Source organism: Arvicanthis niloticus, chromosome 2, assembly GCF_011762505.2.
Source record: "Arvicanthis niloticus isolate mArvNil1 chromosome 2, mArvNil1.pat.X, whole genome shotgun sequence".
In the NCBI taxonomy this organism is placed as follows: domain Eukaryota; kingdom Metazoa; phylum Chordata; class Mammalia; order Rodentia; family Muridae; genus Arvicanthis; species Arvicanthis niloticus.
This window is the reverse complement of record NC_047659.1, coordinates 22826300-22898388: the sequence shown is the minus strand read 5'-3', so window position 1 is coordinate 22898388 and position 72089 is coordinate 22826300. Positions and strand designations below refer to the sequence as shown.

General features: G+C 38.7%; 1 long non-coding RNA gene across 2 annotated transcripts; it reads right to left on the bottom strand.

Moving 5' to 3' along the window:
- Positions 1-18824: 18824 nt before the first annotated feature.
- Positions 18825-58975, bottom strand: LOC143441303 (uncharacterized). Of its 2 annotated transcripts, XR_013108580.1 has the most exons (8): positions 58699-58975; positions 35989-36073; positions 31875-31939; positions 30636-30760; positions 24187-24250; positions 23558-23645; positions 22553-22710; positions 18825-21030 (listed from the first exon to the last, which is right to left on the bottom strand). It is a non-coding gene; the product is annotated as an uncharacterized LOC143441303 (long non-coding RNA). The 2 variants fall into 2 exon arrangements; XR_013108579.1 differs by having other exon boundaries at positions 18825-22710.
- Between the last annotated feature and the right edge of the window lie 13114 nt (positions 58976-72089).

Below are 72089 nucleotides of genomic sequence, written 5' to 3'. Positions count from 1 at the left end.
CATAGGGGAGTACGTGTTTGGTGTAAGCCTCATGTTTAGTTTCATCATAGAAGCCTTGTGGCTGTTAAGAAGAGAAAAATAGTCAGGAGAAGGTCACTTAAGGCCATTCTTATCTTAAAAAGTTCCCAGTTGGGTATTTCATATATCTCTAAATGGAAGTTGTGTAAAGGAGTGAAGAAATTCATATCTAATTCTGAAGTACTAGTTTAACTGTATCATAAACATTAGTTACAGGAAAAAATACCTGAACAAAAGTTAATTCTTATTTAACAGTGGAAAATAAAATGTAAAACATAGGTTTGGCCCTCCTTCTGAAAGGTATCAATAATATCTCAATCTCTGCAAACAATAATTGACTCAGTGAATATAGTATATATTATATATATATTATAGTATATATATAATGTATTTGTAGGCAAATACATATGGATGAAATTTTTCTACCCATTTTAAAATGATTAAGGGAAAAGGGCACTTGAGATAGAATGAATTTGGAATTTGGGGGAAAAACAGCCACTGGTAACTCACTGGACATGCCTTGATAAATTTTAACTGCAGGGATGTTGCACATCTTTCTTGTCTGTAGCATCTTTTCTGCAAAGGATCCTGAGTAACAAGAAGATAGACAATTTTTTTTCTGAGATAATTTGTTTAGAAATAGATAAGTCATATATCTAGAAATATGGACTTATACTTACAGTTCTTTTGTAGCATTTTAAATGATTTCTGTTGTGCATGTTATGCAAGATAATTCCTATTGGGAAATACTTTGGAGAATTTAAAAAAAAAAACAGTGATAGAGAAACAATAGGTTTCTCTGGAAGCCATAATCTGCAGTAAGAGGCTTATAGTGGGCACAGTGTCTGAAGTGTATAAACAATATATTACCACAAAAGAAAGAAAGAAAGAAAGAAAGAAAGAAAGAAAGAAAGAAAGAAAGAAAGAAAGAAAGAAAGAAAGAGAGAGAGAAAGAAGAGAGAAAGAAAAGTTATTTTATTTAAAAAAAAGAAAGAAATGAAATGACTTCTCATTAGCAAGGATTAGAAATCCAGTTTTTCATTTTAAAATATACATAAATACAAAATTTTCATCACACAAAAACATTCAGCAGTTCAGAATAAACATCTGCAACAGTAATTAGGACAATTAGAAAGTGTTTGTCATTTTAACCAATGTAATACCATAAAAAAATATTTTAAAACACATAAGTGCCCATCCAAAAACAAGGTCCTGTCCACTTAGTTCATATTTTTGTAATTGACAGGGAGCAAGGACAAGAAGAGCTTTGAAATATTCTTTCATAGATGGACTAGAAGAGGAAAAAGTAACAACACAGAAAGCAAGATGTAGTCCAGAAATTTAAGAAAAGAAAAAAAAATGATCAAGGAGAGTTTAGTTTGCTGGTAAGATGGAGATTAGCCTGACCAGAAAGAAATCAGGCTACAGTAATGAGTAACTCATAAATCAAGTGTGTCAAATCTTTTTTTTAATTGGTTATTTTATTTGTTTACATTTCAAATATTATCCCTCTTCCCAGTTTCCCATCTGCAAGCCCCCTATCCCATCCTCCCTCCCCCTGCCTCTATCTTTAACACTGAGCTCAGAGATGGCAGACAGGGTTACAGGGAAAGGGTATAGCTGTGGACTTGATAGATATCATGGGGGATAGTGATGTCAGAATTAGAGAGGTACCAGTATCAGAGTGGACGAGACACTCAAAGAGAAATCAACTGAGATGTTAAGGCATAACTTCCAAGATAAATTCATCAAGACTGAGGGGGTTGCAATCACCAAACCAAAGAAGCATAATAATACATCACCAAAGTCAAATAACAAGGAAAAATTCAGAGCATGGTGTTTGGGGGAATCATAGACTGAGGACTCAAACAAACCTCTATTTGGTTGTCTAACTTTGTGGCATAATCCCTTCACAGCCTTCTTCTCTTCACCTGTAAAAGATGTCTACCAAACAAAGTTGTTCTGAGTAACAAATGAATAAATGCAAACAAAACAACTGAAAAGAAATACGCAATAAATTTTTAAAATTAGATGTCAATTAACTAATGAAATATGGTGCTTTGTAATTTCCCAAGAGGGTCAAACATGTCCTTGCTTCTGATGTTCACTGACTTTATCAGGCAAACTCCAGGGAAAGAACCTGGGGGACATAGTAGAAGAACGACTTCAATAAAAATTTGCAAAAGCACCCATTATTTTCTGTTATGGTTCTTACTAGTATTCTTTTTCAAAGAAATCATGGAGAAGAAAGTCAAAATTAGTCAGGAAATCTGCAATTGATAACTGACAGGGGGTGGGGAAAAGTAGGGGGCATCTCCAGGAAGAGACAGAGACCACGGATAGGGGAGGCACTCAAGAATCAATGGGGTATCCTTCTGTGATTTACAGAATAGGGCACATGAAGCCTGGGGAGGCTACCTCCTGTGGCCAGGCAGGAACACTGGTGGAGCAATAGGAACACCAACCAACCCAAAAAAACTTTCAAGCCAAAACTTACCCCGTCTACAAGAAATGCAGGGATTGGGAATGGAGGAGAGACTGTGAGAACAGCTAACCAATAATCGGCCCAACTTGAGACCATCTGATGAGCAAGCACCAATTCCTGACACTATTAATGATAATCTGTTATACATGCAGACAGGAGTCTAGCATGGCTATCCCATGAGAAACTCCATCTACCAGCTGACTTAGACAGATGCAGACACCCACAGCTAAACAGTGGATGGAGCTTGGGGACTGTTATGGAAGAGTAGAAGGATTGTAGCCCCTAAGAGGACAGGAACTCCACAGGAAGACCAACAGAGTCAACGAACCTGGATCCTTGGGGCTCTCAGAGATGAACCACCAACCAAAGAACATACATGAGCTGGACCTAGGCCTCCTCACACATATGTAGCAGATGTGCAGCATGGTCTTCATGTGGATCCCGAACAACGGGATCATAGGCTATCCCAAAAGTTGTTGCCTGTATGTGAGATATGTTCTAGCTGGGCTGACTTGTCTGGCCTCAGTGGAAAAGGAAGTTCCTAGACTTGCAGAGACTTAAAGTGGGAGGATACCCAGGGGGTCCCACAGCAGCTCAGAGGAAAAGGTGAGGGGGAGGGGGTGATGGGGGAATGATTGTAGAAGGGGATGACCAGGAGGGAGGTCAGGAAGCAGAATGTAAAATAAGTAAAAAAATAAATTAATTAATTAATTTAAAAAATATTATACAAAGTGACCAGATTGTACTTATATGTAGAAATACATATATACATATACATATATGAAACAAAAATTAATAAAAAGAAGCCATGAACTTTTTTAGAAGTAGTATATTGAGGGATGGAGGGAGAAAAAGGAAGGGGGAATAATGTAATTATAACAATCACAAAATTAAAAAAATTTAAAATAAAGGTATCAACAACAAACTAGTGACAATGATCATAATGAAAATATTTCCCCCTTTTCATGACTTCATTATGCTTCTTTTACATATGCCTGTGGACTAGAGATGCTGGACGTCCATCCATATGTTTGTCTGGAATCTACATCTTGGCTTTGATGAGCTACCCTAATGATTTGCCTTTTTATTTATTTGGTTGATTTTAATTTTTTTTATTGAGTTATAATAGTTCTTGTACAGAGTTCTGAATACAACCCATTTACCAAATGTGTTCTGAGACATATTTTTCAGTTTTTATTTTCTTTACATTATTATCACACAGCAGAGATTTTAATTTTTAACAAGTTCTAAATTGTGATTTTTTTCTTTTGTGTTATCTGCTTTTTTGTCTTATCTAAGAAATATCTCTCTTGCCAAGATCATAAAGTGCTTTGCCATTGTTTATTCTATAATGTCCTAGTTTGGAGTTCTGCTTTTAAATTTAAAATCCATTTCTACTTCGTTTTTCTCAGATGAGGTGAGTATTGAGTCAACATCAATCCCCAGAACTTTATGGAGTTTGCTAGTACAATATATTGAAAATATCCTGCTTCTCCATCACCTGACGGTGACAGTGATATGAATCTGTCTCTGAAATTCCCATCATGCTTTCTTGGTCTGTGTCCGACCTGTTAGTAAAACTGTCGTTGCTCATTTCTGCAGAGATATGACTACATTTCAAACGGGAAGCATGGGTTACTCGCTCTGTCTTGTCGAAACTGCTAATTCTACCGCCTTCCCTGCAGCCCTTAATTTTTCCATGTTAGTTCTGGAATCACCTTGTTGAAATCTACTCAAAATCCTAATGAAGTTTATATATTTGGTTCTTGTCAGTATACAAACCTGGAGAGAAAAGGCATCTTAGAACACCCCTTTCAGTCTATGAACATGGTATGTCCCTTCATTTATTTCCAGGACCCATGAATTTTTAAAATTTAAGTAATTTTAAGCATTTAAGTAATGCAATTTTTGTTTTATCCATAAACCCTTTTGTTTGTCAACATTGTTATGAAATGAACTGGTTTTTTTATTTTGCTTTCGATTTTTCATAACAATATAAACACCATTAATTTTGGTGCATTCATACCTTGCTTCAACTCCAATACTAGCTTTTATATGGCGGTTTTGTTTTTTATCTTATTTGGGTTTTCTGATATGGACAGGCCTTCGATAGGTATAAGTTCGTTTGTTCTGTTTAATCTATATGTCTTTATTTCATTTATTTGCCTTGTCATACTGAAGAAGAAATCCAATATTATATGAAACAGGAATTATGAAAATGATCATACTTACTGCTCAGCTTGCCTTTTCATCATAAAGTATCACATTGATTATAGTTTTCCTAAGTGCTCTATAAAAATTGAATATAATTTCTTCTCTTCCTGATTTCCTGAGGGTGTTCTTATTAGGGAATATTAAATTTGGCCCAACACTGAATCAAGTCTCTGTAGATCATATTGTATTCTTCAGGCTATTGATGTGTTAAGTTTATTGATTCTTCCAATGTTGAAATCAACTAGTTTTCCATTGCTCACAATGTACTTACTTTTACTTTCACATTTTGGTAAAAATGTTTGAGTCTATGTTGATAAAGATTATAATTTTTAGTTTGTCTTTGTTCTTGTATGGCTTACATTTATTAATTTGTGGCTAATTTTAGCCTCATAAGAGTTTTGAAGCCTCTCTTATTTTTATGGTCTTATTTTTATGGTTAGCATAACTAGTTTTATTTGACCCTAAACAGTTTAGAAAACTTTACTGCTTGACAACAGCAATTAGAATTTTCCTTTTTCAATATTTTAAAATATAAATTTAATTTTTAATTATACAATTTTAAACATGTACTATGTTTCCAAAATGAATTTTAAATGTCTGTGTTACAAATTAATTCATTCTTTGATGAAAAATTCTCTGATTAAATCTGAACCCCACTTTCCCCATTATTTATACAATTTACATTCTGATCACTGCCCTCCTCCTCCTCCAAGTCCTCCCCTTCCATAGTCCCTCACACCATTCCCCTCTCCCATTCTTTTCTGAGAGTGCAGAGCCACCCCTGTGTATTTTCCCACCCAGGCACATCAAGTCCCTACAGGACTAGGCACATGATCTCCCACTGAGGCCAGACAAAGCAGACCAGTTAGGAAAACAGAATAACAGGCAGACAGACATTCCAGCCTTGCTCCAGTTGTTGAAGGACATGCATGAAGACGGAGCTATACATCTGCTACACCTGTGCAGGGAGCCGAGGTCTAGCCCATGTATATTCTTTGGTTAAGAGGTTCAGTCTCTGAAAGCCTCTAAGGGTCCAAGTTACTTGACTCTGTTGGTCCTTCTATGGGGTTCCCATACCCTCTATGTCCCCCAATCCTTCTCCCAGATCTTCCATAAGACTCCCCAAGTTCTTCCATAAGAGTCCCCAAGCTCCATCCAATGTTTGGCTGTGAATTTCCACATCTGTTTCAGTCAGTTGCTAGGTGAGCCTCTCAGTGGACAGTTATGACAGGCTCCAGTCTGCAAGTATAACAGAGTAGTATAATTAGTATAATTAGTATAATTAGTAGTGTCAGGGATTGGTGTTTGCCCATGGAATCAGCCTCGAATTGGGTTGGATATGGGTTGACCATTCCCTCAGTCTCTGCTGCATCATTGTGCCTTCATTTCTTGTAGACAGTACAAATTTTGAGTTGAAAGTTTTGTGGGTGAATTGATGTCCTTATCCCTCCACTGGGGTTCCTGCCTGGGTACAGGAAGTGGACACTTTACAAATGGGTTCCATATACCCATTGCTAGGCATCTGAGCTAAAATCATCTGGGGGCCTCCCAAACCCCAGGTCTCTGGGACTTCCTAGTGATGTCCCTCACACCCCACCCTGGCTAGCAGCTGATTTCCACTCATTCTCCTGGCCCTGTCGCCTATCTTTCCTCACCTCATCCTGAACCCCTTCATTTCCCTCCCTGTTCCATCTCCCACCCAGTTCCCTTCATTTATCTGCCTCCTGAGACGATTTTATTCCCTGTTCTGAGGGAGATCCAAGCATCCTCACTTGGGCATGCCTTCCTGTTTAGCTTCCTTAGGTCTGTGAAGTATAACATGAGTATCCTGTACTTCAGACTAATAGACACTTATAAGTGAGTATACACCATACATGTCCTTTTCAGCCTATATTTCCTCACTCAGGATGATATTTTTCTGGTTCCATCCATTTGCCTGCAAAATTCATGATGTCTTTCTGAAGTTCTTGATATGTATACGTGTGTGCATGTGTATGTGCTTGTGTATATGTATATATATACACATATATATTTGATATTAGCTTACTAACAAATGTAGAGATAGTAAAAATCTTTTCCCATTCTGTAGGCTGCCATTTTTGTCTTATTAATGGTGTCCTTCACCTTATGGAAGCTTTTCTGTTTCATGAGGTCCCATTTACTAATTGTCAATCTTGGTGCCTTCACTATCAGTGTTCTGTTTAAGAAGTTGTCTCTTGTGCCAATGTATTCAAAGCTATTTCCTACTTTCTCTTCTATCAAGTTCAGTGTATCTGGGTTTATGTTGAAATTTTTGATACACTTGGACTTGAGTTTTCTGCAGGGTGATAAATGTGAGTCTACTTTGCATTCTTCTAAATGCAGACAGCCAGTTAGACCAGCACCATTTGTTGAACATGCTTTCTTTTTTCCACTGTATGTTTGAGGCTTCTTTACCAAAAGTCAGGCATTAATGGGTGGGTAGGTTTGTGTCTGGATCTTCAGTGACTCTCTAGACTGCTTTTGGTAGGATGACATTTTTACTGAATTGATCCTACCAAGCCATGAGCACGGAAGATGTTTCCGTCTTTTGTTATCTTCTTCAATTTCATTCTTCAAAGACATGAAATTATAATCATACAGGTCTTACACTTGCTTGGTTAGAGTTACCCCAGGATATTTTATGTTGTTTGTGACTATTGTGAAGGGTGTTGTTTACCTGATTTCTTTCTCGTCCATTTGTTATTTTTATTGAGAAGGGCTACAGATATTTTTAAATTAATCTTGGCAATTTTGCTGCAGGTGTTTGTCAGCCTTATTTTTCTTTGTCCTATGTATCTACTTACTCTTCTGTAACTTCAACAACTGAGCTTTCCTCTCCCGGCTCTTGTATTCTATTGGTGAAGTTTGTGTCTACAGTTCAAGTTTGCTTACATAGATTTTCTATTTCCAGAATGCCCTTAGCTTGTGTGTGTGTGTGTGTGTGTGTGTGTGAGAGAGAGAGAGAGAGAGAGAGAGAGAGAGAGAGAGAGAGAGAGAGAGAGAGAGAGGGGTGAGGAGGGAGAGAGAGGGAGAGGGAGCTTATTTCTTTTGTTTTCATTTCAAGGTCTTGAACAGTTTTATTTGTTTCCTTAAACGTTTTTCTTGGCTTTCTTTAAGGGATTCATTCATTTCCTCTTTACAGACTTTTATCATCTTCATAAAGTTGGTTTTAAGGTCTTTTTCTTATGCTTCAGCTGTGTCAGAATATTCAAAGCTTGTTGTATTAGTGGGATAGCTGGGCTTTGGTCATGGCATATTGCCTTTGCTAATGTGTTCTTATGCTAGTGTCTAAGCATCTAGGTTTGGGGTCACTATAGATCTAAGTGCTGATATCCGAGTTTATCTCTTTTGGATGGGTGTTTTGTTCCTTGGTCTATGCTTCCTCTCTGGTCTTCTGGTTGGTGTGGCCTGTGATTAAGCAGAGGGTCTCCACACAAGTTGGGCACTGAGACAGCTACAAGGAGGGTTGGGCAGATTGGTAATAGGGTTTGGTAGCACCAGGAGAGAATGGAAGGCCTACAGGCAGGTGGCCAACCTGGAGTTTAGGCAGTCTGGTTGAGCAGGGTGTCTCTGCCCCAGTTTCTCTCTTTTGTTTCCATTCTAGCTTCTTTTGTTTTGTTTTTGCAAGGCTGGGAACTTAATCCAGAGTCTCATGCATGCTAGGTGAGCATTTTATTGCTAAAGTTTACTCAGTTCTTCTTCTTGTTTTTTATTTAAGACAGTGTCTACCATCAGTCGCCCAGCCAGGATCTGACCTCCCTCCATTGCAATTTGGGCAGCTTTTTCTTTTGCTTTCTACGTGTGTGAAGTATGTGCATACATGTCTGCATATGTGTAGGATGTGAGAAGTCTATGGTTGCCTAAGACTATGGTGGTCTGGGAATCCTTTCCTTACTGGTCTACCTTGTATTCATTGTGGCAGAGTCTCCCAATCAAAGCCAAACAGGATGACAGCCTCAGTCTTACTAACCATCTTGTTCTGGGATCCTCAGCCCCTTTCTTCCAAGGCTGGAATTAAGAAGGGGCACTGTGCCAACTCAAATTTGTTGTGAGCTCTAAGATCCAAACTCCCATCCTCAGGCTTGCACTTAATGAGTACTGCATCTCTTCACCCCAATTTGGGCATTTTTATATACAAAAAATTATTATCTTTTTCATTTTTATGAAGTTAAATCTGTTCATCATTCCCTTCAAAGTTAAGGCCTGGTTGCCCTCTACCTACCATAAAGGGCTCTTCTCTCTGCCCCATCACCTAGACAATGGATTTACCGGAGTGACCAGCACCACATCTTGAGCAACTTTGGGGAGCACAGCCCACTGAAGTACAGACACCACCAGGCACAGTTTATGAGGGCAGGTGGGCAGGAGGCTAGGTTGATTCCTGGTATTGCCACCAAGGCTTTGATTTAAGGGAACCAGGCAGGGACCCTAAAGCACTTTCATCCTAAAGCCACAATGAAAACATTTTTGTTTCTCATTCTCTACAAAATACATTAAGTGGTTTTGAGTCCCTCAAAAAAAAAAAAAAAAAAAAAAGTCATTTCTATCTACAGAGCAAACCACATATTTTATATCTTCCTTCCAGTGTTTGTATACTAATTATTTCTTACTTATCCTTTTTTCTCTCTGGGATTTATTTCCTATATGATAAAACAAAATTTGCTAAATTAATCTCTCACTAAAATTGAAATCAGTGTTAGACTGAGACTTCTCCTTTCTTACCTCCAAGAGATGCATATGGTACGATATGATGGATAAAGGTAGGTAGCTAATGTCCAAAATCATAACATATGGTATGGTTATTAATGTCCTTGTCTCAGATATAGTTGTCCACAGTGCTACTACTAAAATATGGAGTAATGACATTCTTTATTTAAGCAATGTATTTTGAACACATCTAATGTATGTTTAAATTGGTTTAATTAGCCAGAACTGCTGAATCAAGAATTTTCAATTCAAACAGTCTCTTGGTCTTTCCAAATAACTTTTCTAGTTCTCAAGGGCTTCCAAACAGTCCTAGCTGTTTGGACAAGGTTATTGCTAGGTGTTCCCATGGGTTTAGCATAGACTACGCTCATTCTATCTGTGACCTAAGTACAGATGATTCTATTATTTAACAGTACAACACTGGTGCACTGGTATATCCTTAACTTAGCAAAGGCACAAACAATTAAATGAACTCTTTTGGCTTTACTGCTCCTGTCAAAATTCCACACAAAAGAGATAAAGAAATAGAGGAGAGAGAAAATACATGAACACAAAACTTTTTTTGTTCAAAGTTTCAAACTAATAATAAATTTTAGTGCAAAGGTTGACTTATATACCGAATGTGGGAGTTTTCATAGCTCGGGGCCCTAAATCCCTAGGGCTACAGAAATCCCAAATACAACATGCTTTACTATAATTAGCATTTTCTATTTCTAATCCTGTTAAGTTTCTGCTCTAACAGAAATATAGATTCAGAAAAAGAAAAAAAAAAAAAAACAAAAACTAAAAAACTAATTCCTAAAGTCAGATGGTTTTCACGGGCCAGAATATTTCAAACTCCAAATACAGGTTAGGAATATTTAAAATATCAAATCCATAATTGAGTTATCCTAATTTTTTTTTTATCAAAATGGAACATTTGCTGAGGAAAGGAACTGACGGAGAGATAGACTGGAATTTCACCTCTGTCTCTGTCATCTAAATCAGACAAAATGGCATTCATGTGCTTTCAGAGGCACAAATACAACATTCAAAATTTTAGCCAACTTCTTAATGACTACATTTTCTTTGGTGCTATATATTGTTAGCTATTAAACCATAAATTTACCTTCCATGTCAGAGCCTTGGCATCAAGACACTTAGCAAAATTTCAGTGTTCCTGTTCAAAGATTTTTGGTAAAAAGACCCCGAAGGAATATTAAAAGACCATCAGGTGACTGAGTAAATCATCTAAGAATTCAAGTTGGTCTACATCAAAACTATCTACCTTTGTGTTTGGTTCAGAGCCCTCGAGATCAAAGAGGACATTAGAAATTAAGATGTATTTGAAGCAAAGATAGTATAACATGACTTTTTCATGTGAAATCATATTTAATAAGAGTACTTCACTTAAGACATTGAAATTAAACATTAAACTGTGTGTGAAATGCAATAGTTCAACAATCTCAGTATTCAGAGTAAAACCCACATCCTCTCCAGACTCTGGGACATCAACAGAGTGCATCAGGTATTTTACTGAGGACTTATTTCTCCATGCTTGCTCTAGAAGACAACAGCTCTTTACCAAGCCAAATGTTCCTCACATTTGGCTTTACAGTTGTGATTATAATCAGGTCATCATCGGGAACTATGACAGTGAAAGTAAATTGGGTTATGGTGCTCTTTAAGTGGTTAATTTAAGTGTTTGAACCTAAAAAAAAAAAAAATAAATAAAGTGTCATTTTTACAGTGCTTTTCTCAAAAAGTAAACAAGTATCCATAATTCTGATCACCTGCACAACATCTGAGTGTAATGACAATGTTAAATCACTTGTAAATGTTTCAGTTCAGGTTCCCCTGTCAGACTCAAGCTGAAACACTCGGCATAAATTGAGGAGACTCTAATAACCTTAAATCATTGTGTCCTGCACATGCTCAGAACCAATGACTTCCAAATTTGAACGCATATAAAAATTTGAAGAGCTTCAATTATTTTAAATAGCCATGTGCAGTGTAGAGAGAGATTTAACATTGTTGTAGTGCCTGGCATTTTTTAAGTACTTCAGCCTGGACGTGAGTCAAGCAGCATCCTGTCAGGAGACACTGGTTCAGCTTGACTTACCAGACGTAGAAATACATATCTAAAGAAAGGAGATGGGGTTTTGTTGAATTACCCCATTTGAAAAATAGGCATCTTACAAAATAAAATGAATAAACACACTGCTCCAAGCCATTTCCATGGAGGAAAGTTAAAGGCTGTGGCTAACACTGGGCCAGGCCAGAGGAGAAAGATCAAAATAGTATTTTGAAAGCAGGAGGAAAAAAAAGTTTTCCAAAGCAGTTCGAGATAGAAGCAACTCAAGTCTAAAGAAATGCAAGAAGGCTTTAAAAGCACAGCAGTCCTGAGGAAGATTGTTGACAGCCTGAGGAGGATGTTGACAGCAGGAACATAGGGACATTTCCCTTGCTGCTTTCCCTTGTTCCCCACTGGCTGAGCAAAGCTGTCTTCCTTGTTCCTTCATGGAGGAGTGTTGGTACCTCGTGCTTCACCAACACTCTGAAGCTTTGTATATTCCCTTTGTTGGAATTGTTCTCCTGTGGGAGAGGGTGAGCACTTTGACATTTTACACAGCTCAGAGTTCACGGTCAACGTACAAACTCTTAAAGAGCCCCCGAAATTACATCTGCACAATCGGGCGTTTTAAACATGTCTTTTCTTCAAGACTTCCTATCTTTTCATCCAAGAGAAAAAGTTCTGGTCTTGGTTGTTGCCTTCAGATGTCCACGTTCTTGAGGCTTGGCACTGCCCGGGGCAGCTGGACACTCTTCATACTTTTGTGTCAGGGAAAGCATAATGTCCTATAGTTGGTAAGGCAAAAAGGGTAAAGGGAGAAAAAAAAAAAAAATGCAAGCAAAAAAGCCCGAAGGCACTAGAATAATTAAGCCAATGCGGTGACAGCTGTGGCAGGTCCCGGGCAGAACCGGCTCCACTGAGCTGAATTAATGACATCAGCAGCCCAGTATCTCCATTAACACTTGATCATTAATTATTACCCTCTGACAGTAAAAGCCCAAACCTTGTTAGGAGTGGCCTGTTATTAATCTACCTTACCTGCCCTCCACACTGACAGACACCTCAGCTCGGTCAGTGGAACCCTTTCCGATTCGGTCCTTGATTTTTGTTTTTTGTTTTTCAAACTTCAATTATTGCTCAGTTTACCTGGGTAGATAGTGACAGCCATCAGATCATAAAGTCTGCTTTGAGTCACTAGGTTTCATGTTCTTTGATCTACAGCTGGTGTTGGATGGGGGTGTGAGGAGAGGTGCTACCAGCTGCACTGACTTTTCCTCATCCAATTTGGAAGGGTCAAGGGATGCAGTTTACCTGACGAAGTACAAAGTACAAAAGGCAGCAAGGATGTAAATTATTCACCACTGTCCTTTTATCTGCCATATGGGGAAAAGAATTCCTTAGTTTCCCTTAGTGTCATCTTTGGAACTCGGGGCACTGGGCATGTATATTCAACTCTAAAATTTGCTCACTTAAATTGCTTTCAGGAGCCACTGAGATCTCTCAGTTGTTAACAATGCTCCTTGTGACAACTGTAGGACCTAGATTCAATCTCACCCCTCCCTGCACCCACTGCATAGAGAATGAAGAGAACAGACTCCGAGAAGACATCCTCTGACCTCCATGCTTACTCTGGCACTCAATGAACACACACACACCACCACCACCACCACCACCACCATCATCATCATCATAACAATTAAGTTTTAAATTCTCCCAAAATATAGGGATATTCAACTTTATGTACACTGTACCAAGTATTTCCTTTGTCAAATTTTGATCACCCTGAGAAAATGATACACTCCTTTAACTTTACAAGAAATAGATTAGTTTGATTTTTGTCTTATAAAACTTAGGATTTGCCATATATTTGCACTAGAATTTTGTGGTAAAATTCCAGCATTTAAAGATTAAGTCACACTTTTAAACATTTCAGTACATACACACACACACACATACAGAGAGAGAGAGAGCAGTAGACACACCACAAATAGCTGTGGGATTCCAGGAGGATTGGGAAGTTAATAAATTAAATGGCCTGTTAGTATTGAGAAATATCAGGATCTATACTGACAACCTAGCATGAGTTTCATGAAAAAATAAAATCAGGGAATGCAAATCCAAGCCATGAGTTAAGAACTCACTTCACAACAGCGGACTGTGGAGCACTGGAGTGATAATTAACCTTTACCAAAGACTTCATAGAAGTCTACTACATTAATTTGCTGATTGTTCTTTTCCTGCTAAAGACATACTCCAGAGTTCACTTCTTCATCATAAACATAGACAGGGTATAACTTAATAGAGTGCCTGTTCCAGCTAATGGCCCTGGAATGCGCTGAGAAGACCCCAGAGCTTCTAGGAGCAGATAACACGCTTCCCAGATGGCATCAAGACTATCAAGAAACAATGGCAAGAGCGGACCATGTTCCTGTCCATTCTATCTTCCATAAGGCAGAACATATTAACAGATTCTCAGGAGCAGTTTTGCAAGGCTTTTTACTAAAATGATGGTCAGCAAAAAATAAGTCCAAATTAATATACATCCCACTCACTAGCAACAGCGTGCTTAATTATACCATGGGGGCTAAATGTTTGCTCTTCCGGGCATGATCCTAGCCCCAAACACATCCCTGCTCAATGTCTGTGTTTACAATACTGTGTGGGTCAGTCCTCTGCAGGATCCTCCTGGGTCCTTCGCTTCATGAATATGGTTAAGCAAACCCCTCATTGGAAGCCATCACTTAGGAATCACCACCACTTGGAAATGACAGTGTGTGAAATAAAGCCATTGATTCATGCCAGTGCTTCCTAACCAAAATAATAAAATTATAAAATGGGGAAGGGGTTTAATTCTATGAGCCCCAATTCTCATATTCAGGGGGGAACTAGAAAAAAATAGGAAACAGCACAACTTCTTGAAAATGTGAAGTTGAGATGTGTTGGGTGATGTAAATTTGCTAATCAAGAGAGGTGAATGGAGAGGCAAAAAAAGAGCAAGGAAGGAAGGAACCAGATTAAGCAGCAATTTGTAAACATTTAGCAAAGCACTAAAAGTCTTGAACATTCCAGGAAGTCTTGTGAAGAAGGAGGAAGAGGAGGAAGAGGAGGAGGAGGAAAAGGAAGAGGAGGAAGAAGAAGAGGAAGAGGATGAAGAGGAGGAGGAGGAAGAAAATGAAGAAGAGGAAGAGGAAGAGGAGGAAGAAAATGAAGAAGAGGAAGAGGAGAAGAAAGAGGAGGAGGAGACAAACATGATGGTAGAGGTGGTGGTAGTTCAGGTGGTGGTGGTGGTGGTGGTGGTGCTGCTGCTGCTGCTGCTGCTGCAGGTGGAGGTTATGGTAGTGGAAGAGGAGGAGGAGGTAGATGTAGAGGTGGTGGGGGTAGAGGTGGTGGTGCCTTGCTATTAATGCACCATTGTCTTTGTTCCTCAGAGTAATTACATTTGCCTGCAGTCATTCTCATCAAGGGACTGAGAGGCTCTGCTGTCTGCAGCCTTCCCCATTCTGTACATAGTGGTGGTTCCCAGGACTTGTCCCCTACTTCACTTCTTTTCAGTAATGTGCTGATGCCCCTGAGGGCCCAAATGCCTCACTTCTCCCCACACAGTTATGTTTTTGTCTCACAGACTCAGAAAAGTTCACTTGTTTTGATGATCTTTCTTATAACTTCCATTCAAGCATCCCTTGGAATATCATTTTAAATCCTGCCAATGTATAAATAGACCATTTCTCATTTTTTTTTTATTCAAACGAGTTTGTTTATGTAATAGTAACACTGTATTGATTTAAACTAGTCTATCAAATTTATATTCATTAATCATCAATACTTCCTATTAATTCCATACTATTTCTAACTCTCACATTCCCAGAGTGTCTTTGGTCTCTGAAGCACCCAAAGTCAGTCACCCAATTTCCCATCCGAATCGTTAGTCTTAAGTACCAGTTTCCAAGAGTATTCCGACTACATACAACCAACTCATGTTTGGAAATACTTAGCAAAAAGAAAATTAAAAAATACAGACAGTTACTGAGATATTTGGATGATACTCACGACAAAAGTAACCACATATTACATGGGTAATCACATTCTACATGGGCAATCGGTAAAGAAAATGTCACTATATTAAAACCATCATTTTATATTTTTATTAAATATTTTCCCAATTTTTCTTCATCTCATGACAGACACACTCACAATGATTCTTTAAAGAATTAAAATCTTGCATTTTGATTACCTCTGCTTAACATTTACCAGGGATTACAGAGAAAAGATTGTTTGACATTGAATTTCTGTTAACCATGTCCTCCACTGCAACATAGTTGTACACATTGTTTCAGAGCTAACATAATGGAGAATATTTTCAAAGAAGGCTGTGTTTCAAGCCAGATGGTTTATCTGCTGAAACAATTCTCCCAGTAGAGAAATAGTGGCTGCACAGTTGCAGTAGTGTTCATAAGCCTAGTGCAGTGGATTCATTTGGCACCCACATTTTGGAGTCAAACAAAAGTACAGTTTGTGTGAATCTCAGACTCTGATATTCATGAGTGAAAAGGAGTTCTCTGAGTTGAGCATTGTGCATTATTGTAAAGACTGTGATGTGTTTACCTCACAAGCACAATATGGAAATAGGATAAAATTTTCAAGTATATATTAATAGTTTCCCATATACAGTGCAAAAGGCCTATGTTGTTAGGACAACTGCCTTAGAGATTATCACAGTCTGGCTCAAAAGCTAAATTGCCATTATTTGCATGGAAAGAAAATGTATTACCAAGCTTCAAGCCTACTGTAGCTACTAAAAGTTGAAGTAAAAGAAATTAAATATGTATGCTTTCTTGGGCAAAGATGAACTTGGGTCTCAGAATGGTAGAGAATGATACCAAGCACTTAGCAATACTGTCAAATAATTCTCCCCCACCCCACCCCAGGATCTCGATGTTGTAATCTTTACTGTCAGAGATGCCTTAAGGGATGCTTTGGTGGCTCACTGAGCTGGCTTCTGTAGCCCACAATGGTCTTTGGATATGTTATGACGCACGTTGGGGAATCTCACCCTTTGTCACAGAAACAGTCACTGGCCACATTTTAAAAATAAAACAGAAAAGTTTGAGGAGTCCAACAGGGGTTGCCATGCCCAGGAATGTATCAAGCATGTAGAGGGATGGGAAAATCCCTGAGATTCCAGAGATTAAAAAATAACACATGGGAGGTTCTAAATAAAGAAATTCTTGGGTATGTCGTGGAAGTTGGCACCAGAGCCACAGGTCTCTGCCTCAGAGACTATTTTTGTTTGAATTAGCCAGTAGGACATGCATAAATGTGGCCTTCTGTGTCTAGAGAACCTAATGAATATTAGTGACATTTTCCTTAAAAAATAAGATACTTTTAACATTTATAATTCTCCATTAATTTATCTTTATATACATATATCTAGATTTGTATATATAATATATCATATGTCATTTGTTTATTGGTCATCTTTTTGTTTTGAAAAAACTATGCTACCTACTTCAAAACTTTAAAAGGAAAAAAATATGGGCTCTTAAATTTTTGAAACCACAAATTTAATTAATTTAAAATTACATTTTAATTAACACACACAAATAACTTGTGCTCTGTAACATCCATAACATAGGAGAGGGAAAAAAATAAAGAAAATACATAAAGCTTAACATCCTAAAAATAACAGGTTATTTAGATGACCTGAGACCCCTGTAAATACATACATATCAGCCCTTAAACTGGATCAAAGACACCCAGATCAGAAAACTGCAATCCAAATTCATGTGTATATTGAATCCAAAGAAATGATGGTGACAAATGCCAGGATGAAAGTCTGTATGTCACTTTTACCTGTGGGCAGTCAGATAGAAATACAAACACCCAATAATCGCCTACATCTCTCAGAGCACCAGAGATCCTAAACACAGAAATCGCCCTCAGTCCCTACACACCTCAACCTGATCTTCGAGAGCACAGATTTGCTGAGTTTACATTCAAAGCAGCCATTTGAGATGCTCAAACCAACAGAATTGTGGGGTTTTTAAGTGGTTTCTCTGAGGCTGGTTCTCATTTTTCTGCTTTGTATCCTTTTATGAATGTCCTCAAATAATAGTGGTTAGGTCATGGGACATTGTAGCAATAGACTTCCAATTACATTCATAAGAGAACTTTTGTGAACGTTTTGTAAACAGTCTAATACTACATTTATTGAAACAAAGAAAAATCCTTGCAGTCAGAGATCTAATGCAGATAGTTTTTCTCAATTATTAATACCAGATATCTTTAGGTACAAATGCCCTGAATGCCAGGAGAACTGCCAAGTGTCTTCAGTACACCATTAAAATGGTTCCTTCATTTGCATGTGACCATTACATCACTTCAAATGATTTTACCAAGAAGATACCAGAGTCTATAGTTTTTCTACTTTTAGGTAGATAGTATTATGAAAACTATACATATAAAACCAAGGAAAAGAGGTGAAAGGCTCTTTGAAAGCCAAATTGGGGCCATTTAAATATTTGTAGCTTCATGAGTAAATTATATATTTCTAATAAGTGAACAAATGAAGCCATTCACAAAGCTATATTTAAGTGATCCTAAGAGTTTGCACAGTAAGAAGGTGAAGAATAATTAAGGTTGGTATACATTACATGCAAATGAAGACAAGAAGACTAGTGTCTTGGTAAGTTGATGTTCATGAAATATGATTTCCCTGCAAAGGGGGGGGGGATAACTCATATGTTCAAAATGGAAAAACTAAATATGTTCCTTGGTGATACTGTTCAGCCTTACAGAATATTCAGAAAATCATGCAACTGCTGAGAGTGGAAAAGGAGTCCTAACTACTGCCACTGTGGTAGCCATAAGAGTCCAAGGTACGCTTTTCCTTCTGTGTGCATGTGGCATGTTCATACGTGTGTATGCATTCAGTCACATGTGTATGCATGTGATGAGCACTGGGATTGAAGCTAGAATTTCATGCTCGCTAGGCAATAACTCTACACTGAAAATCACCTCCAGCGCCTACCTTGAAATATCTTTTCATACAAACCCTGCGAGGCACTGATCACAATTTATGATTTAAAAGGGGGAAATCCAAGCCAAAATAAAGACAGAAAACAAGAGGAAAAGAACAAGAAAAGATATGAGGTGGATGATGGCAAAGGGAGGAGCAAACCAGCTCAATACCCAAACTTTATTGTTGAAGTGATTTCTCTCTCCCTCTCCTCCCTCTCCCTCTCCCTCTCCCTCTCCCTCTCCCTCTCCCTCTCCCTCTCCCTCTCCCTCTCCCTCTCCCTCTCCCTCTCCCTCTCCCTCTCCCTCTCCCTCTCCCTCTCTCTCTCTCTCTCTCTCTCTCTGATAGAATGCATTGATTGTGTGTTCCTAATGTACTCTGTGAGAACCTCCCAATAAAAGAGGAAACCAAATTTTATCTCGTCTATTATGCTGATGATAGCCTTCCTATATCACACGTCCAGAACCAGCGTGGTTTCCAGCAGGGCTGCCTCGGGCTACACAGGTCTGCCAGGGTCTTCCCGGTCAGGAATGCTTACGGTCTCATTTACCTCTCCCTGCTCCTGCCAAGCACGCAATAGCCACAGACCAGGGCCACACTTTTACATATGTGCTAAAGTTTCCAGGTGGCCTGTTTGTGTTATGATTGTGCCTGGCCTGAAAATAAAAACAAATTGACAATCCCTCACCTCTCCCAAGCCAGTGCCAGATTTTAAATAAAATGTCTAGGAGTGATTTATTGCCAACGCAAACTGCCAGACTGGCATCCTGTCCACTCACTAAACAGACGAATCAGTAAAAGCTATGTCGGCCTTGCCAGTTGCCCTAAGTATGCTCTAGGAGCATTCCAAATATCATGTTTATTCTGTTACCAGATTCCATATTCATGTGCAATAGGAAACAGGCACTCTAGATGACCTTAATGGCCTACTAGAGTGATCAGTCTTCCCTTGGGGACATCCAAGGATCATCTGCATTCTTTTTCCCTAGATAAGACACTGGCTTGTACACCACGCAGAGAAACAAAACCAAAAGAAGTTCTTCCCTCCAAGTAACCTCAGGTCAGGGATGAATTTCCTATCACTTCCCCAGAGAGCAAACACCTGCCTAGCGACTCACAAGAGATGCTTCTCGCCCTTACTCTTCAGCATAAAGTGCAGCACCCTTTGTCCACCATGTGCATCTTGAAATGTTGATTTAGACCATTCTTAGCTTTACCCATCTTTATTGTTCCCCAGCAATCTGGTCTCTGTCTGCTCTAGTACAGTGTGTTTGAGGCTTTGTAGTATTCTGGTTCTTTCTTCCTCTCCAAGGCTAGCAGGTCCCAGAAGATGGCTACATATAATATATCTAAACAGAAAAGACAAAACTCTGAAGTCCTCAGTTGGCATTTCTGTAAGATTACAGCCAGGCTAGGGAACTGCATGACCTTTCTTCCCATTTTACCCAAGCTCTTCGAAGTGCATACTCACCAAGTCAGTGAGAAGAACTCTCCCATAGCTCACCCCATGCTTCTATGTCACTGGTACACACACCTCAGAACTGTCTATATTTCATGAGCCATTGTCTTCATGTATTATTTAATAACCTGTTTAGCAGCATGCCTAATTACAAACATTTATTATGGAATTCAACTCCAGAAGTAGATGAGAATGTGCTAAATTGTTTGCTACCTAAAGTTTTAATGAGAGTATAATACCTTCAGCCCATATGCTTCAAGAACGTTATCCTTAATTATGTAACATGGGTATTTTACTGATATCTGTTAACTGCTCGAGCAGCTGTGGTTTTCTGCTATTTTGCACAGCTCAGGAGGAGCAGTGAGTTCAGTTTCCCCTTTTTGGGGGGTTGCAAAATCCATGCCCCAAACAGGTGTGTGCAATCAGGAACCGCAGTGATGAGCCCAAACTGCTGCCTTTCTAAAAATTCCACCAGCCGGTGACACACGCTGCTCAAGGTTGCACAAGCTTGTTTTCCACCGGTTATTTTGATGATTCATTCCCCCATGGGGAGGTGAACTTCAGCCATTATTTCTCCTCTCCTGTTTCTGATAATTAGAGGAATCACTTCCTCATTCGGTGATCTCTCTCATTCTCAGTCTGCCTCCCTCCCTCCCTCTGTCTTTCTTTAAAATGAATTCTTACCTTTTGGAAGGTGTTGGCCTCTTCTCCATGTACCTCAAAGAGTAGGAGAGGTAAAGTCTCTCTCTCTCTCTCCCTCTCTCTCCCTCTTGAACACACACACATACATCAGAACTCTTTGTCAACCTGCTATAGGAAATCTGGCTACACAACAAAGGCATTATTCATTAAAACTATCACTACTCGAACCTAGAAAGCCTGTGCCATCCACTTCCAAGCAATATGCTCAGGGAACATGGTAGCATCGCCGCTCGAGCCTCCTTCATATTCTTTCAAATGCCAAATGCAGAAATCACTCTTTAACAGGACAGTTAGAGTTTCATAAACATCAACTGTTTACTGAGAGCCAAGTCTGCTGACAAGTGGTAGGAGTCATCCTAAAAATAAAAACAAGGTTGATTATTAAATGACAAGATTTTATGTCTGTAGAAAATGACAAATACATCAATGCAAAGAAAATTTCAAAGCAGGAGATGTAAGACATTTTCAGCACCGGCAACAGGATGAGCCTAGACAAGCCAGTGCTCCTTCGCAAATCTGCTTGGAAAAACTTAGACAACATAATTTTACCCTCCCATCTTGATTTTTCGAGAAAATGAGGAACTCCAATTCATTTATTGTCTTCCTAATTGAATGACAACTTGCAGTTTAATAATGGTACATTGTAGGAACTGTTTTCTTAATGCTGCCTAAATAGACACGCATGTACATCAACCCATTTCACATTTCTCTAAATATTTTCACAGTGGAAAGTGGTGTTCACAATAACAGTGCAAACTGTGGAGTCTGATAATCCAAATACAAGGTGTTGTTTTAACCACACACTGTCACCTTGAGTGGGCGACGGAAACTCTAGGAACTCCAGCATTCTCATCTCATAAGCATTGAAAAAAATAGAAGCCTCATACAGTGTGCAGATGAAATAGGCTTTAAAATACCTCAACCAGAATACCTGATGCATAACGCAGGAGTGAAGCTTTTCTGACATGTGATCATTTTCTGACATGTCCATTTTCACCTGGAAGGGATGTCCCTACCATGCTACCAGCACCCAGCACAGTATGTAATCCACGGTAAACCCAAACAGTTGTTTATTGAACTGAGCTAAATGCATTCTTCTGAACATAATAAAACTTTTAAATTTACAATAGAAAGTTAAAGATTTTCAGAGTTTATTGTGAATTTAGTTCAGGGACAAGTGTGGATTGATCTAATTTATAATATACCCATACCTCCCTACTAAAAATATTATTAAAAAATAATAATATCATTATATATTTCAAAATAAATGACTTCTTCATTTTTTACTTTTTTTTCCTCTTCTGTATTTTAAGAGATTTTTTTTGCCACCAATGTAAAACTATTTTCATAGACATATTCTCGAACATTAGGTGATTAGTTGACCGTAGGTGGACTCGGTGGATAAGATAGCAGAAGTCATAGGTTAGGTCCAGATGGGGAGGTGGTGGGAGGAGAGCCCTAGATGGGAAGAACACTAAGCCACCACTTCTAGAATTCTTGGTAGCTGCAGGGGTGTGGGCTCCATGAGGGTGGCGGAACACTGAAGCAAAATCACACTTCCCCAAATGCAGAATCACTGGGGTAAAGTTTCTCCTCTTAACCTGCCCCAGATACAAACCTGAACACTCACACCTCACTGCCCAGCCATGTGATCTGATGCTCATCTGTACTGGGCCTTTGATATGTAACTATCAAACAAACACATTGATACACATCACTTCATCATGTTATCTTCCATATATTGCCCCATTTTTCTCTATTTTTCACTGTTTCAGAAATCAGAAGACTCTTTAAAGAAGATAATTCAAAGGTAAGACATACTTCGGCTCAGTAGACAATTGTACAAGGTGTCCTCTTTGAGTCCAAAGGTATTCTTACCTGTGCATCACTTTACAGGTAGCAAGATGAATCGACTCTTTTAAGCAATATCTTACTGCAAATCCTGAGATTACTGTAACTGCTCCCCAACAACCAACAGTCAAGTGTAGTAGACCTGGATGGATCTCCAGTCAACATCAAGACAAGAAAAGAAATGCCTATGGGAACAAGCACACATCCCAAGGGGGAACAGCGATGTTCTTAGAGCCCTTTGAAAATGGAGAGAAAATTTAAAACGAAACAAAACCTGCATAGGTATCCTCAACTCTTCCTGATGCTGCTCACTGCTTAATGGTGCTCATCCTCCCTCTTCTGGAGCAGCTGGCCATAGAGATATTAAAGGCCACCTTTAGTTTAGGTAGGTGCCCTCTGGAAAGACTGTGCTCCTGTCATGGCGCTTAGAGAAGAAGGAGAATTACAAACAAGGAACAGAAACTGCGGACTTTTTTTAAAAAATCTTAGGTTGGAATCCCATGACCCAAGATTTTGCAAGTCCTGAAGGAAATTCAACTCAGGCAATGAAGAGTCTTATGATACAATAGCCTGCAATCTGTTAATGCTTAAACTCCTGATTCATACAGGGGTAGAGGAGAGAGAAGAGGGGACCAATAAAACAGACACAGCCCCACTCACCTGACGATTCATCAGCCTGCTTCTCCCTACTCATAGCTTGAAACCACTCTCTTGAGAAATCCCTCTCATTCTGGGCTATGTCTGTTGGCCTTGCAGGCTGTGAGTTACATTAGGGCAAGGACTGAATCTTATACTTCCCCGTCACCCCTGCTTCTGGTATAGAAATGCACTAAGATGAGACATTGATATTTGTTAAATCAATCCATTAAATGACAGATATATAGTAGTCTTTTTAAAGAGTTTGTCAGTGACTAATACATTTTTTCAATTCAACAAGTAACATGTAGTAATATCATAGTATATAATATATAGTATATAATATATAGTATATAATATAGTATATTATAGCAAAGAAAGTTAAATATCTCATACAGAATCTGGGGGCCAGCTTCTTCCCTTCTCTTGCTCACTTTGACATCTCCTTCAGAACCTGGTTCCTTGAAGATTGTCTTAGTTGAATCTTAAAGGTTAGAGATGAGAAAGGAATTGTGTGATGAGCCCTGGAAGATTCATTCTCTTAGCCTTAAAATTGCTCTGTTGCTACCATTGAGATCCTATTGATCATCTCTCTAAACATAAGAAACTGCTTTACCCATTGTTTACCCCATCTCAATAAAAAGACCGTCCATCTTTTATCACTTATGCCAAACTCCATGGGGCGTTCTTAACGTCCCTTTCTCCCTCCTACTTCATATCTAAAGTCAACTGAGAAATCCTACTGCACCTACTTTCAAAATATCTCTAAATTCAACCACTCTTCATTACCTTCTCAGCCAGCAACTTAGCTCAGACCAACACTGTGTCCATGTAAGTTTTGGAACTGAGTCAAAACAGGTCCTTGCCCACCCATAGCACATCCATAGTAGGGGAGGCAGGGTGACTCACTTCAGTTATCAGTTATATCATCCCTTCAATCTAAGTTTTTGAGAAAAAGATGATATTCTTTCTGACCCATAAAGGTAACAGATTATCTGTACCTTCCAAATTTCTGTTTCCATTACCTCTCTGGGATCTCTGATTAATTCTCCATCTCTTTGCTCCAGGCACACGTACGAGGCACCATTCCTATAATTAAATAAACCATGTTTAAGGGTACTGACTGCTCTTGCAGAGAACTTGAGTCTGGTTCCGAGTACTTGTGTTGGGTGCCTCATAACCACCTGTAACTCCAGCTCCAAAGGATATGATACCAATGGCTTTACAATTAGGTATACACACACATAGACACATTATTTAAATTGGGAAAAATAAATCTCTAACAAAATATTTAAAGAGAACTTAAGAAGCTGGCTATATATAATTTAAAAATCAAGTTTTCCTTCATGGAAACAATAACCTATTTAGAGAATATAATGGTACAGGGGAAATTCTATTAATAATATCAACAAAGTATGAAATATTGTGGAAAAATTTTGAAAACATAAAAGTAAAATGTTCAAACACTATTAACAGAGGTAAAATTACTTTAAACTCACACATATATATCATTGTTAAATTATTCAAAAATGCTTTTAGTGCTCAGAAAAATTCAGGACACCAGAGGCAGCAAGGGCCCAGCCATGAACAGCATGGGACTCCTATTTTTGTGGTATCACAAAGCACCAAGAGTTCAAGTCATTTCCAAAGTAACTCAACGATATTTTCCTCCTCTGTAGTCTAGGCCTATTGACCCCAGAACTGAGAATGGCACTAGAATGTATCTATGGTAGGGTTTTTTTAATCATCATCTTCTTCTTCTTCTTCTTCTTCTTCTTCTTCTTCTTCTTCTTCTTCTTCTTCTTCTTCTTCTTCTTCTTCTTCTTCTTCTTCTTCTTCTCCTTCTCCTCCTCCTCCTCCTCCTCCTCCTCCTCCTCCTCCTCCTCCTCCTCCTCCTCCTTCTCCTTCTCCTTCTTCCTTCCATAATTTATTTTTTTATTCACAGTACATCCCAGTCACAGCTCCCCCTTCCTCTTCTCCTCCCAGTCTGGTCCTTACAAGTCCCACCCCCTCAGAGAAGGGGAGCCACTGTTCTTTTTCTTACCATATAAATCAAAGCCACCAAGAAACACTACTGACTTTCTCTCCTGAACGTCTCTGAGGTCTGCCTCTTGCACTGCTGAGATAACAGAGCCTGAGCCATCATCTCTGCAATTTCTGCCTCAGAGACAGCTGACTCTTCAAAAGCGTAGATAGACATCCTTTAGGAAAGTCTTTGTAATGATTCTTCATCATCCAGATGTTAAGAAAACTATCAGTTCTGGGGAGTATGGAAGAATTTGCATAAGGGATGACTAGGTTTTAGTATACAACTCTAACTTGCTCCTGAGTCAATCTTTGATTGTATGAAAATTCAAGTATCTTCTTTCTCTCATGACAACCAATAAACACTACTGGCACATGAATTAGTATACAGTGAGCACTCAATAGAAAAAAAATTTTAAGTTCAATACTGCCTTTAGACTAGGTTCCAGTGGGCTTTAACATTATCCAATCATCGAGATTCTCACTCCATATGAAGTGCATGAACATGCATGCACGTTGGTATAAGTATGTGCACACACACACATACATGCACACACACACTAGAACTAAAGAATATGTGTATATTTTGCTATGTAACCATATTGTACAACAAAATGCACAACCCTGTAAACCTATTCTTACAATTAATGACTTTTAGAATTCAGAATAATGTTCCTTCTCAATGCCTGCCCTAAATCTCAAAAAAGAAGCAACCTAAGCAATCTACTGATTGAGGATTATTAGAAAGGAACTGTGATTCAAATGGGAGGAAAATGCACAATTAAGTAGAAAAGGCAAATTAATTATCTTGATGAACCCTTGCTTTCAGACAGTATGATGCAAAATAAATATAATTCCCCAAATATATCTAATATCACCTTGCTTCTATTCACATATCAAGTTACAAACCTACACATAAGAATTTTCACATATCAGGACAACAAAGTTTAGACCAACACAGGGTTGAGAAGACTTAAGCAAAGAGACACTCCTCATGTAATGTGATACTAAAATGTTTTAGGTGAGTATTTAAGTGTAATTAAACATCTCAATACACACATCTCAACACAATACATCAAAATACACCCTTGCTAATAGGCTCTGGCATTTCCTGACTCTGAGAGCTCAGTCATGTTTCTTAAACACACAATACCCCAGTTTCTTTCTCTGTTAAGTGGGAGTAGTTTAGGACCTGTTTCATACATTCTCAGCTTCTGAGGATTAAAAAAAGACACCGACTATAAAATAATTAGCACAAAGCATGGTCCTCAGTCAATGCTGGACTAATATCAGGCACCAGCATCTTTTTTGTCACCAACTTTGTGATTATGATTATCAGAATAAACACACTTGATTTAAAATCCCATCTTTTAAAATGAAAGTACTGAAGCTAGAAGGAATTTTTAAAGAAAGAAAGAAAGAGAGAAAGAAAGAGAGAGAGAGAGAGAGAGAGAAAGAGAGAGAGAAAGAGAGAGAGGAAGGAAGGAAGGAAGGAAGGAAGGAAGGAAGGAAGGAAGGAAGGAAGGAAGGAAATATGTGCTGCTAATGGAGAAAGTCTCACACTACAAACCTATTCAAATGAAGAAATTTTCCGGGTAAAACTATTGCATAAACATGTTTCAATGTCATCTATAGCGTGATTACATTTGTGTACATACTGCATATTTACATGCCAGTAAAACAGAAAATCTTAAAATCTTAAAAATTTGTCACACTCATAATACCTGAGTTAGGTAAGGGATTTTATTAATCACTTGGAATTCTCTTACATTATTTGAAGTCGTAATGTAAACATTTCTCACTTTTATAATTTAAAATCTTAATTTGTTCTGTTGTTACATTTTGCATCTTTGGGCTTCCTAGCAGTCACTAATCCCAGACATGCCCTTCTCTGGCACTTCATGAGATTCACTCTCTTTTGCAGTCCTATAGGAGCTCTGTGATGACTTCCAGATACTGAGCTGTAGGAAAAGATATGTCACTTACAGAAAAGGAAAAGTCAAAGGCTGTCTGATGCCCCCATTTTCTGTGATTTTGTCCTCAGAAACTTAGAAACACATATGATGTCTCTGGTGCAGCTCTCAGGCAAGACACAACCTTTGGACAAGTTGAGAAATGTCACTCCATAAGGACACTGCTGTTGCCTTCTGTGACTTAAAGGTAAAGGGTTCAATAAATATTCATTAATGATGTTGGTCATTGATTTTCTTCTTAATTCCCAGACATAAAATATTATCATTTAACTTACAAATTCTACTTGCATCTTCCTAAAAATTTGAAGTATATTTTACCTTTTCATCTTTGAACACAAGCAAATGAAAAAAGGCGTTTTTAGAAATATGGTGTATTTGGATTGAGGTGCATTCTTTTAAATTGCAAATATTTATACGCAGATTCGTCCAATAAGAAAATTTCAAATATCTGCTTGTAGCTGAAGCATAGAAGACTGGGACAATTAGCCCTAAGAGAAGAAGACTGCCACAGTCACAACCTAAATGGAGTACCTAGGATAAGTATTTATAAGAGACACTATGAATTATGGTGGATGGCTGATGGGAGTGACTGTCTATCCTTTGCCATATATGGCAATTAATTCAAAAGAGATTTTGTGGCCGTAGAGATGACTTTGTTAGAGACATGTTTGCCACACACACATAAGGGTCTGAGTTCAGATCCCCAACCCCCATGCAGAAAACAGGCTACGGTGGCGCACATCTGTAAGGGCAAAGCTAAAGAAATAATAGCAACAGGATTCCTAGGTTCCTGAACCTTCATGCTCAGCCCATTCACCTGAATTGACAAGTGTCAGGCTCAGTGAGAGACCCTGTCTTAAAAATAAGGTGAAGAGCAGTCAAGGAAGACAGCTGATGTTGAAATATGGCCTCTCCATGGGCACCTATGAAAATGTGCACAGCTCAAATCTTTACCTGTATCATCCTGCAGTGCTGCAATTCTGTTTCATTCAGCTGTTTGTAGCTGGATATCAGCGTTTATTCTGCCGCTGGAATTATTTCATTACTTCTCATTGGGGATTGGTAAATAGTGCTTAAGTATTTTAAATATATGAAATTCAGTCCAAAATCAGATTGATGTCAGTAGAGTAATTTAATTGAAAGCCATAGCTACAGCCCACAGAGATGGGGGTGTGAGTAGGTTGCATCTGAGCAGAGAAAGGTAGCAGGATGCTTACCCAGCATCCTTGACTCATTCCACCTCAGCACGTACAGGCTAGATACAAAAACTGCAGGTTAAAATTGCACAACACAAGAAGACATAAATTACATGAAACCTGACATTTCACACACATTTCCTCAATTACTCTCGTAACAGAATTTCCCTTATCACCTGAACTCAGAGCTAACTGTCCCCGGCAGTACTATAAAACTTCAGTTTGCACTTTCTGCAAAGCACACAAAACCTCAGCAGGTGGAAACCCAAATTCCCATGTATGTAAGTTTGATGTAATGTGATCATTGCTGTGGAGTTAATCCTTGCCCACATTTCTGGATGACTCTGTCTATTGTAGGGAGGCCTGCATCCTGTAAATATAATAGTTACAGCCTTATTGCCAGAACCAGTGGCTCAGAACACCAATAGTGTCTGAGGAGGAACTATTGGTGGCTCTGATGTAGAGATCACTCTTTATTCTTTGGGGTCCCTCGGGAGTTCTAACAGAAGAGATTTTTTTCTTGTTTTTTCTTTTTCTCAGAGCCGAGGGGTGGGTGGTCCAGCATTTAATCCAGATTGTGGGTTTTATTTTGTTTTAGTCTCAAAACCAATCTCCTACTTTAATTCCCCTTCTCACAAAAATCTTTAATTCATGCTTCAGGTCTGAAAAATATCTATACTTTTAACAGAGAAAGGCAATGTTAGTTCTACTTCTGGGAAACCACTGTAAGAAAGCAAAAGTTATGTGATCCTGCCCATCCAGACATCCAAAGGGAAACACTGCAGATGACCAGTAATACCCAGCAAAAGGAAATAACGAAACAAGGTATTCACAGCCATTAAATGCCATGCTCCTGGAAGCTGGTTCACAATATTTATCAATAAATGTTTGTTAGCAAATTACACCAGACTTTAAAATTGTAGTCAGTATGCACCCAAACTTATAAATAAATGAAAATCTAAGCAATAAAAAGTTAATCTTTGCAATTTTATTTTTTCTGATTTTCAAGTTTCCTAGAATCCCCTTCCAGAATATATTATTTAGAAACATATCCATGTATAGACAGAGAGCTTCATATTTTTTTCTGGAACTTATAAGGTCTAACTGGTGTCATCATTTCTTAGGTAGAATGAAGCAACCCATTCCATAAGACTCAACCAAGATTCAATGTAGGAAGGAGAAATTATCTGAAATACTCAGACTCTACCAGGTCAGAAAAATGAGAATTACTCAAAGCCCTGATGCTGACACTGAAATGTGTCTACCCCACAGCAAGCCAGCCAAATGCTGACACTTCAGTTGCAAAGGCCCTGTCAGTTCCTGTTGGCTCACATCCTCCTTGGGCTTGCTGGTCAAGTCTAATTTAGGCCAGTTTTTAAGCAATACACAAACCTTAGCTCATTCAAAACCTCTTGATTAGGCTGGTGGTATAGAGACTCATCAACAGCCACCCTTACATGGCAAGTCTAGATGTAGAACTAATATTGATCAATTCACTAGTTCCCAGACTTTTAAATTTTGTGAATTGGCCTATTTAGATACATACATACGTACTTTCGTACATACATACATACATACATACATACAAACATAAATACATATATACATAAAGGGATCTCCTTCTGTTTCCATCTTTATTTTAATTTTTTAAAGGCCATGACCTCAAACATGCAGCTTCTTAATAAAAAGAAAATGTTATACTAGCTACAGACAAAATCATGTGCACCACAATCCAATGAAAACAGAAGTCTGAGAAGCCCTTTCTTGCAAACGAGAATGGTTTAATTGTCATCCAAAAAATTTATTAGAAAATGAGTTAAATCACAGACTTCTTTTTGTTTCCCTAGGATAACATATTCCCAGGAAGAACCAAGCAATTAGCTACGTGGTAATTTACTTTTAAACTTTTTAATTTTTCAGGACTAGAAAGACGGCTTAGCAGTTAAGAGCAACTGGCTCTTCTTCCAGGAGCCTGGTCCAATTCCCAGCACCCACATGATGATTCACAACCATCTGCAACTTCAGGCCCAAGAGAATCGAGCCACTCTTCTGGCTTCCACAAGAACCACACATAACATGCGAACAAAATACTCATATACATAAAATAAATAAAAATTTAAATGAATTTTCTTAATATTTCAGGGGCTAAACTAACAGGGCTGGGTCTGTAACTCAGTGATAAGATACTTGCATAGGATGTACAGAAACCTTTGATATCCAGCACTGGGAGAAATAAAAGGTAGAGGGGTATGTTAGAGTCCTAACTTTGTTAATACTTACTGTCTACCAGCACAGACATTGGAGTCTTCGGAAAACTTTTCTCATAGTAAGTTTAGGTAGAATGCTGGCACCAGAATGTCCTTTAGTCTTGGAACTCATTAGATCATCTCAAATGTGCAGTAAACCTATTGTATTACAGATGAATGGGAAACACACGTGAGATCAATGGATTTTTTTTTCTTTTGTTACTACACTTAGCTTTCTACACAGCAAAGGATTCCAAACGTGAAAAGACCGAAATCTCAACTCTAAATTTCACTTCCATGGCAGTCGGATCTGCTCACCAGGAACTGAATCTTCCTTCTCGATCATTCTTAATATATCCGAAGCCACAAGAATCACCCATACTGATTTTCTGGCCAAGTGCTGGCTAACTTATCATCGTGTACAGGGGATGTAGCATGGATTAATCATGGGCTTTTGCCTGTTTCAAACTCATCATGTAGTCCTTTAAAGGTAATGCAAGTTTTAACAAGAACTAAGGAGCAAAAGAAAACACAGGCAGATGAAAGCAGATTCCCTGCAGACGTTTGGTTTCAGCTAATGGGCTTTAGGTAGCTCTTGGACAAGGGTCAACATTCATAATCATGTTTTCTCCAGCTTCCTAATCCAAATCCAAAGGTAGTGGTTTCTTTTATGAATATTTTATCAGACAAGAATAAATGTAACATTTTATTTGGATTACACCACTCAGAGAAAGGGGCAAATAGAGAAAGGCCAATAAATCTTAAAGAGTTAATTATTTATACAGAGAAAATTTACTTTCTATGTTGTGACTTGTTTTATTGGTACACTGCAGCTCAATTTAGATTAAGAAGCAAAAGGATTATTGTTTCCCAACAGAGATGTATCATAAATAAACACAGCATATTTTTATATGCCCCCCAACCATCTGAAAAATCTTCAGAATAAGGAGGGAACACATCCTAAAATTCTTTGTTTTAAACTCTTTGTCTAAACTTAGTATCAAAAGTGCATTAATAATGGCTGTATAAATAAGACCAGAACAATGAGAATAACAATGGACGCATTAACTTAGAAGGAGGAAATTTTTACAGGGTCCCTTCCCTAGGCAAAGAACTATATGCAAATATTGAATTATGGGAGGAGAATTAGCAAGTGCAGAGTGGTCTGCCCTGAAACCATATACACACAAATACTCTCAGAAGGTTGCACTTAGATATCTGTACACACATACACATACATGCAAATATGTAACAATAACAAGGTTGCACTTACATGTCTGTAGATATATATACATGGCTCTCAGGACTGGGTTGGTTGGTCTGGGATGCAAAGTGGGGCTGGACATAACAATAACATGGTTAGAATTATATGTCTGTGCATAAAAATATATACATACATACATATGTACATGCATGTGTACCAACAACAAGGTTATAATTGTCTGTGTGTGCTCATACATACATATATAACAATAACAAGGTTGTACTTATATATCTGTGTATACATATACATATATGATGTACCCTCAAATAAATAATGAATCTTTCTCAAATGGTTAAAAACAAATTTAAATTACCAAGTCTTACAACTTTTGCAAGTTTTGTAGGATGGAAAAGAATATACTGAATATGAAATCAAATTGGCCCTTCAAATCAACTGCAGCTCATCTTTCCTTAATTCATTTCTTGTACTGCATCTTGTTTTACCTTTAACATTCATATTATCTGGAAGTCTAAAAATATTTCTCTGTGTGCACGTTATTCTGTGTGGTGTGTGTGTGTGTGTGTGTGTGTGTGTGTGTGTGTGTTTAAGTATACTCATGTGTGCGAGCACATACGTGTATATGTGCATGTGGAGACCAAAGCTCAATATCTGGTATATTCTTCTATCAGTGTCTACCCTCCTGGTTTTATGAAACAGCCTTTCCCTGACCCGGGAGATTCCCAACAGTAGCAGACCAGCATGCCCTAGGAAAACCTTTTATCTATGCTTCCCCTAACGAGCGTTACAGATACCATCAACCAATCTTTAGGGGATTTTGCTTCACACAGGGTGCTAGTGATCTGAACTCACATCATCTGGTTTGTGGAGCAAACATTTTACTTACTAGTCCTTCACTCCAACCTCTCAGCTTACCTGTTAATCTCTTTCCAGAATTATAAAAATAATTGATAACATTTATTAAGACCACTCTTTGTGTGATGGATCTCAAAATGTGGTTTTGTGTGATGCTCACAAAAGGCATCTGCTTACATTGATTTATTCAAAGATCAAATCATTTCTGTACTAAGGATGTTCTGAGACTTTAGAAGTAAACAGACAAAAAGCTCTATCCCCATAGAGCTCACATCGTTCTGAGTGGAGAACGGGACAACAATAAACAATGACTACATGTAATATGGGTGATAGCCTCACTTTAAGAATAAGAAATGGTTTACATAACAAAAGAGTTTCCCAGGGAATATATCGGCCACAAACAGCACATGGGAGGAGGATTTAAAAACAGGATTTTAACCTTCAAAGACTGGTTTATTTTTAACAATGATGCCTTGATTCAAAGGAGGAGTTAGACTGGCATAGGTGACTGGATCAGAACTAGTTTCTTGGTGACTGTGTCATTCTCCAGTCCTCTATACTGCTGCCAAACAAAGCCTGGCTTCCCATTGTCCTTTCTCCTGGGATCATAACCTTTGCCCAGGTTCAAGACATCATGGCTGTGCTCCTTGCTACGGTTCCAGGCCACACATGACAGGGAGGATTGCAAGCTTGTGTCTACACTCAGGAGAGCAAGCACCTACTTCTGCCCAAGGTGCTGTGATCATGAATGAACATGTTCTTTATGAAAGGATGTGTATTCTCCCTCTTTTGTGAAACATAGACACAGTTAGGAGGCTCAGTGTTCTTTAATAGGATGTGCTGAGTGCTGACAAGGTGCCACCCTCTGCTGAGCCAGAGAGGCAAAAGACACAAGGAAAAGAAGTCTTGTTCTTTGCCAAAAACGTGTAGAAAGTCTTTCCTTCAAAAATGACCTTTTCTTTGTTGGAACTTAGAGTTTTTCTATTTTTTCCCAAATTTCAGTTATGGGGTGTTGAAGACAAATCGAATATAAATATGACAGGCCTAGTTTAGGAGGTAACAACTTTACAACTGGTACAGAATCAGAATCATATTAGAAAGCAAAGAAAAATTATAGAATTTTGAGAAAAAGAAAAAATTGTGGTAAATGTAAGTTATTATGAAGTATTAGTAAGCAAGGAAAGGTAAATCAAATCTAACTAAAAAAAAGAAATATCAAGATAATTATTTGTGTTCTGAGCCCAGGACTGAGTGTAATCTAAAATACTATCTAGTTGAAGTAGTTAGGACTCAGAAAGTCCTAACTATGCAGGGTCTAGGGTTAAGAGGATTGTTTTATACCCAGGAGTCAGATAAAACCCTGAGACCCCATCTCAAAATAATTAATAATAATATTTCAATATTAATTCTGTTGTGTATGTTTCTTCATAGTTTTCTTATCAGTCGAGCCCCTTTATAAACAGAAGATACGCTCCTGGGAGACAAATTATTTATTTGCCCTACGCCCAAATTTCTAAATCATTGGAAACTCCTTAAGAAGTTGACATTCCAATCTGAGAGCACATCTTCACTGTAGAGAACCAGAAAAAGAAAAGGCCTCAGGAGTGCGAGATGCCACCTGCGTTTGTAACTTCCAAATGGAAAGTGAAAAAGGAACAAATGCGGTCTCATTGCTTTCCATCAGGGGAAACTCCTACCACAGTCACACCCTTCACAAGGTTACCGATCAGCAATGCCTATCACACATGTTACCGCAGCAACGCCCGTCACACAGGTTACAACCAACCAGCACCGCCCACCACACAGGTTACAGAGCAGCAATCTTCACTACATAGATTACTGAGCAGCAATGCCCAGCACACAGGCTACCAACCAGCAACGACAGTCACTCAGGTTACCGACTAGCAATGCCCATCACCTCACACAGGTTACTGAGAAGCAATGCCCAGCACACAGCTTACTGACCAGCAACACAAGTCACACAGGTTACCAAACACAGTATCTCTTAAGAATTTCTGAAAATGACTGAATGTGTACATACAGAAGAGAGCCAAAAAGTCCACTATACGGTTATGACTCGCTTTCCATATATGTTATAAAACGACTTGAAGAACTCCAACTATAGGAACAAAGAGACTTTGGTGCCTTGGTATCCCGAACTGAAATTGTCATTGCTAGCTTCTGTTTTCTTGTCTTCCAATTACTAATTCTCATTTTTTAAAGTGACATTGGCACCTTTGCTAAGTTTTCGCTCTTGATATACAAAGTCAGTCTGGCAGCATTACATTAATAACTTATTTCATGACCCTAATTTCCATGACTCTACATAAAAAGCAAGACGTTTACATAATAGTCATTGTTTTATAAAAAACTCAGAACCATACCCATACATAAGACTGATGAGAAGTACTTAGGACCTCTTGGATTCTCAAGACCTATTAGGACTATGTGTCTACAAGCTACAGATATCATCCAAAATCATTAAGCTAGTACCCACTTAGTACGTGAACAATACATGCTTACAATTACTATCCCCAAAGAGTTGGCATCAACAAGGAAATACAGAGTGATTGTAATCTGATGAGAGAAAGAGTCAAGGTTAATTTGTAGAATTATAAAATTGTTCTAAATATCACCAATTATTTCAATGCCGTTTAAGTTTTCAATCCAAATTTCTCAGATAAAATTCAGAAGCCCTCACAGTGGAAGATGCCTTTAATTCATAGGCAGAAGTAATGGAATTCTGTGAGTTCTCAAACTATAAACAAACAAGGGGGTGCAAGAGGGAGGAAGGGGAGAGAGGGAGGAGGAAAAGAGGGAGGGAAGAAGGGAGGGAGGGAGGAAGGGAAGGAGGGAGGGAAAGAGAGAGAGACAAAGACAGATGGAAGGAAGGAAGGAAGGAAGGAAGGAAGGAAGGAAGGAAGGAAGGGAGGGAGGGAGGAAAGGAAGGAGGGAGGGAGGAAAGGAAGGAGGGAGGGAAAGAGAGAGAGACAGAGACAGATGGAAGGAAGGAAGAAAGGAAGGAAGGAAGGAAGGAAGGAAGGAAGGAAGGAAGAGAGGGAGGGAGGGAGGGAGGGAGGGAGGGAGGGAGGGAGGGAGGGAGGGCGGAAAGGAAGGAGGGAGGGAAAGAGAGAGAGACAGAGACAGATGGAAGGAAGGAAGGAAGGAAGGAAGGAAGGAAGGAAGGAAGGAAGGGAAGGAGGGAGGGAGGAAGGAAGGAAGGAAGGAAGGAAGGAAGGAAGGAAGGAAGGGAAGAAGGAAGGAAGGACAGAAAACAATCTGTAACATACTTAGAATAGTAAAGTTTTACCTTCTGGATATGGTTTACAACAACTTCTGCCATGCTCTGCAGACAGATCATGGCTAAACACTTCTATCATACTCTGTACAGGATCCTAGGGTAAAAAAAAATCAATAAAATACACTCTCCACAAACCAGTATTATCATATAGTTTAGTTCATTTGGACAGCATGTTGGCTTAATGAAGGAGTGTACTCTCTAACTATGGAGCCCCGGTATTTACACTCATTTGAGCTGCTACAAAACATATCCCAATTGTTGAACAGCTCTGCCCTGTTTCCAAAATGGTCCCAGCAGACATCGTAATCATCTCGGTACACACACAATACGGAATTTTTAGACTATTTCACATATAGTACTTGATATATAGTCAGTCCATATGTATATTTTTATATATATTTCTTAAACTAAAGAAAGAAATGGGAGAAAGAATTTATAAAATTGGCTTACTGTACACCTAATATGTAGGGAGTTCTTTGAACATCTTACATTATTATCTCTCTAGAAACAGCGCTGCAGGTATAGTGTGCTTCTAATATAAATAAAAACTGTAAAGATCTAGTAACCTATGCAGAGTTGCCCAGCTGTTACATAATAGGTGATGCCTGGATCCAGGTGGATCTGGCCCCAAAACCTATGCTCCCCCCCTCCCAATATACCACACAGCTGAATTGCACTTATTTCTGCTTCCCAACACTTATTTTCCTTTCCAAAAACCCCCGGTTAGTGTCCAGCCTGCAGTGAGTCTCATTGCAACAGTCCCGATGCACAGGATACACACTTTCACATCAGGTTTTTTTCTCCTTAATTGGATGTACTTCTTCCTCTCTAACTATGCAAACATTATTCACCCTCCAAGGGTCATTTTTCTACACGGTCTCACTTCCTTCTCTCAGTGAGTGTTGCTCAATTTGGTTTCTGTGAGCATGGGGGGGGGGGGGTGATCTTCCTTGAGCTGTTGTATAATTAGATCTCAAATCTGATGGCATTATAAATTCCTGTGTTTTAGCTCTCCTTGAGTTCTGCAGCCCTCCCCTGGAGTGGTCACGGTCTTAGGTTTAAGTGGCACAGACATCTCATTGATGCTCCAAATGTTATCATTTGACCACGTTTAATGAATTAGAAAGCCATCTCATGTGCTGAAAATGATGTCGAACTGGCAGTCAAGGGACTTGGTTGGTATTCTATGCCAAGGAATATAACTAAAGTGGACCCACCTTCTGCAGCTTTAAGGGGGGCGGGTTCCAACTAGGTGTCATGTAAACCGAATACTTGTCCTTCCTTATTTAATTAAACTATGGCTCTGAAAAGAGAAAATATATTCTTTGAAGCTAGGTCTACTTATATGTTTCTCCCTCTCTGGCTTCCTCTTCATTGATAAAGTCCATCAGATACACTATGAAAACTATAGACACTAATGGAAAAATCTTTTTTAAATTGGAGCCCATTTTCTGAAGCAAAATCTGCACCCCTCCAGATATATTTTACATAGGTGTTTCTGTAAATGTGATGTATTAACAAGAATCAAGGTGTTCTCCACTCTGAAGCTCAGAGTAGATGGCCCCCATGTGTGATGCTCTGGGAGTGACAGAAAGTTGTTCAGCTGTCCACATGAAAAACTTGGGAGAATGTCAGACCATCTCTCCAACTGCCCATCTTTCCTTCCATTATAAACCCACTTTTATTAAGTTGTTCACATAAATGTGAGATGGGTGGGTGGGTGGAGGAGCACCCTCATAGAAGCAGGAGAGGGGGAAATGGGTTGGTGGTTTGCAGAGGGGAAGCCGGGAAGGGAGATACCTTTGAAATGTAAATAAATAAAATAACCAATAAAAATGTAAAAAAAAAAAAAGAAATTAGAGATGGGAGATAGATTTAAATCTAATACAAGTGGGAGATAAATACAAATCTGGGCTTTGCAAAGTTTGTTATTAATCTAAGAAATACATATATTAATGTTAGGCTGCATGCTTTAAGAAATCCTCAAAATAAAAAAAAAAAAAAATGACACACGCAAATACCTTGAGGATAATAACAATGGGATAAGGCATTCTTTAATTTTTCTCTTACTTCTTATCTTACATACTTCTTTCCTTTAATTCAAGGTTTCCTTTACTCGTCTACTCACATGAATATGAAGTTATAGAATCTACTTTGAATCAACAATCAAACTAGCTACTTGGTTTCAATGTTGTCATGTGTGATGAAAGTACATTTTTTTAAAGAACATACTAAAGATTTTAAAGTAAAATCCTTAAGGAAAATTTAAAGCTGTGGAAAAGCAGGAAACTTTTATATGTAACTCTTTTTAAGTCTGTAAAAGTCAGAAGTAAAAGATTAAAAACTATGGAAAGTGAAGAATATGTATCATAGATGTGGGAGAAAATGATGGTTGAGAAAATTGTTCAGCCCATGGTTCCAGGAAAGGCTGGGAAGTGCTCCACCTCAAAGCTACTCTTTGAAATACTGTTGGAAATACATAGCTATAATTATAAAGTTGGATATATCTGATTCTTTAAGAATGCAGAGTAAAAATTCCAATGGAGTAGAACTGTTTTCCCAAACATGATTTACTTTAGGTCAAATAAAACCAAGGGGTTTATGGTTTTCCTGTGTTATCTCCTATGCTCCACCTAATATGTACACGTTCTAATGCAAACACTCTTTCCAACAAACCATTCAATTTCTAAATAAATGTTCTGCTAAGACATCATTCCCTTCTTTGGAAGGCTCTTTTAGCCTGGGATTTTGTATTCAATATCAGAGTCAAACACGTTGGGGATCTTAGGTATTGCCATTATACAATGAAAGTTCATGTCTTGGGTAAACAGGTTTTGTTTGCATTTCTTGCCTTGTCTGTGGCAATTGGTCTTCTCCTACAAGCATTCTCAATGGATAAATGCCTAGAGTTGATAATGGTACACAAGGACCTCAAACATTCGAAAAAGTGAGGAGGCAAGAGAGAACTTGGAGTGTTGTATTGACATTTTTTTCTGTTTGTGTGAGGAGAACCTGTTAATTTGACTTTTTATTTTTTAACGAAGTTAATGGTAACTGACCAATGTGAATGACTCCTATATATATCAAGCATATTACATACAGGGTGCTTCACAAAATTTGACCAGTTTTCTTGTGGACAGTATTCTATCATTTTATAGAAAAGGACAGGACACAGAGGGGTTTAATAAGATAGTGAGTCACTGAGCTAGTTGTGAGAAACCAGATATGTCTTCAGTGTGTCCAACTTCCAAAATTGTATTGGCTGCCAGGGTTCGGAGGCTTTCTTTCCCCAGCCATCCACCTGGCTCACCACCTCACTTATTGTAAGATGTATAAGAAGCTAGAGTTATGTGTTCAATTCCCACTAGGCCAGTTCACTTAACAGGAAAGGAGAAAGCAGTCTCAAATTGGAGTGGTAATGTGTTCCTTTGGTAACTCACGGAAACAATGCTCTAATATAATTTGATCCCTGAAAGCTGAACACTTCACGGTGACTTCAGGACCACTGGTCACAGAAGAGGGTTAAGGATGTTGGTAGAAAGCAATGTACATTGCAATAAGAGTTGTTTTCTGGACATAGTGACTTTTTAACATTTTTCAAGTTAAAAGTACAGATAAACACGTGGTTGAGCCATCTCCCTGGAACTCTGCTTATATTAAGTAAAATTATTTTTGTGACTTCACACCAAATAGATTTTTTTTTAAAAAGCACCGTCATACCAAATTACATAAATAATTCAAAAGGTTCTTGTGGACATCCCTGCCTGTTCTCTGTCAATCACCAAACAATTTGCAAAAATAACCAAAGGAAGTGTTTTTGGTGGGCTTTTGAAGGTATTTTTAGCTAAGCGGGTAGAGGTTTAAAACATAAGTATGTGAGTGCCTGCCATTTAGAGAAATCACCTGCTCCCAGAGTTCCATGGAGAAGTGGAATGTTTTCATGTGTGTCATTCAGACAACATGTGGACTGCATTAAGTCAGGTTATTGCAGGACGTGCCACGTGACACAGCTGAGCCACATTTAATCGTCAGCAACGCAACATAAATTTAAACAGGAGTGGGATTTTTCCCCTCAAAAAGGCAACAGCTGCTGTAGATAACAAATGCCCACACCACCCCACACTGAGAGGGGTTTGTGTTTGACATGATCTGAATTATATGTAGGTAGAGGAGTACATCTAAATTTAGGGCCATCTCTAAATATGAACAATAGTACATAGAACACATTCTCTAAGTGGCACGAACCTTGTGATGCTTTCTAAGTCAGTCTTGTCATTTCTTCCTAGTAAATAAAAAGCATCTTAAAATACATCCTTAAAAATTAGACAACACTGACAAATTTGGGCTTAGGTAAGTTGGCTTCCAAGCCAGTAGGCAAATATTTAGTATTCTAATTTAAATATAAATACTCCTGCAAGGAGCCCTAAAGGGCCCAGGAAGAAGCAGCAAAGCTGAGTTATTGGAGAAGCAAGAAAAGGGAGAGAGGAAAGAAATTCACTGCTAAAACCAACAACAGTTGGTGCCCACAGCCTCACAAGCCAGCACTGCAGTCCTGAGAAGAGCATGGGCTTTTCTGGCTTCCCAGATGCTTGATACGTATCCCTTTCTCTTCAGAACATGATGCTAGTTAAGGCCTTCACCTTAACTACCTTGATTTTTGATACCACTTTTGACAGCCTCATAAGAACCTGGGAGAAGGCAGAAGAGAAAGTTCTTCCTACAATTTGTCCCCAGCTCTGGCCACTCCCACTATAATCCAATCAGCCCAAGCACAGAAAAGTCACCCAGGTGCTGGCTTGTAAATCTCTCTGAAACACAAATGTCTGATCATGAAAGGGATGGGAGGTTTTGCAATGTCTCCTTTTAATTGGTCAATAAACAGAAATCCATTTTCCTCAACACAATTTTGTTAAAGCACTGAAAAGCAAATATATTATTGAAGATGCAAAGTTTAAGCTTCAGAAACATCTCAGAGTGGGGAAAAAAATAGACTAGAGCTCAATTCCTCAGGGTTGAGTCCATGAGTGTGTCTTAGAAATTTATAGAACAGTTTGTGTGTGCTAGGCACATTGGTTGTCTGGCCTAATGTAATCTATAAAAAAAAAAAAAAAATACAAAAATAAGAGAGGGTTGTACAGGTTAAAGTATTTAGCCAAACTCGGGTAGCCAGTATGTTCTTAAGATCCTGAACCTGGATCTTACTGGAAAGAGTCATGTCTTCCAACCAAATACTTATCCTTTCAAAGGGATTAGTGTCTTCTGACTATGTTCAGGCTAACTCGGCTTCCCCTGGAACTTACATTTGTTCCTTAGAACACAGCATCTTAATCACACGCCTACTTGTACATCTTACACAGAGTAGGCACGTGTTTGCTCTCATGCACTTCCCCGTCAGTTAGCCTGTCTTCCTCCTGCCACAGTTGAGGATCCTGGAAGCAAGACCATATTTACAAAAAGATCTGGGTTCCAAGTGCATGTCCCCTGCTTTTATAATACTAGGGAAGTCGATCACTTAATCCATTTTAGTTCTGGTTCCCTCATCTGCAGATCCGAATGTATATTTTAAAATCTGTCTCATGGAAACAGAAGTGTTACATTTTCTAATACTCTTTATAGAAAGAAAGAAGCTGTGCTGCCACCCCCACCCCCACCCCAAGGATCTGCTAACTCCCCCAGATGATGGGATGATGTCATCATTCATTCACACACAGAGTGTTCCTTTGTGTGGGATATGCCAGAGGATGGGTATGCGATTGTGAGCAGTATAATCAGATTCTGCTCTCACGGTTTCAGATCTGAGGGAAGGTCTCGGAAAACCTATTGCAATACTTTCATTATTGAAATATATCTACAATTTTATTTTTTATTAAAGAAACTTTCAGGGACCAATTTAACATCCATCAGATCTGTAAGATTAATAATGGAAAGTTCTTAAAAAGTAATGAGTAAAGATTGTCCATGACACCAGAAGTGCAGTTTCCCAGGCTTGAGAAGTTTCTGGCAGTGAGGAGAGTGTTGGAAAATGGCAGGAAGTGTTCTAAAGACGTGCAAACCTGGTTAGTGTTCTATTCAAAGGCTGCTGGAAAGATGCTGCACTTTATTCTGACACTGCTTCTGTAAAGTGAAGAGTATGACCAATGTGCACAACCTGGCTTTGGACCACCCCACTGGTCAGATGAAAGCAAAGAGCATCAGTTTGACACTTACATACCGATAGTTGATGTAACATTAAATATAATGGTGAATTGAACCTCAATATTGAAAAAAAATCCATCATTATTTATAGGACTCATTATGCTAACATTGATAAATTTACATTTATAATTGACAGATGACCTTACATTGGTAAATAGATCTCTTAAACTTGGCATCATCTTAAAAGTGTGCTTCTACTAAGGAGATTTCTATTATGTAGTATTGTGATTTGTTTTTATTTCACACAGAGAATTGTGGGATGTGTGATGCTCATAGTCTCATGCCAGCCCATCAATGGGAAATGTAAGGAAAGAATTTTTTAATAAGAAAGGAAGGAATTATTTACAACAAATGACAACTAACTCCTGAGCTGGCTCAACACAGGTAGAGAAGAAAAACTCTTCCATGGCAGACTTCAAGGTCTCATCATTTATGGCCACAATCTGTGCCTCTTGTCTTCTTTTCAAATGCCAGGAATGTGTGGATGAGGTACACTCTCCCTCTGCCAGTGCCTGATCAGGCAGTTTACTAATTTGTAGCTCAGTAAACCTTCCACTGCACTGAGCACCTTGAGGTTAGCACATCCCTAATCATTACTTGATAACAGAAATCTGCCAGCATCACATCCCTAGTAACAAGAACATTGTATCTTAGCAACCAGCCTTGATAGTCAAACAATTTCATTAAAGCATCCACCTCTTAGCAGGTGGGTGAGTGCGGGTGTTGATAAACATTTATAACATGATCAACCATTGTGTTTGCCAACACTATAATCAGCATGACAAATTCACGAATTTGTTTACAAGCTCCTAGATAGCCAATCTAGGCAGGTAAGCTACATCTCAGACCTGTTAGGGGATCCAAAGATCAGATTCTTATTTGAAAAAAAAGCCTATCAATTTAAGAAATTGTCGGGCTCCTTTCAGTATGAAGCTATCATTAATATTTCCACTGTGGCTTAATCTTCAAATAGTTGAATTTAAATGTCTCAGATGAAAACTCTGAGGAGAAACAATAACAACATTGAGATTCCTGAGGACTATGCTGAAAGGGGGCTGTTTTTCCTTCTCCACATGGAGAGGAGCTAGCTAACAAAGACCCCGTGCTATTGGTCTTTGCCATTAACATTAAGGACTTAAAGGAAACAAAGGCAGTGAATACCACTTTCTTAGGAGAAAGACATGCAGCAACTCGTTCCATATTTTATAGACTTCATTATAAATGTATTTACATTCATTTAAGGTGTTACTGGTTCACCAGCAACAGGAGCTGCTCCACTTATGAACGAAATCCTACCTCTTTTTTTAAAAAAAATAATAATAATTTATTTTTATTTTCTACACATTATTATGGGTTTTTTTGCCTGCCAAATATGTCTGTGTGCAGTGGTCAGATCTTGGAGTTACAGACAGTTGTGAGCTGTCACATGGGTGCTGGGAATTGAACCAGGGACCTCTGGAAGAGCAGTCAGTGCTCCTCACTGCTGAGCCATCTCTCCAGCTCCAACCTTTATCTCTTGTTCAGTTCAACCCACACTAACATTTAGTGTTTAGATTTGTTTGAAATTGTGTTTTTAAAAGATTTGCATTCTATTTATAGTGAGCAATCAGAGATACATAACATACATATATGGGTTTAGTTTGTTTTTTGTTTTTGTTTTTTTCTTTTTACATCCCAACCAACCTTATGCTCACCAAAACTAAAAAGCCTTTCAGTCTTTAAATTTCCAAGACAGCACTTTTCTTTCTTAAGTTACATAACACAACTCCTTAAATGACTATAAGTCCCCAACCTGTGACTGCTCAAGTGTTTCCAGATCCAAAGTTCACTTCAGCGTGCCCAGGCAAATAGGTACAAGAAAAACAGGAGCTTTTTTACTTTCTGAAGTTTGAACCTTGAACTCAGAGCACATTCGGGGCCTCCGGGTTCCTCATCTTTGAACAAGCTATTAATCTACCTGAAATAGGTGAACTTCAGTGAAGCATTATCAAATAGGTAACAAGTTCCCTTTCAAATTAAAACCAGTCAGGATGAAAAACAAGTTTGTTGACCTTGCTTGTTCACCGTGAACCATGACACCGTCAGTTAATAGCAGCCACCTGCACCACTTCAGACTTCTTCAACAGCTAGCACCACAAATTTAGAAACATTCAGAGACCAAAATAATGAGCCTGGAAGACCAACAGCTTCACAGTTGTATATCATCAGAGAAGGGAGAAAGGGAGATGGAAGAAAGAGAGGAAGGGAGGGGAAGGAGAGAGGGAAGGAAAGAGGGGGGAGAGAAAGAGGGAGGAGAGACAGGTAAGGAAAAACTCTTCAGAAAAAAAGAAAACACTTGAAAACTTCACAAGTTTTAGTCATGGCATAAAATTGGAGCTGAATTAAAAGAAGCAGCAACTTTAAAATAGTGCATTTGTGCAAGTGGTATTAGCAGAGCAGGGGCCAAAGATCAGAGGTGGGATGGAGAGGTTGCGTCACTTATTAAATCCACAGCTACAGCACAATAATCATTTCTGCTGATTTCTTGAAGGTTTCGGCTAACAATTGCCTTTTAATGCTTTGTCCATGTGTATACAAAGATAAAAACTAAAGAAAACAGTATTTAAATTCTTGAGGTTACATGGGCAAAGATACAGTTGCAACTAGGTTTTATGTATCTGATGGGTCTTTAAAGCTCTATCTGGGACACGATTAAGTTTCTTTATTTACCAGCCTCTTATTTTCCTAAACCGTCTCCTTCATAATGATGCCTTTCTCATGAAAACTTTAAAGGGATTTCTAAGTGAAGTCTGAGGCAAGAACCAGTGTGTTCTTGAATGTGTAAAGGTGTATATAGGTTGAAAGAAAGACAGACAAAGAAAGACAGAAAATGTTAGTTTATTTTGTACTTAAATCATCAGTAAATTCATCTTACTTTTATAAGAGATCTATAAATTTGCTAGCTTCATATTTGATGGAATGTTTCTTATAATTGGTGGTCATTAAAAATGCTAGCTTTCTAAAATCAATATAATCCAAGCCAAAATATTTGTCATACAATTCTTGTAGAAGCAGGAGATCTTCTACAGTTTTGCCTGTGGAGTAGCATTCTACATTGTGGGTTGTCTTGCAGCGAATAGAAAGAATTCGCCTTCCTCCACAGAGCCCTAGCTGGTGAGGTTCGTCTGAGTTGTCTTTCTTTGCTTGTGCTTAACAGTTAAGGCACGATACATCGGCCACCTTAGAAACTCATCTCACAGAGAGGTACCCGCTAGCATCAGGCACTCGTGTAAACTTTTAGGTAGCCAACAGCAGGTGGTACATGCGCAAATAGAGAAATTCGACCAATGCACAGCTAATATGTTTTCAACTCGGCTGCTGAAATATTAAAACCTGGGTCCCAGAGGCCACAGGTAAGAGCTGATGTCAGGGATGACTTGTCATAGTATAAAGTAGTGCTCTGTAGGCCCTGGCAAGGAGCCACCTTCCCAACAAGCCCCAGGGCAGGCCTGTTAACAAATTGTGAAGATTAGAAATTCTGCCCGGTTTCCAGAGCTTACTTTCCGTGTGGTACTTTCCACTTGCGGGTATCAAGGGGCAGAATAAATATTAACTCCCAGATCCTGTCAGCTTTACAAACCTATGAAGAAGGGAAACTACAGTTTGAAGTTAGAATTCCTTACTAACTCCATTTTCCTGTTTCCAAGGAGAGAAGTAAGATTTGTATTTCAACAAGGCTTGAGTTTAAATTTAAAAAATTAAAAACTAAGATACCCGTGGAACTAAAATGTCAAAGTCTCTCTTTCTAGTCACAATTCTTTTCTGTATGGTTGCTTGCTTTGCTACTTGCTTTTTTTTTTTTTTTTTTTTATGGCATGCTATATATACTCACTATATACCTCTGAAATGCCTGGATCTCACTAGGCCAGCCAATCAAAAATTCAGAATTATATTCATAATCAATTCATTCAGTAAAATCAAAGAAAAGGTAAAACAACAACAGATCTTTAACATAATGTCCATGGGAATATTTTAAAACCGTACTGCAATATCTTTTAAAGGTGAGCACAGTGACCACTTATCAGGAAGTCTGCTAACTATATATATAGCCCTGATATCTTGAAACTATTTAGTACCTCTAGAGTACACAGATTAGAACACTACAGTTTTTTAATTTTTATTTGTTTATTTTTGCTGTGTTTTGCTTTTGTGTTGAGACAGGGTCACTCTTTAGCCCAGAATGGCCTGGCACGAGTGATCCCTTGCCTCTGAATCCAGCAAGCTGGTGCTCCAGGTGCATGTCACCACCCTTGGCTTAAGATTACAATTTCTTCTCTGTGTTCGCGTCTGATATTATAGACTTTTCTATTTTAAATCTTCTCCTTTCCTATAAACTGCCACTATCTAAGCAGTTTATAGTTCCTTTTAGTTTGCTGTTTCTTATATAGTGTTAGTCAAGGGAACCCAGACACTAGAACTAAAAGACTAAAGTCTTAATGAATGAGGTTCTATGGGTATTAGTTGTGCTTTGTTTTGTGGGATGATATAGTTTGAGACAGAATTTTCAACATAGCCCAGACTATGCTATAACTCACTATGTAGCACAGGCTAGACTCAAACTCACATCTATCTTTTTGCCAGAGCCTCCTGAGCCAGTGCTTTTAGCACTACATTATAAATAGCTAACATCTTTAGCCTTTGCCAGTGGATGGTGTTCAGGAATTTATTATACACATGTATATGTCATGGCTGCTTCTTTAGTCATGATAGCCTAAATATATCTAGTTTACATCCATAATACAAAACACAAAGTAAAGGGCATGGTCATAGAGTGATATATTTAAGATACATTTGTCACTCAGGCCAGAGGGGTTGCTCAGTGGTTACTTCATGGGGACTTCACCATCACAATGCCTGAGTGAAATCCTTAGTAGCTAGCACAGTGATGTGCCCTGCAAGTTTCATCATTAAAAACTTTATTACAAACATACATGGTTTTTTTTTTTAACTTCGAAAAGTAAATGTTACTGCCCTAGGAAATGTAATTCTCACAGTCCCTGCCTTACTTTTTGTTGATGCTGAGATAAAAATACCCTGATAAAAGCAACTTAAGGGAGAAGAGCTTTATTCTGGTTTACCATTCAGAGTACACACTTTCTTGAGACATCACAACCGCATCCACAGTCAAGGAGCAGAACATGACAAAGGCCTGGGCTCAGCTTTTTTATATACAAAGGAGAAGTCCTTTGTATACAATTTAGGATCTTAGCCCAGGGAATCCTACCATTCACAGTGAGTTTTTCCCACATCAATTAGCCTAATCAAGGCAATTTTCCACAGGCACACCCCACAGGCTACCCCAACCTAGAAAATCCTTCACAGATGTGCCATGAGGCTTGCCCCACTCCCAGGTGATACTATGACAACACTAGCCATAACAGTTTCCAATAGAAAGAAGTCACTGGAAGGTGACTGGTATTAAGGCTTAGATTACCCATTGCATTTCACAGTCATTTCTATGCCACATCATAGAGCCTTCGGAATGCAAAGGAGTTTATGGATAAGGAATACATAAAGTAATATCATGCAAGTGTCCTCACATAGTGGCACTCCGTGAGTGAGGGCACAGTCAAGATTAGAACATTGAGAACTTGCTTTTAACTAAATGATCAAGAGAGTCACTGTCTAAATCCTTGCTACTCACAACAGTCTTTGAATTGGCAAGATGCACCCAGGGTCACTTGATATCTACATTTTAACAAGATGTCCAGATGAGTCTTATGGTCACTAAAGTTTTGAAAAATACTAAACTAAGAAAAAGAGAAGGAAGGAAAAGAAAGGAGGAAGGGGAGGAGAAAGAGAAGAAGAGGGGTGTTCTTTACTTCCTGCAATGTTTTTAGGAGACTATATGCTTTCTCACAATTTGCCCCACAATAAGTTCACAGGGGTATATGTAAAGACAAGCATACATTGTCTAATACATGCTTATAGAGATGTTTGTGACTAGAAATAGCTGGCCTTTCTGACACTCCCCAGTAGACATGTCGTGGTTCTTCAGAAGCTGTGTTGACCTTGGCCTATGACATACTTTCTTTATAACCTTCTATTTTTTGATAAAGAAGCAACTGAAGGAAAAATCAGGCAAGATGTTCCTTCTGGAATGAGTGGGAAGAGCTGTTTTTGTGAAATTTAGCACTCTACAGAGCCCAGACAAGTTTCCCACTTTATCTTCTCTGTCCTCACCATGTTGTCTTACCTCAAATTTGCTCAGATTACAAAGAAAAGCTAATTTGTATATATTTTTTGCTTTACTCGTCATGTCATTAAAAACAGACAGGAGTATTTTTCTCTGTTGTTCTTGGTAATGGTCCAAGATTTAATCATCTCACAATAAAATAAAAATGAACTTTGGATCGAATGAGGGGGAAAGAGAGCATATTTCAAATCAGATCTGTTTTAAAACCGGACTTCTGAAATTTTAATAAGCTATTCCCTTTCAGGAATCAATGAAATAAGCTGCCTATGTGTATTGTGTCTGTGTTCATTTTGAACAAGGTGTGTTGTATCCCCTGTGATGAGAAAAAATTCTAACTAAATTAGAAAGCTAAGTCCCTTGGACACAGACCTGTCCCAAAGTGTTTCCTATTTGACTCAGTCATATGTTAAGTCATTTAAAACAATTAACAGAATCTATTCTTTGAGGATTTTAACACTTTATTAAATACTAATAATAATAATTACTAATAGAAAATTATACCTCATTACTTAGAATATAAGTACTGAAAATTTCACCATTGTAAGAGTTGATACTTATAGTTCTAATTTTTTAACCATTTGTTCTACATTGCATTTAGGACACCTGAGATGATTGTAAAATGACCTCAATAAAGTGACAAATGGTACATTCAATCATTTCTTCAGTTCTATATAAAATAATGTTCAAAAACATTTGTTTGCTGTTTTCCTTTCTTTGAGACTGGCCGCCTACGCTCTATATCACTGCTTCTGCTTCTCTTTGGAGCACTTTGATTACAGATGTACATTAAAGCATGTAGCTGGGCAGTGGTGGCACATACCTTTCATCCCAGCACTTGGGAGGCAGAGGCAGGCGGATTTCTGAGTTCGAGGCCAGCCTGGTCTACAGAGTGAATTCCAGGACAGCCAGGGCTACACACAGAAACCCTGTCTCAAAAAACCAAAAAGAAAAAAAAAAGCATATATGTTTGGCTGATTTATAAACGTTTGATCTGTTCTATAAAGTAACCATGAGCTATCTGTAACTCAAATATCAATTCTTTCCTGGTTTGCAGTTATCTCTAAGATAAGAGAATATTCTTTCTATCACAGTAATTTCTGGACAACACAGAAGTCTTCCATTGTGATTTCTATTCTTTTCACACCCCAAGTTTCACATTAAACTCTAAGCATCCACAACGATTACTGCTGACATCTTTGTGTTAATGAGCTTCTGAAATTGTATGCCAAGCTCTGAAAACTTCACCCAGGGTACCATCAAATTAGGCAAGCCTAGTTTTCCTGTGTTTACTATCTGAAGCACATACTCTCAGAACTTCAAAGTGAATGCCTGGTTGGGTAGTCATGGCCAGTTTTCACTATTTATCATTTTAATGGCTTTCTTTTAATCCCAATGAAATGTCTGTCTCTTGATTTTCTGTGAGTATCCTTTACCTGAGAGAGTGGAAGAAAAATGGTAACACTTGTTAAAAATTCATTTCTTACTTTTCCCATACTGCAGTATATCTAAAGAAGCAAAGCTTATTGAATCAAGTTCAACGACATAATAAATTTTTCCTTTCTGAAAATGCCATGGCTTAATTTACTAGTGCACTTTAAGCTTTTGCCTTTAGCATTGGATGGGTCATTAGCCTATATGTAATCCAGCAACTCGAACTCCTCAGAGTCTAAACTCAATCAGCAAAGACCAAATCTGGAGTTTCTGAAATATGACTGGTAGGTCAAGTGTCCTCAAAAAGAGTGCCTGGGGCATCCCAGATGCAGAACAGGGCATGGCAAGGAACAAACGAGGCCAGAATTTGATGCCAGCACTCATTAAAGACTTCATTCATTGTAACTCACTAAACAACTATTCTTCAAGTGATCCCAATGCTACTTGTTTGATGTCTGCTGACTGTAACTCTTGCAATGAAATCAGTAGATAGGTGCCAACTAGCTTTGCAGGCAAGGCAAGTTGAGCATTCTAATCACATATTTGCCCCCAAGATGCAAATGTAGATAGACAGACAGGCAGACAAATAAATTCAGGCTATGGAGTCACTATCAGTTGTCAGTAACTACTATTTATCGACCCTACATATGAAATAAGCTCTTTTTTCTCTACTAGTTAAAATGAATCTGCTTTTTTTGAGTGTTTCTTCTATGGCTGAAAAATAGAGATACTACTACTACTAAAGAGGTTTTCAAAATGTCGTATCGGCTTTAAGGAAAAAAAGAAATATTTCTCCACATCTTCAGTGGCTGAACTAGCCAGCCAATCCAATCTGCTTATGTCTACTTTAGTCTGCATATCTCTATTCAATTGAGGCTACACACGAGAGACAGGTAAAATTTGTCTCAAGGGCTGAACAGTGTCAAGCAAGTGAGGTAACAGTGTACCTTCACCTACGTCAACAACAGCATTACAACTACCATCGCAGGACACACCAACACTCCCGTCAACTATCGACTAAAGTATCATCATCATCACCCTTGGGTGTGTCTGTGTTTTATATAATTTTTATTAATTAACAGAATTTAAAAAAAAAAAAAAAACAGTAGTTAAAACTCCTATCTGACATTGTGCTTGGAAAAGTAGCAAGGGCAAATCCTCTACCTTCCACTCACCCTCTAAATTGAAATGCCTCAATATTCTATTAATTTTTTTCTCTCACATCATTATGGTGTCATCTTCCCAAAGGAACTTGGAAAAAAAGAAAAAAAACCAATAGTTGAATCGGATCACTTTCTTTAGAAACTTAAAAGGCAGAATCTAAAATTGCCAGTTGGCCATGGTCCCTAGGAGCAGATGGGAGAGCAGCAAGGGCCGTGGTAGTAGGAGCAGATATACACCATTTAGATTCTTTAAACACAGTGACCAGGGAAGCATGAGAAAGGAGGAGAGGGCATACCAGGGAACCTGAAAGAGAAGTAAGTAGCACTTGAGGCAGGAGGGCAGAGGAAGCAAGCAAGGATGGGCAAAAGGAGAAGAGAAATTGGAGAGTGGGTGGCAAGGAGAACAAGTGAGAAAGAAGAGCACTAAACTGCAGCACATATGCCTAACCCCATGAAATTAACATATTGAAAATATCCAGTGCTTCCTTAAAGAGAAAACAGTGGTTGGATCAAGTCTCTGGTCCTCATAGATGAAGAAGCCAAGTGACACATTGTGGTAGGCAGCCTTTAAAAAGGCTCCTACCATACTGTCCCTGTATAATCCACTCCCGTTGAACGTGGGCATGGGCCAGGCCTAGTGACTCATTTCTAACTGAGAAAATACAGAAAAAAAAAAAAAAAAAAAAAAAAAAAAAAAAAAAAAAAAAAAAAAAAACACCACCAATTTGATGGGGTGTCATTTCCAAGATTCGGTTACGAAAATGCTCTGCCTTCTATGTGGCTCATCCTTTCTTGCTTTCTGTCACTTGCTCACTCTAAGGAATGCCAGCTGCCATCTTGCGAGCTACACCATGAAAAGTGCTACATGACAAGGAACTGAGGGATGTCACGGGCCAATAGCCAGGGAGGAAATGGAACCTGCCAGATTGCCATGCAAGAACACCCAAGAAGCTGAGCCCTGAACTACCTTGGCAGAGGTAGAAGCAAGCCTTCATTCTGCTGAGTTTGCAAAAGGGACTGCAGCTGTGGATAACACACTTTTCACTGTGATTTCATACAAGTCCCTAAAATAGAAGCACCTCTGCCACCCCTCAGTCTTTAGCCACACAAACTCTGGGACAATAAAAATTTGTCAGTTCCAACTGTTAGACTCCAGAATAATTTCCTTACACAATAGGGCATGATTAATGTGTACATTTAATATAAAAACAACTTTGACCGAGATTAACCCCAGAGTAGTAGATGGATTTCCAAGGTAATTCTAGATGAGATTGAATCTAAAGACCAACCTATGGAAAAAGTACAGATGTAGCTTAAGTTAGTTGTAAAGCTTACCTTGTAGTTTGCATAGAGACCTGGGGTTGAACAACACTTTTGGGCCAGGTCTCTACTCACAGAAAGCAAGTTGTTCAATACATCTAAAACAGTCTTTGGTGGTGGAAAATAACAGTCTTTGTATGTAGAAAATGGAGCTGATAATTATCCTTGTTTGCCTGAAATGTCCTTAGATTAGCTTTGAACACGTGACAGAAACTACTTTGGACAATGTAAAAAAAATTCCCAAGATAAGTCCTACGGATACAAGCAGATCTCACTCATTGGAATTTCTCCAGGCCAGTAGCATTTTATACATTTGCAACTCCTTAAAAACTACTTCCTCTTTTTTTTTTATAAGACGCCAAGCACAGGCACATGCGCACTGACACACACACGCAAACTTTTTAATTTTTGCCACTGTTATTTTTTACGTTGTTTTTCCCCTAACTCTAATGCATTTTTTCTTCTTTTAATGCCCACCTCAAAACTGACCATTTAGTGTATATTGAAGATGTGGTCAAATAATTCTAAGATTATCTTGTTCATTATTTTAAAGGTATATGTCTTGGCGAGCTTCCCAGAAACAGACTCACAGATAAGAATTCTTGTTGGGATGATCTATTAGGAGACTGGTCTCAAGAGAAGAGGGAGGCAGGAAGAAAAGAAAACTGAGCAAGAGCAGGATAGAGCCCACCCTTAAGCCCTAGGCCACAAAAACCACACCCCATATTAGGTGTACTTCAGACAAAATTACTGGCCTTCTGTACGCTGCTGCCTACCCGTTTCCCTGTCAGGCATTGACTGAGGACAGACTTCTTAATGTGTCCTCTACCAAGCTCAAACCAGTCACCGGAGTTAAATCTAAGTTCCAGTCCCTAAGGGGCCTAGGCAATGTCTAGGGTGTATACTTTGTGCTCTTCCCCCACCTCCTTCCCTCTCTTTGGTATATTATAATTATTTTTGCAAATGGATCTTGATATGCTAAACATTCTTAGTACGCGATGGCTTATACACCAGCTGTGTTAAATGAGACAGCAGAAAGAGCGGCTGTGTGGAAAAAGTAAACTTGTCTCCAGTCAGGGTTTCAAAGTGAGCTTAAATCAGATCAAAAAGAACGGGAACACTGCAGAAGTTGCTCCTAAATACAATCATTAATAAATGTGTGAAATCGGTCTCTGAGCTAGGCTGAGACATAGAAGCCACCCAGAAACCAAGGTTCCTCAAAAAGCCCCTGAGAAGGCAGAGGGGCGTGCCAGGGAGGAGCTCGGGGAAATGGGAAGATTCTTAAGAGAAACAAAGGCCAAAGAAGCTAAATCATGGCCAAGAGCAAGGGAGGAAGGAAGGAAGAGATACTCATCGCCTGAGAGGAACAATGAAGACAGGAATATGCGTAAACAGTTTATGCCAGGCGGGGGTCCTCGAACTCTGTCCCCTGACAAAGGCTCGCGGGTTTCCCATCCAGCTTCTCTGTATCTCAGATCTGTCTGGGCCTCTGCTCTTTTCCTTATCAACTATTTACATTTGAAAAGTTCCATCATGAAACAGAAGATGGTATAATATCTACCTGTTTGCCCTGTGGCTATTACTAACACTTCAGCTCCCTGGAAGGGGAGATTGAGGTGGTCGTCAGAAGTATATTTTCACTCCCCTGGCCCCATAGAAATTCTGAAGGTTTAAAACACGCGGGAAGTTTCAGAGAAGATTTTTGATGAGAATGTCAAGCCTGGGTTTGTCCTCCCAGCACGGTCCTGTGCTCCTTGCCAGCCCTCGTTTGTGTTTCTGACATTAATTAATTTTGGCTTTTTTAGTATATCTGAGAAAAGACTGGAGATTGTCATGTAAAACTTTACAGTGGCAATACTATTTTAAGCAGGATTCAGTCCCTACCCCGTCACTCTCACGTGTAAGTTACCCACTTTCTAAAACTACTTCAACTAGCACATGTTTATGTATGACAAACGTGAAACGTAAACGTGGGTTTAAGGCGATTGCCCAGTTTGCTTTCTATAACGAAATATCTGTTGGTTTTTAAGTGGATATTGAAACAGTATGTTGAATTCAATTCTGACAGCATATAAAGATATGGGCTTTCCTACACACATAAGCAGAGTCTTTTTTTTTTTTTTATGAGCTCATAAAGGCTAGACTTAAGGAATAGTTAAGTAGTGGGTAATTCATAGAACAATATCTTCCATCACTCAATGAACACAGAGGGCAAACACAATTTATTCTTCTTAGACATCTTCCTCTCCATTTTTTATATTCTTTGGAGGTGAAAAGTATTTAGAAAAGACCTAAATCCATTTTTTTTTTTTTTGTTATTATTGAACTATCAAAGATGTACTCTCTCTGGGACGGCCTTCACCTCCTCATCCTGTATAAGTTAACCCACTTCAGAGACTGTGGTGAAATGAACCCAAAATGCCAACTTACTATTTGCATTATAAATGGAGACACAAAAGGATATTTTAAAACTTTTGGTTGATCTGGCATATCAAAGATTTCTTTCTAAGCCACTTCAGTGACTTCATTGAAGTAAACTGAAAGCAATAGCTTAAAAGTGGCTTTTTAAAAGTCGTCAGAGAAATAGCTTATTTCCATGGAAATCTTCAGTTTACTCTCTGACCTCCCCCACCACCACCACCACCACCACCCCTCTCTGAGTTTCTTTCTTAGCCTCTTCTCTATTCCTATGAGTCAAAGAGAAGGAAACCTGGAGATTTCCAGTTGAAGTGTTGAGCTAATTCTTACTGATGCAGAATCCATTTTCTTTACCTTGTCCTATCCTTAGCCCAACTTCCTGTCGGTTTTTCTTCCGGCCGAGTTGCTTAGCCATGCTATCTTTGGCTCTTGTCTCATGCTTTGCAATTACTTCTGTTCATGAAGTATTGAAAAAGTCAGGTAGACACAAAACTGAGGCTGAGCATAAACTTAAGCAAGAAGGTGCCCAGACTTCACAATCTGAACAGCTTTCGGACCATCCCCTTCCAGCTTCAGAGTGCAGTTTATATTTTGTTTTCAAAATGGAAGCCTTGGCGCAGGGGTGGGGGGTGGGGGGGCTCAACAAAACTAACATGGCCTGAAAATGAAAAGCATTTTGAAGTAATCAAATACCTACTGCCCATGATGGAACTTTCCATTGTCTTCTCCAAGACCCAGGCTGCCCTGTTACTGGTAGCATCTGTGAAAGAACACAAGTTTTTCCTCTTCAGCATGATCTTAGGGGAGTTAAGGACTCTGGAGCTAAGAGAATGATTAAGAATTGTAAACTGCGCACAGAATGAGATGGTAATGCACGAGGAGGAGGGGGAAAGTTCCTTAGTCGAACTCTAAAAATGCATACCATTGCCGGGTGTCGGGACAGTAATATATTGCTAATGTGGGTTATGCCTATATGGGGCCATTCATCTTTTCTAAGTTTTCAAAGTGTCCCTGAAACTATGTCATCTCTGGAAAGACATCCTAAGTGCCTCTCACTTTACAGTGTAACTTAAGTCATCCTAGTCCAACAGTCAAACGAAACCCATCCGTAACAGCAAGTACCTACAGAAGTAATGCAAAACTTCATTTTCCCCAATTAACCCAATTCACGGCTTTATTACCATTGTATAATGAAGTTCCAATGTAACTTACGTTCACAGAAAATAATTGATGTAGGAACAAATATCCATGAGTGTTTTCTTTTTCCGTCAAGTACCACTTTGTGAATATGAAATGTTGAGTGCACACAATTTTGACTATAATGTCACAAATTATTTCACTGTTACAACTAGTAACTTCTCAGATGTGTACACACACACACACACACACACTTCAACTACTGGGAGAAATGAGAAGGGAGTAACTACTTCCTCAGATTCCATAAAATAATATTAACAATAAATTTTGGATAAGTCTTATGAAGGGGGTTGCTAAGAGTGACATTTAACAATATGGAGCTTTTGAGACTGAAGGTGCATCTGTCTCTAATTAAGTTAGGAAATATAGTATGAAGCCATTTCAGCTTCAAGTCAAAATTTAGTTTTGGGGGTGATTTGATTTTGGATTTGGGTTTGTTAAACTATTATCTGTTCTTAAACTATAATGAAGGATTTGCTCCCTATTTCAGACTGCAATACTTGGTGATCTGTTCAAATGCTTTGGCATTGTGTTTAAACAAATAAGACCCTTGTACAGGCACCCACACGTTGGTAACTGTGGTATCACATCTAGCCAAATCAAAGCCACAGTTGGAGCTTTGTATATTCTGTGTTCATTTATGTCTTGTCTATTAGTCTGTCAACCTTTCCAAAGTGCAAGTCCATAAAACTCAGAGAAATCGCTCTTTTCTTGGGGCTATATAAAGCCTCAAAATTACACATGGCAATGGCATTCTGGATGAGAACTTTAGTGACGCTCTAAAGTTCCCACTTATCCCTACGCTTCTGTCAGAAACACCTCAGTATCTTTTCCTTTCTGCCACCACCTCGTACCTGCTTCCTCCAGTTATAAGACTCAAGGCCATGTTATGACCTTAGACTCGTTTCCAAGGCTACCACCAGACTCTTCTGAAAACACTCCTCCTTTACATGTTCCATCTGAAGTTCTCAGGGGAAGGCTGCACGTCAGGGAAAAAAAAAAAAAAGGAAGCAGCGAACAACGCTCAAAATAATGTAAGGCAGTCAAAAGCATCACATACAAGCAGCACACCGCGTTCTTAGCCCCAGCTGGCCCCACTGAAACTGTCCCCTCCTCTGACCACTCCCTGAGGCTTCTTGCTGAATTATGTTGAACTGGTCCTTAAAAAGGGATTACTGCAAAGAATAACTTTAAAAGACTTTACTAGCATTATTAAGACTCATCTGATTAAATTGTTTAATAGATTTTGAAAATGAAAGAAAATAGGAAAAGTAAAGAAGGAGACATTAAAAAGCAAGTGGTAAGAAGCAAGGGGTGACGCTTTGCAGGATTTCTGTCTGCATCCATGGAAAGGAAAGGAAAACTTAAAGTATAAACATTTCAAATTTTTATTTTAGGGAATCTCCCTGCTACAAAAAAAAGTGTTGGCAACCACAGCACATAGAAAATAATTAAGACATTTTACCTTCTGAGAAAAATTATCAGACCTCCTAATAGTGTAATTTAAAGTTTTTTGAGATTCCATATGAATCAGACATCTGAATGACACTTAAAAACTCTTGTATTTGAAAAAAAAAAAAAAAAAAAAGCATGACAGAAGCAAAAAAGAAAAAATAAATTCTCTTCTCCCCATGTCTCCACCAAGGTAAGAAACATAGGATATGGAAAGGGACATTTGATTGAATAAGTATTCACAGACATCTACTGAGCCCCACAAAAGATAACAGACAAATCAGATCCCAGAGTAAAGATGTTATTTTTCATTTCTACCACTGTCTGAAACAATATTGGGTTTTATTTTATTTAAACACCACACGTTGGTACAGGTTCCAGCAAGGAATCAAATCTAGAACATTCCTTGCTGCAAGAACACAGTGGTTCTTGCTGTAAGTGTGCCTGGAAGAAATTGCACCCTCCCCCAGCTCAGGTGCAGACACCATAGTGGGTTTTCCTGTTTTTCTGCGGCATGCCTTTCTTCCCATATTAACAAGCGAAGCTGGCTGTGCTATCTGCCTGCACAAGTTCCTTCCTGAGCCCAAGTGTGTCTTATCTGTTGAGAAACTCGAACACCAGGTAGACAGTTGTTTATGTCAGAACAATAGCTTACACAGATAACTGTTGGAAGAACCTTGACATGTGAGCAAGTTCTCTGTGCCACTGTCCAAAATATTGTTCCTTGTCAGATGGCTTTTGTCTGTGCAGTTCACTTTGTGTGTCTCTGATGGTTTCCTACAGGCAATCTAATTGCAAGGGCATGTTTTTAAAACTCTCCAGTTATCACCACACACACACACACACACACACACACACACACACACACTCCCTACATGACTCCCTTTTACTTACTTCCCATAATGTATTTAAGAGAAATAAAAACTCCCTTTTTTTTTTTTTTTTTTTTTTGCACAGGGGCTATCTAAGAACATAACAGTACAAACTTACGAAGGCCCTTCCCCTAGCTTCTCTCCGACAATTCAGCCAGGCCTGTCTGACAGGCTTATGTTTGGCCTTCCAGTTGTCCAGCCCCTCCAGGTGGCTTCAGTGCTGCTGTGCTCCTGCTTTTAGGAAGAATCAGACAGACTAACTTGAGTATGTTCACATCCACATCACCGGCCACGTCTAGGTTACTAAATGGTATGTCCAAATTGAAACGTATAAATGACCGGGTAAGATTTTAATCGCCCACTTATGGTTTCTTAATCAGTAAGTACGTACTAGATACTATGCTGGGGTTCCAGAAATGAATAAGAGAATCCTTACCATGGCGGTGATCAGAATTCAGTGAAGGGAGCCTGTAAGAGCCAGTAGAGTCAACCCTGTTAAAGTTGTAGACAGTAACAGGGGAACATAGCCGAAGTCCTAATTTCCATGGAATGGTTGGGGAAAAGGCTGAGAAAAGACACGATAGAGCCATGATTCCTGACATGGTATAAAACAAGTGGGAATGATGAGGAGGGAAGACAAGAAGGGCGAGCTCTTAGAGTCTGAGCAGAGGCACAGCAGTGGGACCCTGTGTGGTGCACAGACACTGAAGCCGGGCTCTGCGGATCGTGTTAGGACCCAGTGCCAGGGAGAGAGATATTTTTAGTTTCGTGTGTATTGCGAGGACTTTTAGTCAGCATCCCCAAACAACAGCTTCCTTTTCTGGGGCAAGAGCTACCCTAACTTCAGGATTCCCCAAGACTCTCAGATCTCTCCTATGGGTAGCCTTCCTCCTCTTGAGGGTCAGCCCATCGCTGGCTTTTAGATGGTCCTCTCACCCCACTGAAATTTTCACAGAATCCTTTGTACCTATTTTCGTCCTTCTGGATTATTTCCTTGTTTCCCCTGCAACAGACACTGTGACTGGAGACTTCCTCTTCTACCTCCCAGAACATTGTAGATCTCTATAAAAACTGCATCAGAGCTATCATCATCATAACGAGAAACAGAAAACGACCTTCTTATTTATTTATTTATTTATTTATTTATTTATTTATTTATTAGAAAATACTTTCAAGATAGAACGTATTAGCAAAGCAACGGATGTATAGGAGGCTAAGTCTGGGTAGCTTTGTGCATCATCTGTGTATCCTCAGATGCAAAGCGGAGATAGCTGAAGAGTCAGATGTCTACAAAGAATCAAGTGTTCTAGCAACTATCATCTCATTTAATCCTCATGTGATGCCATAGCCTCAGTGTGACAGATTCTGGTTTATAGATAAGAAAACGGAATACGTGGAGACTAATCTGCCCTAGTCAGAAAGAGTCAGAACACATGCCTGTAGAAGAAGCTCCCCAAGAGTCAAAAGACGCAGAGATTTAGTCTTGGGAGAGAAGGAAGACATGTTCTGTGTAACCCAACAGAGTCTAGACTCAAAGTTATACATCACTCTGACTGGAACATTCATTTACATCCCACGTCTTTTGTTATTAAAAATGGATTTTTTTCCCATGCAATATAATCTGATTATGGCTTCTTGTCCCACCTGGATTCACACCCTTTCTGTCTCTCATCAGGAAGTGAAAAGGCATCTAAGGAGTAATAATAAAATGAAATAAGATTTTAAAAACATCAGAATAGGATAAAACAAACAAGAAAAAGACCAAAAGAAAAAAGCACAAGGAATGCATATAGAGACAGAAACACACACCTTCACACACACAAGAATCCTATAAAAACACAAAACCAGAAACCATAATATATACACAAAGGACCTGTAAGGTAAAACCAACCAAACAAAAATCCCTGACTTAACATTATGAGAAAAAAAAGAATGTCCAAACACGTCATTGGGTTTGTTTTGTGTTAGCCATCTACTGCTGGGCATGGGGCCTACCTTTAAGAGCAGGTTCCCTGGTGAGACTCCCTGGGGGAGGTGGGGAAACTGATTCCATTTTCAAATAGCTTCTATTGGAGGTATTTTCTGGATTAAAAATGAGGACTTAGATCCACTTCTTCTTTCAGCTCAGGGACCCCTCTCTGGTACAGACCTGTGCAAGACCTGCACAGGATACCACAGTCTCCCTAAGTTCATATGATATTTCACTTATTTCTAAACCCAGAAATTCAAAATGGTATCATTTTTAAATGCACACACACACAATTTACTGGCTGCAAGCTAGTAAATAAGTGGTTAAATCCAGTATTTTTGCAAAGTTTCTTACACAAATACTAATGAACATAAATTCCCTCTGGGTAATCAAACACTAGAAGTTTCTCATAATAGAAATATTTCAGCTACTAGGTTAAAAAGGATTACATTAATAGAATTAATATATTACAAACTCTAATAACTTAAGAGATCTGGACAATGATTAAAAACAGCTACAAATATCACAAAAAGACAATTAGGCTTTGTTTGCTTCCTGATAAAGATACATTTTGCATTTATAAAGCATAAAAATTATATATTGTTAATATAATGCTTATTATATATAATAAAGAAAATCTTTTACTTGAATCAAACCATGCCTTTAGGTATCAATTTAGGACCAACAAGAAATGGTAGCAACAGCACAGAAATTTAATCATTAGAATCAGAAAATTTACAGGAAAAAAAATGACCCACTTTCTTCACCAAATAGCTGAAAGAAATATAGAAGGATACGTATAGATTAAAGGAGACTTGAGACACACAGTCGCCAAGTTATCTGTGGGCCTTATTAGGATCGAGATTGAAACAAATTCTGTGAGATATGTGTGTTAAGTCGAGAAAGCTAAGCCTTGACCTTCTGCTCTACAGTGTGAAGGGATCTGGGGGAAGGGTTAGGCCTGTTGCTACTTCACTTGCACTTTGAATTGTTCTTACTTTCACAGACGCACTTGGAAGCAGCCACAGAATTGTGTAAGGGTATATTTTTTTATCCCCACAGGGATCATACTCACACCAGATGGATCGAATGTAAAGATAAGGCATAAGTTGTCCACGTATTCATAGTTCACTTTTGATCCTGAGACCTTAGAAATTTATTATGTACTTCACCACATATAAGTTTCAATAATAAATTTAATAGAATCTATCACTATTATTAATGTAACCACAAAATTTAAAGTCACTGGTCTTTCTTTCTCCTCCTCCTCCTGTAGATTCTTAGCACTTTGGTCAGGGATTCCTTCTTTCTTGAACCCTGGCTAGGAAAACAATCATCCAAGGTTGTTCTCTATCAGGAAAACTGCGATAACTAGAACCACGCAAGCTGTGCGTGCTTTATGTATCAAACCGACTGTGGCTGAACGGATGCTGAAATATGCTCACGGAGGACATGTTTTCCAACTCTGAACTTCAGCAACCTAAAAAGTGCACACCCTTCAAAACAGCTTAGATTACGCCCTGACACACCCCTTCCTCATTTTTCAACTTCACTTTTTACTGTCCTGCATTTTGACATCGTGGACATTTACAGTGATGAGGAGGACATTCTTCTGCTTCGTAACCATGGGTTTATTTACTGTTTACTTCAAAAAGCCAAGCCCAGGCTATGCAAGCTTAAATGAGGCCCCAGAAACCCTTGGGTTCAGGCCCCTTATTTATCAGATAGGTTAGGCTCCTAAAATGAGGGGAACTTGCCAAAGTGACAGACCTGTGTCCTGTAAGATTTCACCCCAACTTAAATTTTCCTCTCCACGAACAGACGTGCCCTCAGAGCTATGATTTTATCGTTCATTCTCTTCCATGTGTCCTCAACTTTCTTTGGCCCTACCTAGCAGAACAGTATTTAAATGAAAAACCTCATGTCCTGGCACAAGCAATACTCAAGGGACATGAAAGATAGATATGAAAATTAATAAAATTATCATTCTTAAGTGGGACTCCTGCATCTGCCATCTTTAAGCTGGGACAATTGGCTAAGTGACTTTTGAAGATAGTGTTAAGGTTTCTGTGCTAACCTGCTATAAACGCATAAAAAAATAAAATGCTCCCATCTCGCTCTCCACGTTTTATAGCTTTCCACGAAGTAACGGGTCCAAGAATAATAAGTGAGTTGCCCACAATCTTAGAGTTGGTAAATGCATTACTGAGCGCTAGAATAGGGTTTAGCTGACCCCAAAACCCACCCCTTTCCTGAAGAACAGGAGAAAAGAACCCTCCGGTGTCTGTCAGAAACCGGAAGTTGTAGCAATCTTCCCAGGAAGAGAGAAGCTGAATATTAGGGCAGTCTGTTCATTAATTCGCCTTCAGGATCTCCCAGGGAAAAGGCCAAAATCAGTCCTGTGCTTTTGACAGTGAGAGCTGTAAGGGCTATGGAGGTAAAGCCCCAGAATGAACCTGGTCCTGGGTGTGTGCTGATGGTTCATGGCCGTGCTGATGTCTAAATGAGTCGTGCAGAACACAGTGAGGATCCAACACAAACCATGCCCTCAGGCCTCGCCCTCAACCCCTGCCACAAGCTTATTCCCATTTGACGTCTAGCTTGGATCCCAAATCCCCCAAATCATTCATGAGCCAGAGTTCATCCCCCCCCCCCCCCCCCAGCACTCAGATTTGCTCCCCAGACAACTGGCCTAATGGAACCAAAGAAAGGAGCGTGGATGTGAAGAGGCCATACCGTCACCTACACAGTAAAGGATACACAGTATGACCAGTGAGCGAAGAGAGAAATCAAAGATTCCAGATCCAGAATACTCAGTTTTAAGTTCAGTTCTGCCCCTAATGGTGATCCGGCTCATGCTACCCTTGTCTTAGCCTCTTCATCATAAAAGCATAGTCCATAAACAGCTTCCTGTTAGTAAAATAGCAGTAAGCAATATGTGTACCGAAGCCAACACCACTTTTACTTTGAATGACTTTGGGTAAAATTATCTGCATCATTGATGTACAAACAGTGAAGTTTCTTCCTTCACGATACACTGCAACAATGTGTCTGAACTGTATGAGTAGGTCTGTTGAGAATAAAGCTGTTCTATATTTGGTACCTAGAGAGAAAACAAAATAGGTTGAAACTAGTAACCGGTATCAACCACAATGTCTTGTTTACAGAGATTTCAGTTCTTAGCAAGAGATCTTTTCCTGCAGTTCTAGCAGAGAACTATGTCTAGGTATTTCTCTATAACTTCTGAGTTTCAGGAGCTTATTTATCTTCTCTGCAAAGTTCAAAATCTAATTTCTAACACAGGTTACTCACGGTAATAAACTCTGCAAGCTCTAAAATGACAAGTTGAAAGATACAATTTTTTAGAGTTATGAATTAATAGCTATATATGTCAAATACTTTGAAAGTGTCAACTTTCTCATATTTATAGATATATTATTGAAATGATAAAAAATGAACTGAGGAAAGAGGAAAGAAGGGGGAGCCACAGATAATGAATCAAGCATACTTAACAAGACATGTACAGACACTTTGGTGAGCATCTCTTTTATCGTATTACATTAATCAAATACTACTAAAGACATCCATCTGAACAAAGTGGCACAATGATATTCTATAAAAACACTCTCTCTGAAATAGGCCGCCCTGACAGCTATATCAACGATATTGTCTTAAGTGATTGCCAGGCCCACGCTTCTCAGAAATGAAGACAATTTATGTCTGCTCTCCTTCCTCCCACCCTAATCCTGCCAAGCTAGCCTTTGACAAAAATAATAATTTAATTGGAGAAAATGCACAAATCCTTACAAGGACTCATAAACCTGGATCCTTAAATGATGGTTTAAGGATTTTAAAATCATGATATAATTTCAGTTCCTTGTTACAAATTCCAATAGAAAATTCTGGTTACTTAACAGATTAATCTGACCTCACCAGGGCCTTTCTCTTAACATCACACAGACCTGGTTGCTAATCACTGCAGTGTGGTACTGCTTGGTGAGCAGCATAAGAACTGCAGGTTTTACATTCAGTTATTAATAATGTGTGTGTGTTTCTGTTAGAATTCTCTCTGAACCCTACCTTATAGAAAACTCAAATCTGCCACATAAGATTCTATTCAGTGTTAGTCTTACTTCATATAAAAGCAAACAAGTGAGAAAAATGAACCAGACTTCAGCATCTGTGGCCTCCGGACAGTAAGAAGACACAACTGTCAGTAACGGCAGGGACAGTCATGTATGTCAGAAAACTGACACAGCCGTAGAATACACACCTTGTCTTCATAAACTACAAGTCCTCCAACTACTCACCAAGAGAGTTCCCCATTTCTGTGCCTATGGTTTGATTTGGCCATGTGCCAGTTAAAACTGGATCTTCCAAGAGCTTTTAAGTACTGAGTACATCTTACCACAAGAAGAAAAATTTCAAGACTTCATATAGAACTTAATCTTAATTACCATGCATTTGACGAAAAAAAAAAAACAAAAAACAAAACACTAAGAACTAGAAGCTAGTATCTAACTAACTGGGAGACTGAATTTATTGTCTTTCTTTGAAAAAGACACCCAAAATGAATGGCAACTAGAAAAGGTACAGAGTTGCATGAAAACTGCTTGGTCACTAACCCTTAACAAAATACATTTGGGAACAATGAAAACTTTGGTCAATTACAACTTTACCTGGTTTTTGTTTGATGGTTTTGGTTTTTTGGTTTTGTTTGTTTTATGTTTTTTCTTTGTTTTTTTTTTTTGTTTTGTTTTGTTTTGCTTTGTTTTGTTTTGTTTCCTTTTTAGATAGTCCTGAAATTTACTCTGTAGACCAGTGTTGGCCTTGAACTCAGATCTTCCTGTTTCTGTGTCCTGAGTACTGAATTAAAGAACATCAGACCCAGCTGCAGCCTTCCCTTTGTACAGATCCAATTTTCCCAGCTGACAGCGCAGTTCTAACCTGAAGTTACCTGCTTGCTCTGGAGGGAAAAACAAAAATATAAGCAGATAACTCTGTGATTGATGTAATATACATAGAAATCTACTAAGATTGCAGTAGCCGCATAGAAAAAAAAAAAACAAAAAACAAAACAAAAAAAAAAAAACCCACTGATTTTAGGATTGCTGAGGCCTCCTCTGGAATCTGTTCCTCTATAGTTCGTGCTTCTCTGCAATCCGTGTCACATTCAGAACAAATATATCTTCTTGTTGCTGTCACACCCATGCAAACCAATACACTCTATGTAAGTATGACTAATAGCTACTAATCTTCACTGCCGAACAATTTCTTATACATGTATAGAAGAAAAATAACCTGGCTTGAGAAATCACATCCATAATTTTGTTCAAGGCTGAGCCCTAAAAGATAGCACATTCTACCTCGATATTTTACATTTAAAAGCTACATTAACATTTTTGTGATTGACTACGTTTGGAAGAAAACACTCATCATTTAATTGTGCTAGTATACTAAATATCAATACCTGAATGTATTTGGTGGTATTCAAAATGAAAAGACAACTTCCAATTTCTCTTTAAATACGTATGCAAGGCATCAAAGGGTTTAAACTCATGTCTACTAAATAGAAAATGTGTCTGAATATTGATTCCAGTGACAAAAAAAAAAATTCTTTCTGGTGTCATAGGAATGTTTGAAGGCTCTTATCAAGTGCTTCTATTGGATGGAGTGTCTCTGTGAAGGATGCAGCAGTACCAGACAGCTTCTAAACTGGACTTCTGGGAGCCTGTACATTGCTGCCCCGGAAAGAAGCCTGAGCTAACAGGTTCACTTCACAATGTCTTTTTACAGCTCAGGCTTAAAGACGCCTGTCGAGAAAGACCTTCGAAGAGGCTTCACTGTTGCCAAAATGAATCCTCAGCATTTAGAGAAAACTCATAACCAAGCAGACCTGATTGGGGGACACTCCCTAAGAGACCCATTTCTAAGCACTAGGACATAAGTAGTCATGAGAAACTTGTTTAAAACAAGCAACATCCACCCTATGTGTAAGTCAGCTTCTGGTTTTTCCCCTGTAATATTCTATTGGAATTAGAAAAAAAAATATAAAGGTAACAGATAAGAGGGGACAATCTACTTGAAAACAGAGTGTGACGATTAGCTTGTACACTACAATCAGGCCACTGGTTTGTTTCACTTGCACAGTCACTTACATGTCCCACAGTTTTAGAGGCCACATATTGTCCAACTTGCGCCCTTCTTCCCTCAACTCAACTAAGTTATTAACTTGATTTACAAATTCTCTCTCTCTCTCTCTCTCTCTCTCTCTCTCTCTCTCTCTCTCTCTCGTGTGTGTGTGTGTGTGTGTGTGTGTGTGTGTGTGTGTGTGTGTGTGTTCATACTGGCTTAAGATGTTTATAGAATTCTTGGACAACCGATCTAGCCTCTATTTTGTAGAAGATCCTTCCCGAGTTTTTTCTTGCTTCAACATCAACAGCTCTCCGTGAAACTGGGAAAAACTCACGAAAAGAAAAAGAAGTAGGTCGTAACAGGGAAGTGAAATCTGGCTTTAAGTAATTCGTGGTTCTTTTTCAAACAAACTGAACCGCTATAGTCTCTCGATCCCAATTTTCTAGCATCCAGGCTGAGTCTGAGAGGATTGGTTTGCTTCCAAAACAGCTTAGAATTTCTCAACAGGCACCATCTCTCCCAGTAGGAGCAGCAGGCAGGTAAAGGAACCTGCCAATTCTCTGTGCCTCTTTGGAGTGGCTCAAAGAGAGCCTGGGGGTAAAATAGGAAACAAACAGGGAGATGGTCTAAGCAGAAAGAGACCCCTGGGTGGCGTCCCTCCCCTATCCTCCTTTTACATCCGTACAGCCCCCCATGACTTTCCACTCATCCAGAGTTTTGAAAGAGAGCAAACCTCAGAAACAATTGGCAGGTGATTTCCAGTCATTACCTGCCTGCCATGCTAATTACAAGTCATTACCTGCCAACAGCATGCAGTTTTGTACAGTTTGTGAGGCATAGGAAGAGTGTACTTAACTGGAAAGATCATTTTTCTCAGACTACAGAATGCCAGCGCTTGGCAGCCCCGTGCAAACTGGTATGATGTAATGTGTAGCTGGCACACACTCTCTAAGGTTCATCCATGAAAATGTACATACATGCATCTTACATGTAAATAGCTAGAGGGAACTCTGTGGTTTTCTATCATTCATTACCATATGCTCCAAATTTCATGTTGTCTGATGGGAGGAGAGCACAAATCACATTTCACAGAATACACACAGCATCATGGTTTCAAAAGTACATTTTATAAGGATGGTTTGGATTGCTATAGACTTTTAAAGTTTTATAAGATATTATAATCTTAATTTCCACATGCAAAATGGGTATTACTAATGCATGTAAATTATGCATGTCTCTGTTATACAGACGTCTATCAAAATTGTCATTTGTGCTTCATACAATATATAAACTGTGACTCAGTGGTTAATTAAAAATTTTAATGCTTTCTAAGTTACTTTTTAAATTACTAAGCCCTCAGTTCTGTTTTCACTTGTAAGATTAATTTTGTTTTATCGTTACTCAACCTTACCACGAAAAAACAAACAACAAAAAAATAGAATTTAACATCTTGTAATTGACTTAGCTAAATTCTCATTGTTTTCCAGGCAAGGAATAAAAGTCCTAACAGGTATGATACGCAATAAATTTTGCCTGAACTTTGAGGATAATTCACAGGATTTTCCAAAATGACACTTCCTTTTTGTTTAGCAGCTTGAGCATAAAGACAGAACACTCTTCTGCCTGTGATACTGCAATTATACCAAGTTATGCTTTGACACTGTTGCCACAGGCAAGTGGCCAAAGAGCATTCACAGTCAAAATATCTAAGCGACTTAACAAGCTCCCTTTACTCTCCGAAGATCAGCAGAAGAGAGGCATCCAACCCTTGAGAAATGTTAAAGTGAAGGAAAGAAAAGAGATTGTTGCTGTTTGTTAATGAAAACCATGTCAGAGGCTTAGGCTGATCAAGGTGTGGAATCTAGGGCCTGACAGACATTCAGGCCTGTGTCTGACAGGAAGCCTTTCTCCAGTTTAGGCCGCTTGATGATACCAGCTAATGAATGACTCATCGGTGAGCCTTTTCCTTTGGAACTACACCTTGCTTTACGGCTTGGTCATCCTGGGTCACCCTCCCGGTCACCTCTCCCACCACTTGCAAGACTAAATGTAACATCTCTTGTTTCCACCCCATTTTTTCAAACATCGCCACAGTTACCTCGAAAAAGGCATCAAAACTAATTAAGTATACTCCAAAAAAAAAAAAAAAAAAAAAAAAAAAACTATTACAAATCATTTGCTTCAGCCAGAGATGTCAGATTTAATTAGGTGATCGGTGTTGATAGGGTACAAAAACAAAAGCCACTGCTCCTTGAAAAGGTTGGGGCCCCATAAAGACCCAGTCACCTCACTGTCATACAAATAATAATTGGGTATTCTTAGAAAAAAAAGAAGAAGAGGTTTCTCTGTTCGAATCAAACCTTCCAGCTAAGGTTCACTTTCTTTTTTCTGCCAGGTGATTTAAAAGCACAACCTACAGCATATACAAAGAAATAGCTATGCCCTACTGCTATTTGACCCAGCCATGGCACAGAATACAACCACTCTTACAGACATAATCTTTGCAGGTGATTAATCAAAATCGATCTGCCAATCATCTTCAACGTTATCAACAAACTTGATATCAAGTTTTGCATTTCCCTGGCATACATTAGCAAGTAGACTTTTCTTTACACACAAAAGGTTCAAGTTAAAATTTAAATGCAATGAAACTCTGATAAGAAAAAAAAATTTTTTTGAAGCTGTCAATTCTCAACACCTCCAAGGCTAGCACATCATTGTGGTCTACAGTCAGCTCTGTTCTGATCGTTCCTTGAATGTTACTTTTTGTATCCTGGCGATGCATGACAGAGAGTGGGGGAATTATTTTTACAGATCTTTACCATGGAGAAGTTGTCAGTCCCTGATGGATATGTTAAACATAAGAAAAAGTGGTACTCTTAAAGAAAAATGATTTATTTTATATAAGTGAGTACATATATGTATATATATTATATATATATGTTATATGTATATATATGTATAATATATATACATGATTAAAAATTGAAAACTCAGTGCCATTTTCTTATTTTCATAACATTGATTCCTCATGGTTAAGCTCTGGCAATAAAGTCATCATCTTAACCCCTATATTATATTTACATAAGCATATAAATTCACAGACTATTAAGGTAAACAGTATCAATTATTTGATACATGTTACACGGTGAGCTCTTTCTTATACTGCCTGGTATCATAGCTCAAAACAGCTCTGAACAATGGCTTTTTATATGCTATTGTTGAGCAATTTTCCCGGAACTTTATTCCAACAAAATGCACATAATTTTATGTGAGAAATTGCCTGAAAGCAAGTCTGAAACAGGCGCACAAGTTACCAAAAAGGCCAATGTAGTATTTTCCGAGCTTAAGTACACCTCAAAATTCCTTTCTTCTGGCTCATAAAGTGTTGAAAGGAAAATAATTTTCAACGCTGGCATTTAAATGGTATCATTCCGTGTGGAAAGAGTTACTGAGACATTTGTTGGAAGTCAACAAAAAAATAATCTGGACGTATTTTGAACTTATTCTATCTGACTCCTCGACATTTAATTTGGTGTGAAAAACAGCAAGGGTAGAAAACAGATGTTAAGGGGCCAAGTGTACAAGGGAACTCAAAACAAGCAGACAACACAGCTCCCATTTCGAAGAGGGAAAAGCCCAGGATTCCTCCAGCAACAGGTTCTATGGTAAAACTGCTTTTTTATTGTTCTGCTTGTGATATCTGTAGACTACACAATGCAATACTGTCTGCCATGAAGCAATGCCTCTCAGCACTAGTAATTTAAGACTTTCTTCTCTGTAATACACTGAACCATCATAACCTGTCTCTTCCCATTTAGTTTAACCTACAACCACCACATACTGATTTGGCTGTGTGTGGCTTTTTCTATTGCCATTTATTACTCTGCTCGACTCCTGAAATTCTGTTTGCAATTTAAGGCCACAAATTAGAAGCGTAAGTCATCTGTTTCCTATAATCCCCCTGTCAGGACTCGAATCGCATTTGGAGCTCAGCACTGAGCCTGGGCCTGGGCCCGCGCGCAGGCATTCTGATTGGCTGGCGTCTCTAAAAGCAGCAGAATAAATAAAATGCCCCCTCCCAAAAAAAAAAAAAAAAATAGAGCTTTAAAAAGAAGATGAAAGGAAAGAAACTGGGTTTCAAATAATTTCTTCTCCCTTTCATAATTATTAAATCAATTGTTAAAATAGTTGGGTTTTCTTTTCTTTTTTCTTTTTTTTATTTCAATAATCCACAGAGCCGGAGGTACACCATCTTTAAGGACAGAACAGTGAGTGCCTACAGTGCCATGGGGAAGCAGAGTTGTCCGGCTTCAAGCAGCAAAGTGCGGTCTCTGCAAGTGGAATATCTTTAAATCCTGCCATGTTTTCGACAAAACCCACTTAGCTGTGTTGCATGTGTGCTAATTAGGTGGGTCTTTTTAAACAGTGCTACAGATCTTTTGCTATGAAATCCTAATCTACTCATTTAACCGGAGTTTCCCTTTTTTAATATATTTTGGCATGGTCAAGTCACTACCCTGAATTTATTAGAAAGGTTTTTTTTTTTTTTTAAAGTTAAGTACTAAATCGGTGTATATTTTTTTAAAAAATTATTTTTAATAATATAAGAATTTTCAAATTTGGGGAATATGAACCTTTTTCCCCTGATTTCCTTGGCTCGTTCTAATGGGTCTCCTTGGGGCCCTGTTGAAGCTTAGAGTCTTCCAGCATTTAATATTTTTAAATATCTTGCTCCTTTCTGTTACTTTGTAAGTATTCAACATGTCCCATTGCATATTAAAAACAGCAAGTATGAATTGAGGCAATGAAGAGTAGCCGCATCTAGAAACACATTCTGAATCCCAAGTGCCACTGTGAAATGCCATCAGGCTTTTGAAAAGTCATTCTTTAATCACAGTAAAATCCAACAGACTAATTCATATTAATAAACATATTTATAGTAATCACACCTGGGCCAAAATGGTAGCATAAGAGAGGATCAACATTCACTGAATTTCTATTGCAAAGTCACAGTTTGTATATATATATAAATGAAGTTCAATTGGAAAAGTTATATATGCATTATTAGCCATATTTTAGCCAAAAACAAAAAAAAATGGATATAATAATTTTTGGAGAAAAAGCATTTTAAGAACAACAAAAGGGTCTGATATGAAATCATTCTAGAGGCAGGTAATAATTTACAATCCCACTTCTGGAAATGTTTTACACTTCTGTAATTTAAATTCCTTTTTCTATTTTTTACATCAGTTTTTGCAGCCAGTGAGTCCACAGTTTGGCCCCCTGATCTCTTGTGTTTTTAAAAGAAACAAAGGAGGTAAACTCGCCAAGATGTTAAGGTCTCAAACACACACACACACACACACACACACACACACACACACGAGAAAGAGAGAGAGAGAGCGCACTACACACATGCACTCTTGCACTCTCATTATTTCTAGATTCTTTCAACTATACTTTCTGTGTTACAGATTTATTTAATAAACAAATGCATCTTCTGGGCCTATAATACACAAATGCATGCTACTGTTAATTCATTTACAGAATGTGCCATGATGGCCCCTGAGCAAAAGAGCAATCTTGTTATAATGAATGTGTACTATTCTTAATAAACACACTGTAGCAACGACCTGCAGTGCACACAAAAGCACACCCAAACCATTTGGTTTGTTCCCAGAGCTCGGACACCAGCACCACTATTAAATAGCTGTGCGCTG